Genomic DNA, 72,089 nt, shown 5'->3' with positions numbered 1-72,089 from the left:
GGTCCACCGTGCAAAGACTTTGCTGCAGACTATGGCAGAGTGCAATACCTCTGTTAACTCACAGAAGGATATAATAAGAAAGTAAAGCAATTCCTCCCTTACTTGGAGGGTGTGTGGAATGATCTCTGTTAATAATCACAGAGACAAAGGCAATGTGTGCGAAATGGCACCTACCTAGGTCCGCTCTTCTAGTGGTGCAAAAGAGACGAACAGCAGCGTAAGCCGCACAAAGCTCCTACCTGCGTTCGCTCCACTAGTGTGCGAGGACACGAACCACTAGATATGGCACCTGCCTAGGTCCGCTCTTCTAGTGGTGCAAAAGAGACGAACAGCAGCGTAAGCCGCACAAAGCTCCTACCTCTGTTCGCTCCCCTAGTGTGCGAGGATACGAACAACTGCCAGACGCAGTATAAGGAACGTTACCCTAGCGGCAACGTCCACCTACGAGTACAATCACAAGGCCCAGCCAGACCATGTGCCTCAGGCACCTGCCTATGTCCGCTCCCCTAAGAGGTAAGGATACGGACAGCAGCCGAAGCTGTAAGGTATAAGAACGCTACCCTGCCGGTAGCGCTCACCTAGCATAGACAGAGGAATGCCTAGAGGAACGCGCACAGAGCGTCTACTCATATGCATGAACCAAGAGGACTGAGCACCATGCGGCGTGTGTCAGGGTCTTATATAGACTCTGTGCCTCATCCAAGATGGAGGACACCAGAGCCAATCCGCTTCCAGAACGACAGGAGTGACGTCATGCTGGCCTATCACCGAGCAAGACGTCACAAGCACATGACCAGCGACCAATCGGCATAGAAGGTGTCAGAGACATGTGACCTCGTGTCAGCGATGATGTCACCCGCACATGTGCAATGGCTCCAAGATTGGACTTAGTCTCCGGCGCTCGCACATGTGCAGTAGCAAGAAATCTGGACTTAGTCTCCAGCGCTCGCACATGTGCAGTAGCAAGAAATCTGGACTTAGTCTCCAGCGCTCGCACATGTGCAGTAGCAAGAAATCTGGACTTAGTCTCCAGCGCTCGCAGCAACCGTAACAGTACCTCCCCCTCAAGGGCCCCCCTCCCGGCGACGCAGATAATCGGCAACTAAGTCGGGAGCATGGACAGCCTCCTCAGGCTCCCAAGAGCGATGTTCCGGGCCATAGCCCTCCCAATCTATCAAGAAGAACCTGCGCCCTCTAACCATCTTAGAACCAACTATGGCTCGTACCTCATAGCTAGAGCGAGAGGAATCAGAGGCAGGAGAGTGCACTTCACGAGCGTGAGGTAAAATAGCCGGCTTTAGCAGTGAGACATGGAATTTGTCATGAATCCTAAGATGGACAGGTAACTTCAATTGATAGACTACAGGATTTACCTGTCGAAGAACCTCATAAGGACCCAGGAAGCGAGGAGCAAATTTGACAGAGCTCACTCTAAGTCTCACGTGTTTTGCAGAGAGCCACACAAAGTCCCCTGGAGAAAAGACAGGAGCCGGGCGACGAAACCGATCGGACACCGTCTTCATACGGTCCTTAGCTGCTTGGATCGACTCTTGAGTCCGATCCCAAACCTCTCTGGCATTAGTTGCCCAGTCGGCCACAAGAGGAGGAGGTGCAGCAGCGGGAAACGGTACCGGTACCCTAGGGTGTTGCCCATTATTGAGTACGAACGGTGTCTGCCCAGTGGCCTCAGCCAGCGAATTGTTAAGGGCAAATTCTGCCCAGGGTAGGAGGGAGGACCAGTTATCGTGGTTCTCAGCAACAAAGTGTCGAAGGTATATAATCATAGATTGATTGGTACGTTCAACCAAACCATTAGTCTCCGGATGGTATGCCGAAGAGAGATTCAACTCAATTTGCAGAAGGCTACAAAGATCTCGCCAGAAACGGGAAGTAAATTGCGGGCCTCTATCACAAATGATACGATCTGGCATCCCGTGAAGCCTAAAGACATGCTTGAGGAATAGTTTGGCTAGTACCCTGGAAGATGGGATTCTCGATAACGGTACGAGATGAACCATCCGGGAGAAATGGTCCGTAATGACCCACACAAATCTATGTCCCTGTGAACATGGAAGATCACCCACAAAGTCCATGCCTACCACCTCCCATGGTCTATCTGGCACTGGTAAAGGATGCAAGAGCCCAGCCGGTCTCTGCCGTAATGGACGGTTGCGAGCACACGAGTAGCAGGAACCGACATATCTCTTGACGTGGCTGGCTAAGTGTGGCCACCAATACCACCTCTCCAGTAACTCTCGTGTCCGCCTAATACCAAAATGCCCACCCACCTTTGAGGTGTGGGCCCATGACAGTATATCATTCTGTCGATCAGGCGGAACAAATGTCTTTCCCGGTGGGATTTGGTCTAACGTCACAGGAGAGAGCGTATGAAAAACCCTGGAGGGAAGGATAATACGAGGTTCGTCAATCTCTTCCTGGGTAGAAAGCATAGAGCGAGACAGGGCGTCTGCCTTGTTATTCTTACTCCCAGACAAATAGTTGATGGAGAAGTGAAAGCGGGAGAAAAACAAGGACCAGCGGGCTTGGCGAGGATTCAGACGCTGAGCGGTTTGTAAGTACGTCAGATTCTTATGGTCTGTATAGACCTGGAAAGGATGTTTCGCTCCTTCCAGCAAGTGACGCCACTCCTCCAAGGCTAATCTCAAGGCGAGCAGTTCCCTATCCCCAATGGTATAGTTTCTCTCTGCCGGTGAAAAGGTTTTAGCAAAGAAGAAACACGGCCTTTTTCTACCTGCACCGTTCTTTTGATACAAGACCGCACCAGCACCCACTGAAGAGGCATCAACCTCTAAGAGGAAGGGCTTACTCTCATCGGGTCTTTGAAGAACGGGAGCAGTTGAAAAGTGTCTTTTTACTGCCTCAAAAGCCTGAGATGTCTCAGTAGACCAGGCTTTGGGATTAGCACCTTTCTTAGTCAAGGCCACCAAAGGGGCCACCAAAGTAGAAAAATGGGGTATGAACTGCCTGTAATAATTTATAAATCCTAAGAAGCGTTGCACCGCCTTCAAGGAATGAGGTTCGGACCATTGCAGGACAGCAGAGAGCTTCGCAGGATCCATAGCCAGACCCTCTTGTGAGATAATGTAACCCAAAAAAGGCAATGAGGACTGCTCGAATACACATTTCTCGAGTTTAGCAAACAATGAGTGCTCCCTTAAACGGGAAAGGACACGAACGACATCCTGACGATGAGTCTCCAGATCAGGAGAAAAAATCAGGATGTCGTCCAGATACACCACTACTGAGGATAACAGTAAATCCCTGAACACATCATTTACGAAGTCCTGAAATACTGCGGGTGCATTACATAACCCAAAAGGCATGACGAGGTATTCATAGTGACCGTCTCGGGTGTTAAAAGCGGTCTTCCATTCGTCACCCTTTCGAATTCGTACCAAGTTATACGCACCCCGCAGATCCAACTTCGTAAAAACTTGAGCTCCTCTCAGTCTGTCAAAGAGCTCCGAAATTAAAGGTAATGGGTATTTGTTCTTTATTGTGATTGCGTTGAGACCCCTGTAATCTATGCAGGGACGCAAATCACCCTCTTTCTTCCGAACAAAGAAAAACCCAGCTCCCGCGGGAGAGACAGACTTACGAATGAACCCCTTCTCTAAGCTCTCTCTTATATAGGTCGACATGGCCTCCGACTCAGGTATCGACAGGGGGTAAACCCTGCCTTTAGGTGGAACCGAACCTGGGATAAGGTCTATGGCACAGTCATACGGCCTATGGGGTGGAAGAACCTCAGCACCCTGTTTGGAGAACACGTCAGCGAAATCCAAATAGGGTGTAGGTATGGGAGAGAGATCAGTTGATGCAACTGCAACGACCTTAGGTGGTAAGGGAAGACATCGGGACTGACATTTCGAACCCCAACTAATAATGCTGTCAGACTCCCAGTCAATGTGAGGAGCATGAGTCCGAAGCCATGGAAGACCCAGAAGGACGTCGTCTATACCCTCAGGCAAAACAAGAAAAGAAATCTCCTCTATGTGACCCTGAGACAGGGAAAGGCGCAAGGGAACTGTCCTCAATGTAATGGAGTCAGACAACATAGTTCCATTAACAACACGGACAGGAATAGGCGCCTCTAACATGATAGAGGGAATATTGTGTCCCTTTACAAATCCTGAGGACACAAAAATCCCGTCAGCTCCGGAATCCACAAAAGCCATAATAGGCCATGTATTCTCAGATAACGAGAGCTGACCTGGGATACAACACTTAGAGGGTGCAGAAGACGTCTCTAGTAACCCCCCTCTAATGGTTACTAGGCCAGGGAGTTTCCCTGACGACTAGGACACTTGTTGGCATAGTGCCCAGCCTGACGACATACGTAACATATAGGAGGACCAGACTTGCGTAGTCTGGAGAACGTATGACCTAACTCCATAGGAGTGGGAGATGTTTCAGATGCTGAGGAAGATGGTAGTGGACCCTCAACAACTGGAATAGCCCGATGCTTAGGGCGTGAGGAAGAGACCTCGAGTCTACGTTCCTTATGGCGTACATCGATCCTTGTTGCTACTGTGATCAAGTCCTCCAGAGAAGCAGGGACTTCACGAGTAGCAAGGGCATCCTTGACATAGCCAGCCAACCCTCTCCAGAAGATAGGAATCAACACCTTCTCTGGCCAATCTAGTTCTGCCACCAGAGTTCTAAAAGCAATGGCATAAGAACTAGTGGATAACGAACCCTGAGATAGATCTAACAGTCTCAGGGCCGCATCATGGGTAACCTGCGGACCCATGAATACCGCCTTAAGAGCATCAAGAAAGTCTTGATGTCTCAGAGTAACCACATCAGAGCGCTCCCATAGGGGAGTCGCCCATTCTAAGGCTTTGTCCTGAAGTAAGGAGATGATAAAGCCTACTCTGGACCTCTCCGTAGAGAAGCGAGAAGAGTTAACCTCTAGGTGTATCTGACACTGACTAATGAAACCACGACATGATCTGGCATCGCCAGAATATCTGTTTGGTAGAGCAAGTCGAGGATCATGTGCAGATGTCACCATGGTCTGAGGTTTATCCTCTATACTCTTGAGCCGTGACTCAAGTACTTGTATGTAACGGTGTAACTGCTGATATTCTGCCATAACTGCCAGACCCTTGGCTCAGTCCTAATGTTACGGGGGGCTGTCTGATAATAACCGAAAGGAGTATCAGACAGTCAGGGTCCACCGTGCAAAGACTTTGCTGCAGACTATGGCAGAGTGCAATACCTCTGTTAACTCACAGAAGGATATAATAAGAAAGTAAAGCAATTCCTCCCTTACTTGGAGGGGGTGTGGAATGATCTCTGTTAATAATCACAGAGACAAAGGCAATGTGTGCGAAATGGCACCTACCTAGGTCCGCTCTTCTAGTGGTGCAAAAGAGACGAACAGCAGCGTAAGCCGCACAAAGCTCCTACCTGCGTTCGCTCCACTAGTGTGCGAGGACACGAACCACTAGATATGGCACCTGCCTAGGTCCGCTCTTCTAGTGGTGCAAAAGAGACGAACAGCAGCGTAAGCCGCACAAAGCTCCTACCTCTGTTCGCTCCCCTAGTGTGCGAGGATACGAACAACTGCCAGACGCAGTATAAGGAACGTTACCCTAGCGGCAACGTCCACCTACGAGTACAATCACAAGGCCCAGCCAGACCATGTGCCTCAGGCACCTGCCTATGTCCGCTCCCCTAAGAGGTAAGGATACGGACAGCAGCCGAAGCTGTAAGGTATAAGAACGCTACCCTGCCGGTAGCGCTCACCTAGCATAGACAGAGGAATGCCTAGAGGAACGCGCACAGAGCGTCTACTCATATGCATGAACCAAGAGGACTGAGCACCATGCGGCGTGTGTCAGGGTCTTATATAGACTCTGTGCCTCATCCAAGATGGAGGACACCAGAGCCAATCCGCTTCCAGAACGACAGGAGTGACGTCATGCTGGCCTATCACCGAGCAAGACGTCACAAGCACATGACCAGCGACCAATCGGCATAGAAGGTGTCAGAGACATGTGACCTCGTGTCAGCAATGATGTCACCCGCACATGTGCAATGGCTCCAAGATTGGACTTAGTCTCCGGCGCTCGCACATGTGCAGTAGCAAGAAATCTGGACTTAGTCTCCAGCGCTCGCACATGTGCAGTAGCAAGAAATCTGGACTTAGTCTCCAGCGCTCGCACATGTGCAGTAGCAAGAAATCTGGACTTAGTCTCCAGCGCTCGCAGCAACCGTAACAGTAATCTTATTCTATATAGCAGGTTCCTACGTGCCCATACACAGGAGGTTTTTAACCCAGAGAGAGGCTTCAGAATAGCGTTAGGTACCCAGTTACGAGATATGCCGTGAAGGGGCAACTGGGCAGATATACAAATGGCCATTTCTATACGCTAAATATCTCATTTTTCTTAGATTTTCCTTAGCAGTAATGCAGGTCCATGTTCACACATTCATGGTTTCCATACTTTAGCATTATCAGAGTGCAAACTGTATTTTTTTGTATGTTATGTCATGTTCAGTTATGCGACTGTTCACACGTCAGGTCGATGAGGCTGAGTGCAGGCAGTCTTTTTTGTTTATATCAAGAGGGTCATACCTTCTGACCGTGCACCCCTCCCCCAGTTGCCACAGGTAATCTTATTCTATATAGCAGGTTCCTACTTGCCCATACACAGGAGGTTTTTAACCCAGAGAGAGGCTTCAGAATTGCGTTAGGTACCCAGTTACGAGATATGTCGTGAAGGGGCAACTGGGCAGATATACAAATGGCCATTTCTATACGCTAAATATCTCATTTTTCTTAGATTTTCCTTAGCAGTAATGCAGGTCCATGTTCACACATTCATGGTTTCCATACTTTAGCATTATCAGAGTGCAAACTGTATTTTTTTGTACGTTATGTCATGTTCAGTTATGCAACTGTTCACACGTCAGGTCGATGAGGCTGAGTGCAGGCAGTCTTTTTTGTCTATATCAAGAGGGTCATACCTTCTGACCGTGCACCCCTCCCCCAGTTGCCACAGGTAATCTTATTCTATATAGCAGGTTCCTACATGCCCATACACAGGAGGTTTTTAACCCAGAGAGAGGCTTCAGAATAGCGTTAGGTACCCAGTTACGAGATATGCCGTGAAGGGGCAACTGGGCAGATATACAAATGGCCATTTCTATACGCTAAATATCTCATTTTTCTTAGATTTTCCTTAGCAGTAATGCAGGTCCATGTTCACACATTCATGGTTTCCATCCTTTAGCATTATCAGAGTGCAAACTGTATTTTTTTGTACGTTATGTCATGTTCAGTTATGCGACTGTTCACACGTCAGGTCGATGAGGCTGAGTGCAGGCAGTCTTTTTTGTCTATATCAAGAGGGTCATACCTTCTGACTGTGCACCCCTCCCCCAGTTGCCACAGGTAATCTCATTCTATATAGCAGGTTCCTACGTGCCCATACACAGGAGGTTTTTAACCCTGAGAGAGGCTTCAGAATAGCGTTAGGTACCCAGTTACGAGATATGCCGTGAAGGGGCAACTGGGCAGATATACAAATGGCCATTTCTATACGCTAAATATCTCATTTTTCTTAGATTTTCCTTAGCAGTAATGCAGGTCCATGTTCACACATTCATGGTTTCCATCCTTTAGCATTATCAGAGTGCAAACTGTATTTTTTTGTATGTTATGTCATGTTCAGTTATGCGACTGTTCACACGTCAGGTCAATGAGGCTGAGTGCAGGCAGTCTTTTTTGTCTATATCAAGAGGGTCATACCTTCTGACCGTGCACCCCTCCCCCAGTTGCCACAGGTAATCTCATTCTATATAGCAGGTTCCTACGTGCCCATACACAGGAGGTTTTTAACCCAGAGAGAGGCTTCAGAATAGCGTTAGGTACCCAGTTACGAGATATGCCGTGAAGGGGCAACTGGGCAGATATACAAATGGCCATTTCTATACGCTAAATATCTCATTTTTCTTAGATTTTCCTTAGCAGTAATGCAGGTCCATGTTCACACATTCATGGTTTCCATACTTTAGCATTATCAGAGTGCAAACTGTATTTTTTTGTATGTTATGTCATGTTCAGTTATGCGACTGTTCACACGTCAGGTCGATGAGGCTGAGTGCAGGCAGTCTTTTTTGTCTATATCAAGAGGGTCATACCTTCTGACCGTGCACCCCTCCCCCAGTTGCCACAGGTAATCTTATTCTATATAGCAGGTTCCTACATGCCCATACACAGGAGGTTTTTAACCCAGAGAGAGGCTTCAGAATAGCGTTAGGTACCCAGTTACGAGATATGCCGTGAAGGGGCAACTGGGCAGATATACAAATGGCCATTTCTATACGCTAAATATCTCATTTTTCTTAGATTTTCCTTAGCAGTAATGCAGGTCCATGTTCACACATTCATGGTTTCCATCCTTTAGCATTATCAGAGTGCAAACTGTATTTTTTTGTATGTTATGTCATGTTCAGTTATGCGACTGTTCACACGTCAGGTCGATGAGGCTGAGTGCAGGCAGTCTTTTTTGTCTATATCAAGAGGGTCATACCTTCTGACCGTGCACCCCTCCCCCAGTTGCCACAGGTAATCTCATTCTATATAGCAGGTTCCTACGTGCCCATACACAGGAGGTTTTTAACCCAGAGAGAGGCTTCAGAATAGCGTTAGGTACCCAGTTGCGAGATATGTCGTGAAGGGGCAACTGGGCAGATATACAAATGGCCATTTCTATACACTAAATATCTCATTTTTCTTAGATTTTCCTTAGCAGTAATGCAGGTCCATGTTCACACATTCATGGTTTCCATACTTTAGCATTATCAGAGTGCAAACTGTATTTTTTTGTATGTTATGTCATGTTCAGTTATGCGACTGTTCACACGTCAGGTCGATGAGGCTGAGTGCAGGCAGTCTTTTTTGTCTATATCAAGAGGGTCATACCTTCTGACCGTGCACCCCTCCCCCAGTTGCCACAGGTAATCTCATTCTATATAGCAGGTTCCTACGTGCCCATACACAGGAGGTTTTTAACCCAGAGAGAGGCTTCAGAATAGCGTTAGGTACCCAGTTACGAGATATGCCGTGAAGGGGCAACTGGGCAGATATACAAATGGCCATTTCTATACGCTAAATATCTCATTTTTCTTAGATTTTCCTTAGCAGTAATGCAGGTCCATGTTCACACATTCATGGTTTCCATACTTTAGCATTATCAGAGTGCAAACTGTATTTTTTTGTATGTTATGTCATGTTCAGTTATGCGACTGTTCACACGTCAGGTCGATGAGGCTGAGTGCAGGCAGTCTTTTTTGTCTATATCAAGAGGGTCATACCTTCTGACCGTGCACCCCTCCCCCAGTTGCCACAGGTAATCTCATTCTATATAGCAGGTTCCTACGTGCCCATACACAGGAGGTTTTTAACCCAGAGAGAGGCTTCAGAATAGCGTTAGGTACCCAGTTACGAGATATGCCGTGAAGGGGCAACTGGGCAGATATACAAATGGCCATTTCTATACGCTAAATATCTCATTTTTCTTAGATTTTCCTTAGCAGTAATGCAGGTCCATGTTCACACATTCATGGTTTCCATACTTTAGCATTATCAGAGTGCAAACTGTATTTTTTTGTATGTTATGTCATGTTCAGTTATGCGACTGTTCACACGTCAGGTCGATGAGGCTGAGTGCAGGCAGTCTTTTTTGTCTATATCAAGAGGGTCATACCTTCTGACCGTGCACCCCTCCCCCAGTTGCCACAGGTAATCTCATTCTATATAGCAGGTTCCTACGTGCCCATACACAGGAGGTTTTTAACCCAGAGAGAGGCTTCAGAATAGCGTTAGGTACCCAGTTGCGAGATATGTCGTGAAGGGGCAACTGGGCAGATATACAAATGGCCATTTCTATACACTAAATATCTCATTTTTCTTAGATTTTCCTTAGCAGTAATGCAGGTCCATGTTCACACATTCATGGTTTCCATACTTTAGCATTATCAGAGTGCAAACTGTATTTTTTTGTATGTTATGTCATGTTCAGTTATGCGACTGTTCACACGTCAGGTCGATGAGGCTGAGTGCAGGCAGTCTTTTTTGTCTATATCAAGAGGGTCATACCTTCTGACCGTGCACCCCTCCCCCAGTTGCCACAGGTAATCTCATTCTATATAGCAGGTTCCTACGTGCCCATACACAGGAGGTTTGTAACCCAGAGAGAGGCTTCAGAATAGCGTTAGGTACCCAGTTACGAGATATGCCGTGAAGGGGCAACTGGGCAGATATACAAATGGCCATTTCTATACGCTAAATATCTCATTTTTCTTAGATTTTCCTTAGCAGTAATGCAGGTCCATGTTCACACATTCATGGTTTCCATACTTTAGCATTATCAGAGTGCAAACTGTATTTTTTTGTATGTTATGTCATGTTCAGTTATGCGACTGTTCACACGTCAGGTCGATGAGGCTGAGTGCAGGCAGTCTTTTTTGTCTATATCAAGAGGGTCATACCTTCTGACCGTGCACCCCTCCCCCAGTTGCCACAGGTAATCTCATTCTATATAGCAGGTTCCTACGTGCCCATACACAGGAGGTTTTTAACCCAGAGAGAGGCTTCAGAATAGCGTTAGGTACCCAGTTACGAGATATGCCGTGAAGGGGCAACTGGGCAGATATACAAATGGCCATTTCTATACGCTAAATATCTCATTTTTCTTAGATTTTCCTTAGCAGTAATGCAGGTCCATGTTCACACATTCATGGTTTCCATACTTTAGCATTATCAGAGTGCAAACTGTATTTTTTTGTATGTTATGTCATGTTCAGTTATGCGACTGTTCACACGTCAGGTCGATGAGGCTGAGTGCAGGCAGTCTTTTTTGTCTATATCAAGAGGGTCATACCTTCTGACCGTGCACCCCTCCCCCAGTTGCCACAGGTAATCTCATTCTATATAGCAGGTTCCTACGTGCCCATACACAGGAGGTTTTTAACCCAGAGAGAGGCTTCAGAATAGCGTTAGGTACCCAGTTACGAGATATGCCGTGAAGGGGCAACTGGGCAGATATACAAATGGCCATTTCTATACGCTAAATATCTCATTTTTCTTAGATTTTCCTTAGCAGTAATGCAGGTCCATGTTCACACATTCATGGTTTCCATACTTTAGCATTATCAGAGTGCAAACTGTATTTTTTTGTATGTTATGTCATGTTCAGTTATGCGACTGTTCACACGTCAGGTCGATGAGGCTGAGTGCAGGCAGTCTTTTTTGTCTATATCAAGAGGGTCATACCTTCTGACCGTGCACCCCTCCCCCAGTTGCCACAGGTAATCTCATTCTATATAGCAGGTTCCTACGTGCCCATACACAGGAGGTTTTTAACCCAGAGAGAGGCTTCAGAATAGCGTTAGGTACCCAGTTACGAGATATGCCGTGAAGGGGCAACTGGGCAGATATACAAATGGCCATTTCTATACGCTAAATATCTCATTTTTCTTAGATTTTCCTTAGCAGTAATGCAGGTCCATGTTCACACATTCATGGTTTCCATACTTTAGCATTATCAGAGTGCAAACTGTATTTTTTTGTATGTTATGTCATGTTCAGTTATGCGACTGTTCACACGTCAGGTCGATGAGGCTGAGTGCAGGCAGTCTTTTTTGTCTATATCAAGAGGGTCATACCTTCTGACCGTGCACCCCTCCCCCAGTTGCCACAGGTAATCTCATTCTATATAGCAGGTTCCTACGTGCCCATACACAGGAGGTTTTTAACCCAGAGAGAGGCTTCAGAATAGCGTTAGGTACCCAGTTACGAGATATGCCGTGAAGGGGCAACTGGGCAGATATACAAATGGCCATTTCTATACGCTAAATATCTCATTTTTCTTAGATTTTCCTTAGCAGTAATGCAGGTCCATGTTCACACATTCATGGTTTCCATACTTTAGCATTATCAGAGTGCAAACTGTATTTTTTTGTACGTTATGTCATGTTCAGTTATGCGACTGTTCACACGTCAGGTCGATGAGGCTGAGTGCAGGCAGTCTTTTTTGTCTATATCAAGAGGGTCATACCTTCTGACCGTGCACCCCTCCCCCAGTTGCCACAGGTAATCTCATTCTATATAGCAGGTTCCTACGTGCCCATACACAGGAGGTTTTTAACCCAGAGAGAGGCTTCAGAATAGCGTTAGGTACCCAGTTACGAGATATGCCGTGAAGGGGCAACTGGGCAGATATACAAATGGCCATTTCTATACGCTAAATATCTCATTTTTCTTAGATTTTCCTTAGCAGTAATGCAGGTCCATGTTCACACATTCATGGTTTCCATACTTTAGCATTATCAGAGTGCAAACTGTATTTTTTTGTACGTTATGTCATGTTCAGTTATGCGACTGTTCACACGTCAGGTCGATGAGGCTGAGTGCAGGCAGTCTTTTTTGTCTATATCAAGAGGGTCATACCTTCTGACCGTGCACCCCTCCCCCAGTTGCCACAGGTAATCTCATTCTATATAGCAGGTTCCTACGTGCCCATACACAGGAGGTTTTTAACCCAGAGAGAGGCTTCAGAATAGCGTTAGGTACCCAGTTACGAGATATGCCGTGAAGGGGCAACTGGGCAGATATACAAATGGCCATTTCTATACGCTAAATATCTCATTTTTCTTAGATTTTCCTTAGCAGTAATGCAGGTCCTTGTTCACATATTCATGGTTTCCATACTTTAGCATTATCAGAGTGCAAACTGTATTTTTTTGTACGTTATGTCATGTTCAGTTATGCGACTGTTCACACGTCAGGTCGATGAGGCTGAGTGCAGGCAGTCTTTTTTGTCTATATCAAGAGGGTCATACCTTCTGACTGTGCACCCCTCCCCCAGTTGCCACAGGTAATCTCATTCTATATAGCAGGTTCCTACGTGCCCATACACAGGAGGTTTTTAACCCAGAGAGAGGCTTCAGAATAGCGTTAGGTACCCAGTTGCGAGATATGTCGTGAAGGGGCAACTGGGCAGATATACAAATGGCCATTTCTTTACGCTAAATATCTCATTTTTCTTAGATTTTCCTTAGCAGTAATGCAGGTCCATGTTCATACATTCATGGTTTCCATACTTTAGCATTATCAGAGTGCAAACTGTATTTTTTTGTATGTTATGTCATGTTCAGTTATGCGACTGTTCACACGTCAGGTCGATGAGGCTGAGTGCAGGCAGTCTTTTTTGTCTATATCAAGAGGGTCATACCTTCTGACCGTGCACCCCTCCCCCAGTTGCCACAGGTAATCTCATTCTATATAGCAGGTTCCTACGTGCCCATACACAGGAGGTTTTTAACCCAGAGAGAGGCTTCAGAATAGCGTTAGGTACCCAGTTACGAGATATGCCGTGAAGTGGCAACTGGGCAGATATACAAATGGCCATTTCTATACACTAAATATCTCATTTTTCTTAGATTTTCCTTAGCAGTAATGCAGGTCCATGTTCACACATTCATGGTTTCCATACTTTAGCATTATCAGAGTGCAAACTGTATTTTTTTGTATGTTATGTCATGTTCAGTTATGCGACTGTTCACACGTCAGGTCGATGAGGCTGAGTGCAGGCAGTCTTTTTTGTCTATATCAAGAGGGTCATACCTTCTGACCGTGCACCCCTCCCCCAGTTGCCACAGGTAATCTCATTCTATATAGCAGGTTCCTACGTGCCCATACACAGGAGGTTTTTAACCCAGAGAGAGGCTTCAGAATAGCGTTAGGTACCCAGTTACGAGATATGCCGTGAAGGGGCAACTGGGCAGATATACAAATGGCCATTTCTATATGCTAAATATCTCATTTTTCTTAGATTTTCCTTAGCAGTAATGCAGGTCCATGTTCACACATTCATGGTTTCCATACTTTAGCATTATCAGAGTGCAAACTGTATTTTTTTGTATGTTATGTCATGTTCAGTTATGCGACTGTTCACACGTCAGGTCGATGAGGCTGAGTGCAGGCAGTCTTTTTTGTCTATATCAAGAGGGTCATACCTTCTGACCGTGCACCCCTCCCCCAGTTGCCACAGGTAATCTCATTCTATATAGCAGGTTCCTACGTGCCCATACACAGGAGGTTTTTAACCCAGAGAGAGGCTTCAGAATAGCGTTAGGTACCCAGTTACGAGATATGCCGTGAAGGGGCAACTGGGCAGATATACAAATGGCCATTTCTATACGCTAAATATCTCATTTTTCTTAGATTTTCCTTAGCAGTAATGCAGGTCCTTGTTCACATATTCATGGTTTCCATACTTTAGCATTATCAGAGTGCAAACTGTATTTTTTTGTACGTTATGTCATGTTCAGTTATGCGACTGTTCACACGTCAGGTCGATGAGGCTGAGTGCAGGCAGTCTTTTTTGTCTATATCAAGAGGGTCATACCTTCTGACTGTGCACCCCTCCCCCAGTTGCCACAGGTAATCTCATTCTATATAGCAGGTTCCTACGTGCCCATACACAGGAGGTTTTTAACCCAGAGAGAGGCTTCAGAATAGCGTTAGGTACCCAGTTACGAGATATGCCGTGAAGGGGCAACTGGGCAGATATACAAATGGCCATTTCTATACACTAAATATCTCATTTTTCTTAGATTTTCCTTAGCAGTAATGCAGGTCCATGTTCACACATTCATGGTTTCCATACTTTAGCATTATCAGAGTGCAAACTGTATTTTTTTGTATGTTATGTCATGTTCAGTTATGCGACTGTTCACACGTCAGGTCGATGAGGCTGAGTGCAGGCAGTCTTTTTTGTCTATATCAAGAGGGTCATACCTTCTGACCGTGCACCCCTCCCCCAGTTGCCACAGGTAATCTCATTCTATATAGCAGGTTCCTACGTGCCCATACACAGGAGGTTTTTAACCCAGAGAGAGGCTTCAGAATAGCGTTAGGTACCCAGTTACGAGATATGCCGTGAAGGGGCAACTGGGCAGATATACAAATGGCCATTTCTATACGCTAAATATCTCATTTTTCTTAGATTTTCCTTAGCAGTAATGCAGGTCCATGTTCACACATTCATGGTTTCCATACTTTAGCATTATCAGAGTGCAAACTGTATTTTTTTGTATGTTATGTCATGTTCAGTTATGCGACTGTTCACACGTCAGGTCGATGAGGCTGAGTGCAGGCAGTCTTTTTTGTCTATATCAAGAGGGTCATACCTTCTGACCGTGCACCTCTCCCCCAGTTGCCACAGGTAATCTCATTCTATATAGCAGGTTCCTACGTGCCCATACACAGGAGGTTTTTAACCCAGAGAGAGGCTTCAGAATAGCGTTAGGTACCCAGTTACGAGATATGCCGTGAAGGGGCAACTGGGCAGATATACAAATGGCCATTTCTATACGCTAAATATCTCATTTTTCTTAGATTTTCCTTAGCAGTAATGCAGGTCCTTGTTCACATATTCATGGTTTCCATACTTTAGCATTATCAGAGTGCAAACTGTATTTTTTTGTACGTTATGTCATGTTCAGTTATGCGACTGTTCACACGTCAGGTCGATGAGGCTGAGTGCAGGCAGTCTTTTTTGTCTATATCATGAGGGTCATACCTTCTGACTGTGCACCCCTCCCCCAGTTGCCACAGGTAATCTCATTCTATATAGCAGGTTCCTACGTGCCCATACACAGGAGGTTTTTAACCCAGAGAGAGGCTTCAGAATAGCGTTAGGTACCCAGTTACGAGATATGCCGTGAAGGGGCAACTGGGCAGATATACAAATGGCCATTTCTATACGCTAAATATCTCATTTTTCTTAGATTTTCCTTAGCAGTAATGCAGGTCCTTGTTCACATATTCATGGTTTCCATACTTTAGCATTATCAGAGTGCAAACTGTATTTTTTTGTACGTTATGTCATGTTCAGTTATGCGACTGTTCACACGTCAGGTCGATGAGGCTGAGTGCAGGCAGTCTTTTTTGTCTATATCAAGAGGGTCATACCTTCTGACTGTGCACCCCTCCCCCTGTTGCCACAGGTAATCTCATTCTATATAGCAGGTTCCTACGTGCCCATACACAGGAGGTTTTTAACCCAGAGAGAGGCTTCAGAATAGCGTTAGGTACCCAGTTGCGAGATATGTCGTGAAGGGGCAACTGGGCAGATATACAAATGGCCATTTCTTTACGCTAAATATCTAATTTTTCTTAGATTTTCCTTAGCAGTAATGCAGGTCCATGTTCACACATTCATGGTTTCCATACTTTAGCATTATCAGAGTGCAAACTGTATTTTTTTGTATGTTATGTCATGTTCAGTTATGCGACTGTTCACACGTCAGGTCGATGAGGCTGAGTGCAGGCAGTCTTTTTTGTCTATATCAAGAGGGTCATACCTTCTGACCGTGCACCCCTCCCCCAGTTGCCACAGGTAATCTCATTCTATATAGCAGGTTCCTACGTGCCCATACACAGGAGGTTTTTAACCCAGAGAGAGGCTTCAGAATAGCGTTAGGTACCCAGTTACGAGATATGCCGTGAAGTGGCAACTGGGCAGATATACAAATGGCCATTTCTATACACTAAATATCTCATTTTTCTTAGATTTTCCTTAGCAGTAATGCAGGTCCATGTTCACACATTCATGGTTTCCATACTTTAGCATTATCAGAGTGCAAACTGTATTTTTTTGTATGTTATGTCATGTTCAGTTATGCGACTGTTCACACGTCAGGTCGATGAGGCTGAGTGCAGGCAGTCTTTTTTGTCTATATCAAGAGGGTCATACCTTCTGACCGTGCACCCCTCCCCCAGTTGCCACAGGTAATCTCATTCTATATAGCAGGTTCCTACGTGCCCATACACAGGAGGTTTTTAACCCAGAGAGAGGCTTCAGAATAGCGTTAGGTACCCAGTTACGAGATATGCCGTGAAGGGGCAACTGGGCAGATATACAAATGGCCATTTCTATACGCTAAATATCTCATTTTTCTTAGATTTTCCTTAGCAGTAATGCAGGTCCTTGTTCACATATTCATGGTTTCCATACTTTAGCATTATCAGAGTGCAAACTGTATTTTTTTGTACGTTATGTCATGTTCAGTTATGCGACTGTTCACACGTCAGGTCGATGAGGCTGAGTGCAGGCAGTCTTTTTTGTCTATATCATGAGGGTCATACCTTCTGACTGTGCACCCCTCCCCCAGTTGCCACAGGTAATCTCATTCTATATAGCAGGTTCCTACGTGCCCATACACAGGAGGTTTTTAACCCAGAGAGAGGCTTCAGAATAGCGTTAGGTACCCAGTTACGAGATATGCCGTGAAGGGGCAACTGGGCAGATATACAAATGGCCATTTCTATACGCTAAATATCTCATTTTTCTTAGATTTTCCTTAGCAGTAATGCAGGTCCTTGTTCACATATTCATGGTTTCCATACTTTAGCATTATCAGAGTGCAAACTGTATTTTTTTGTACGTTATGTCATGTTCAGTTATGCGACTGTTCACACGTCAGGTCGATGAGGCTGAGTGCAGGCAGTCTTTTTTGTCTATATCAAGAGGGTCATACCTTCTGACTGTGCACCCCTCCCCCTGTTGCCACAGGTAATCTCATTCTATATAGCAGGTTCCTACGTGCCCATACACAGGAGGTTTTTAACCCAGAGAGAGGCTTCAGAATAGCGTTAGGTACCCAGTTGCGAGATATGTCGTGAAGGGGCAACTGGGCAGATATACAAATGGCCATTTCTTTACGCTAAATATCTCATTTTTCTTAGATTTTCCTTAGCAGTAATGCAGGTCCATGTTCACACATTCATGGTTTCCATACTTTAGCATTATCAGAGTGCAAACTGTATTTTTTTGTATGTTATGTCATGTTCAGTTATGCGACTGTTCACACGTCAGGTCGATGAGGCTGAGTGCAGGCAGTCTTTTTTGTCTATATCAAGAGGGTCATACCTTCTGACCGTGCACCCCTCCCCCAGTTGCCACAGGTAATCTCATTCTATATAGCAGGTTCCTACGTGCCCATACACAGGAGGTTTTTAACCCAGAGAGAGGCTTCAGAATAGCGTTAGGTACCCAGTTACGAGATATGCCGTGAAGTGGCAACTGGGCAGATATACAAATGGCCATTTCTATACACTAAATATCTCATTTTTCTTAGATTTTCCTTAGCAGTAATGCAGGTCCATGTTCACACATTCATGGTTTCCATACTTTAGCATTATCAGAGTGCAAACTGTATTTTTTTGTATGTTATGTCATGTTCAGTTATGCGACTGTTCACACGTCAGGTCGATGAGGCTGAGTGCAGGCAGTCTTTTTTGTCTATATCAAGAGGGTCATACCTTCTGACCGTGCACCCCTCCCCCAGTTGCCACAGGTAATCTCATTCTATATAGCAGGTTCCTACGTGCCCATACACAGGAGGTTTTTAACCCAGAGAGAGCCTTCAGAATAGCGTTAGGTACCCAGTTACGAGATATGCCGTGAAGGGGCAACTGGGCAGATATACAAATGGCCATTTCTATACACTAAATATCTCATTTTTCTTAGATTTTCCTTAGCAGTAATGCAGGTCCATGTTCACACATTCATGGTTTCCATACTTTAGCATTATCAGAGTGCAAACTGTATTTTTTTGTATGTTATGTCATGTTCAGTTATGCGACTGTTCACACGTCAGGTCGATGAGGCTGAGTGCAGGCAGTCTTTTTTGTCTATATCAAGAGGGTCATACCTTCTGACCGTGCACCCCTCCCCCAGTTGCCACAGGTAATCTCATTCTATATAGCAGGTTCCTACGTGCCCATACACAGGAGGTTTTTAACCCAGAGAGAGGCTTCAGAATAGCGTTAGGTACCCAGTTACGAGATATGCCGTGAAGGGGCAACTGGGCAGATATACAAATGGCCATTTCTATACGCTAAATATCTCATTTTTCTTAGATTTTCCTTAGCAGTAATGCAGGTCCATGTTCACACATTCATGGTTTCCATACTTTAGCATTATCAGAGTGCAAACTGTATTTTTTTGTATGTTATGTCATGTTCAGTTATGCGACTGTTCACACGTCAGGTCGATGAGGCTGAGTGCAGGCAGTCTTTTTTGTCTATATCAAGAGGGTCATACCTTCTGACCGTGCACCTCTCCCCCAGTTGCCACAGGTAATCTCATTCTATATAGCAGGTTCCTACGTGCCCATACACAGGAGGTTTTTAACCCAGAGAGAGGCTTCAGAATAGCGTTAGGTACCCAGTTACGAGATATGCCGTGAAGGGGCAACTGGGCAGATATACAAATGGCCATTTCTATACGCTAAATATCTCATTTTTCTTAGATTTTCCTTAGCAGTAATGCAGGTCCTTGTTCACATATTCATGGTTTCCATACTTTAGCATTATCAGAGTGCAAACTGTATTTTTTTGTACGTTATGTCATGTTCAGTTATGCGACTGTTCACACGTCAGGTCGATGAGGCTGAGTGCAGGCAGTCTTTTTTGTCTATATCATGAGGGTCATACCTTCTGACTGTGCACCCCTCCCCCAGTTGCCACAGGTAATCTCATTCTATATAGCAGGTTCCTACGTGCCCATACACAGGAGGTTTTTAACCCAGAGAGAGGCTTCAGAATAGCGTTAGGTACCCAGTTACGAGATATGCCGTGAAGGGGCAACTGGGCAGATATACAAATGGCCATTTCTATACGCTAAATATCTCATTTTTCTTAGATTTTCCTTAGCAGTAATGCAGGTCCTTGTTCACATATTCATGGTTTCCATACTTTAGCATTATCAGAGTGCAAACTGTATTTTTTTGTACGTTATGTCATGTTCAGTTATGCGACTGTTCACACGTCAGGTCGATGAGGCTGAGTGCAGGCAGTCTTTTTTGTCTATATCAAGAGGGTCATACCTTCTGACTGTGCACCCCTCCCCCTGTTGCCACAGGTAATCTCATTCTATATAGCAGGTTCCTACGTGCCCATACACAGGAGGTTTTTAACCCAGAGAGAGGCTTCAGAATAGCGTTAGGTACCCAGTTGCGAGATATGTCGTGAAGGGGCAACTGGGCAGATATACAAATGGCCATTTCTTTACGCTAAATATCTCATTTTTCTTAGATTTTCCTTAGCAGTAATGCAGGTCCATGTTCACACATTCATGGTTTCCATACTTTAGCATTATCAGAGTGCAAACTGTATTTTTTTGTATGTTATGTCATGTTCAGTTATGCGACTGTTCACACGTCAGGTCGATGAGGCTGAGTGCAGGCAGTCTTTTTTGTCTATATCAAGAGGGTCATACCTTCTGACCGTGCACCCCTCCCCCAGTTGCCACAGGTAATCTCATTCTATATAGCAGGTTCCTACGTGCCCATACACAGGAGGTTTTTAACCCAGAGAGAGGCTTCAGAATAGCGTTAGGTACCCAGTTACGAGATATGCCGTGAAGTGGCAACTGGGCAGATATACAAATGGCCATTTCTATACACTAAATATCTCATTTTTCTTAGATTTTCCTTAGCAGTAATGCAGGTCCATGTTCACACATTCATGGTTTCCATACTTTAGCATTATCAGAGTGCAAACTGTATTTTTTTGTATGTTATGTCATGTTCAGTTATGCGACTGTTCACACGTCAGGTCGATGAGGCTGAGTGCAGGCAGTCTTTTTTGTCTATATCAAGAGGGTCATACCTTCTGACCGTGCACCCCTCCCCCAGTTGCCACAGGTAATCTCATTCTATATAGCAGGTTCCTACGTGCCCATACACAGGAGGTTTTTAACCCAGAGAGAGGCTTCAGAATAGCGTTAGGTACCCAGTTACGAGATATGCCGTGAAGGGGCAACTGGGCAGATATACAAATGGCCATTTCTATACGCTAAATATCTCATTTTTCTTAGATTTTCCTTAGCAGTAATGCAGGTCCATGTTCACACATTCATGGTTTCCATACTTTAGCATTATCAGAGTGCAAACTGTATTTTTTTGTATGTTATGTCATGTTCAGTTATGCGACTGTTCACACGTCAGGTCGATGAGGCTGAGTGCAGGCAGTCTTTTTTGTCTATATCAAGAGGGTCATACCTTCTGACCGTGCACCCCTCCCCCAGTTGCCACAGGTAATCTCATTCTATATAGCAGGTTCCTACGTGCCCATACACAGGAGGTTTTTAACCCAGAGAGAGGCTTCAGAATAGCGTTAGGTACCCAGTTACGAGATATGCCGTGAAGGGGCAACTGGGCAGATATACAAATGGCCATTTCTATACGCTAAATATCTCATTTTTCTTAGATTTTCCTTAGCAGTAATGCAGGTCCTTGTTCACATATTCATGGTTTCCATACTTTAGCATTATCAGAGTGCAAACTGTATTTTTTTGTACGTTATGTCATGTTCAGTTATGCGACTGTTCACACGTCAGGTCGATGAGGCTGAGTGCAGGCAGTCTTTTTTGTCTATATCAAGAGGGTCATACCTTCTGACTGTGCACCCCTCCCCCTGTTGCCACAGGTAATCTCATTCTATATAGCAGGTTCCTACGTGCCCATACACAGGAGGTTTTTAACCCAGAGAGAGGCTTCAGAATAGCGTTAGGTACTCAGTTGCGAGATATGTCGTGAAGGGGCAACTGGGCAGATATACAAATGGCCATTTCTTTACGCTAAATATCTCATTTTTCTTAGATTTTCCTTAGCAGTAATGCAGGTCCATGTTCACACATTCATGGTTTCCATACTTTAGCATTATCAGAGTGCAAACTGTATTTTTTTGTATGTTATGTCATGTTCAGTTATGCGACTGTTCACACGTCAGGTCGATGAGGCTGAGTGCAGGCAGTCTTTTTTGTCTATATCAAGAGGGTCATACCTTCTGACCGTGCACCCCTCCCCAGTTGCCACAGGTAATCTCATTCTATATAGCAGGTTCCTACGTGCCCATACACAGGAGGTTTTTAACCCAGAGAGAGGCTTCAGAATAGCGTTAGGTACCCAGTTACGAGATATGCCGTGAAGTGGCAACTGGGCAGATATACAAATGGCCATTTCTATACACTAAATATCTCATTTTTCTTAGATTTTCCTTAGCAGTAATGCAGGTCCATGTTCACACATTCATGGTTTCCATACTTTAGCATTATCAGAGTGCAAACTGTATTTTTTTGTACGTTATGTCATGTTCAGTTATGCGACTGTTCACACGTCAGGTCGATGAGGCTGAGTGCAGGCAGTCTTTTTTGTCTATATCAAGAGGGTCATACCTTCTGACTGTGCACCCCTCCCCCTGTTGCCACAGGTAATCTCATTCTATATAGCAGGTTCCTACGTGCCCATACACAGGAGGTTTTTAACCCAGAGAGAGGCTTCAGAATAGCGTTAGGTACCCAGTTGCGAGATATGTCGTGAAGGGGCAACTGGGCAGATATACAAATGGCCATTTCTTTACGCTAAATATCTCATTTTTCTTAGATTTTCCTTAGCAGTAATGCAGGTCCATGTTCACACATTCATGGTTTCCATACTTTAGCATTATCAGAGTGCAAACTGTATTTTTTTGTATGTTATGTCATGTTCAGTTATGCGACTGTTCACACGTCAGGTCGATGAGGCTGAGTGCAGGCAGTCTTTTTTGTCTATATCAAGAGGGTCATACCTTCTGACCGTGCACCCCTCCCCCAGTTGCCACAGGTAATCTCATTCTATATAGCAGGTTCCTACGTGCCCATACACAGGAGGTTTTTAACCCAGAGAGAGGCTTCAGAATAGCGTTAGGTACCCAGTTACGAGATATGCCGTGAAGGGGCAACTGGGCAGATATACAAATGGCCATTTCTATACGCTAAATATCTCATTTTTCTTAGATTTTCCTTAGCAGTAATGCAGGTCCTTGTTCACATATTCATGGTTTCCATACTTTAGCATTATCAGAGTGCAAACTGTATTTTTTTGTACGTTATGTCATGTTCAGTTATGCGACTGTTCACACGTCAGGTCGATGAGGCTGAGTGCAGGCAGTCTTTTTTGTCTATATCAAGAGGGTCATACCTTCTGACTGTGCACCCCTCCCCCAGTTGCCACAGGTAATCTCATTCTATATAGCAGGTTCCTACGTGCCCATACACAGGAGGTTTTTAACCCAGAGAGAGGCTTCAGAATAGCGTTAGGTACCCAGTTGCGAGATATGTCGTGAAGGGGCAACTGGGCAGATATACAAATGGCCATTTCTTTACGCTAAATATCTCATTTTTCTTAGATTTTCCTTAGCAGTAATGCAGGTCCATGTTCATACATTCATGGTTTCCATACTTTAGCATTATCAGAGTGCAAACTGTATTTTTTTGTATGTTATGTCATGTTCAGTTATGCGACTGTTCACACGTCAGGTCGATGAGGCTGAGTGCAGGCAGTCTTTTTTGTCTATATCAAGAGGGTCATACCTTCTGACCGTGCACCCCTCCCCCAGTTGCCACAGGTAATCTCATTCTATATAGCAGGTTCCTACGTGCCCATACACAGGAGGTTTTTAACCCAGAGAGAGGCTTCAGAATAGCGTTAGGTACCCAGTTACGAGATATGCCGTGAAGTGGCAACTGGGCAGATATACAAATGGCCATTTCTATACACTAAATATCTCATTTTTCTTAGATTTTCCTTAGCAGTAATGCAGGTCCATGTTCACACATTCATGGTTTCCATACTTTAGCATTATCAGAGTGCAAACTGTATTTTTTTGTATGTTATGTCATGTTCAGTTATGCGACTGTTCACACGTCAGGTCGATGAGGCTGAGTGCAGGCAGTCTTTTTTGTCTATATCAAGAGGGTCATACCTTCTGACCGTGCACCCCTCCCCCAGTTGCCACAGGTAATCTCATTCTATATAGCAGGTTCCTACGTGCCCATACACAGGAGGTTTTTAACCCAGAGAGAGGCTTCAGAATAGCGTTAGGTACCCAGTTACGAGATATGCCGTGAAGGGGCAACTGGGCAGATATACAAATGGCCATTTCTATACGCTAAATATCTCATTTTTCTTAGATTTTCCTTAGCAGTAATGCAGGTCCTTGTTCACATATTCATGGTTTCCATACTTTAGCATTATCAGAGTGCAAACTGTATTTTTTTGTACGTTATGTCATGTTCAGTTATGCGACTGTTCACACGTCAGGTCGATGAGGCTGAGTGCAGGCAGTCTTTTTTGTCTATATCAAGAGGGTCATACCTTCTGACTGTGCACCCCTCCCCCAGTTGCCACAGGTAATCTCATTCTATATAGCAGGTTCCTACGTGCCCATACACAGGAGGTTTTTAACCCAGAGAGAGGCTTCAGAATAGCGTTAGGTACCCAGTTGCGAGATATGTCGTGAAGGGGCAACTGGGCAGATATACAAATGGCCATTTCTTTACGCTAAATATCTCATTTTTCTTAGATTTTCCTTAGCAGTAATGCAGGTCCATGTTCACACATTCATGGTTTCCATACTTTAGCATTATCAGAGTGCAAACTGTATTTTTTTGTATGTTATGTCATGTTCAGTTATGCGACTGTTCACACGTCAGGTCGATGAGGCTGAGTGCAGGCAGTCTTTTTTGTCTATATCAAGAGGGTCATACCTTCTGACCGTGCACCCCTCCCCCAGTTGCCACAGGTAATCTCATTCTATATAGCAGGTTCCTACGTGCCCATACACAGGAGGTTTTTAACCCAGAGAGAGGCTTCAGAATAGCGTTAGGTACCCAGTTACGAGATATGCCGTGAAGGGGCAACTGGGCAGATATACAAATGGCCATTTCTATACACTAAATATCTCATTTTTCTTAGATTTTCCTTAGCAGTAATGCAGGTCCATGTTCACACATTCATGGTTTCCATACTTTAGCATTATCAGAGTGCAAACTGTATTTTTTTGTATGTTATGTCATGTTCAGTTATGCGACTGTTCACACGTCAGGTCGATGAGGCTGAGTGCAGGCAGTCTTTTTTGTCTATATCAAGAGGGTCATACCTTCTGACCGTGCACCCCTCCCCCAGTTGCCACAGGTAATCTCATTCTATATAGCAGGTTCCTACGTGCCCATACACAGGAGGTTTTTAACCCAGAGAGAGGCTTCAGAATAGCGTTAGGTACCCAGTTACGAGATATGCCGTGAAGGGGCAACTGGGCAGATATACAAATGGCCATTTCTATACGCTAAATATCTCATTTTTCTTAGATTTTCCTTAGCAGTAATGCAGGTCCATGTTCACACATTCATGGTTTCCATACTTTAGCATTATCAGAGTGCAAACTGTATTTTTTTGTATGTTATGTCATGTTCAGTTATGCGACTGTTCACACGTCAGGTCGATGAGGCTGAGTGCAGGCAGTCTTTTTTGTCTATATCAAGAGGGTCATACCTTCTGACCGTGCACCTCTCCCCCAGTTGCCACAGGTAATCTCATTCTATATAGCAGGTTCCTACGTGCCCATACACAGGAGGTTTTTAACCCAGAGAGAGGCTTCAGAATAGCGTTAGGTACCCAGTTACGAGATATGCCGTGAAGGGGCAACTGGGCAGATATACAAATGGCCATTTCTATACGCTAAATATCTCATTTTTCTTAGATTTTCCTTAGCAGTAATGCAGGTCCTTGTTCACATATTCATGGTTTCCATACTTTAGCATTATCAGAGTGCAAACTGTATTTTTTTGTACGTTATGTCATGTTCAGTTATGCGACTGTTCACACGTCAGGTCGATGAGGCTGAGTGCAGGCAGTCTTTTTTGTCTATATCATGAGGGTCATACCTTCTGACTGTGCACCCCTCCCCCAGTTGCCACAGGTAATCTCATTCTATATAGCAGGTTCCTACGTGCCCATACACAGGAGGTTTTTAACCCAGAGAGAGGCTTCAGAATAGCGTTAGGTACCCAGTTGCGAGATATGTCGTGAAGGGGCAACTGGGCAGATATACAAATGGCCATTTCTTTACGCTAAATATCTCATTTTTCTTAGATTTTCCTTAGCAGTAATGCAGGTCCATGTTCACACATTCATGGTTTCCATACTTTAGCATTATCAGAGTGCAAACTGTATTTTTTTGTATGTTATGTCATGTTCAGTTATGCGACTGTTCACACGTCAGGTCGATGAGGCTGAGTGCAGGCAGTCTTTTTTGTCTATATCAAGAGGGTCATACCTTCTGACCGTGCACCCCTCCCCCAGTTGCCACAGGTAATCTCATTCTATATAGCAGGTTCCTACGTGCCCATACACAGGAGGTTTTTAACCCAGAGAGAGGCTTCAGAATAGCGTTAGGTACCCAGTTACGAGATATGCCGTGAAGGGGCAACTGGGCAGATATACAAATGGCCATTTCTATACGCTAAATATCTCATTTTTCTTAGATTTTCCTTAGCAGTAATGCAGGTCCTTGTTCACATATTCATGGTTTCCATACTTTAGCATTATCAGAGTGCAAACTGTATTTTTTTGTACGTTATGTCATGTTCAGTTATGCGACTGTTCACACGTCAGGTCGATGAGGCTGAGTGCAGGCAGTCTTTTTTGTCTATATCAAGAGGGTCATACCTTCTGACTGTGCACCCCTCCCCCTGTTGCCACAGGTAATCTCATTCTATATAGCAGGTTCCTACGTGCCCATACACAGGAGGTTTTTAACCCAGAGAGAGGCTTCAGAATAGCGTTAGGTACCCAGTTGCGAGATATGTCGTGAAGGGGCAACTGGGCAGATATACAAATGGCCATTTCTATACACTAAATATCTCATTTTTCTTAGATTTTCCTTAGCAGTAATGCAGGTCCATGTTCACACATTCATGGTTTCCATACTTTAGCATTATCAGAGTGCAAACTGTATTTTTTTGTATGTTATGTCATGTTCAGTTATGCGACTGTTCACACGTCAGGTCGATGAGGCTGAGTGCAGGCAGTCTTTTTTGTCTATATCAAGAGGGTCATACCTTCTGACCGTGCACCCCTCCCCCAGTTGCCACAGGTAATCTCATTCTATATAGCAGGTTCCTACGTGCCCATACACAGGAGGTTTTTAACCCAGAGAGAGGCTTCAGAATAGCGTTAGGTACCCAGTTACGAGATATGCCGTGAAGGGGCAACTGGGCAGATATACAAATGGCCATTTCTATACGCTAAATATCTCATTTTTCTTAGATTTTCCTTAGCAGTAATGCAGGTCCATGTTCACACATTCATGGTTTCCATACTTTAGCATTATCAGAGTGCAAACTGTATTTTTTTGTATGTTATGTCATGTTCAGTTATGCGACTGTTCACACGTCAGGTCGATGAGGCTGAGTGCAGGCAGTCTTTTTTGTCTATATCAAGAGGGTCATACCTTCTGACCGTGCACCCCTCCCCCAGTTGCCACAGGTAATCTCATTCTATATAGCAGGTTCCTACGTGCCCATACACAGGAGGTTTTTAACCCAGAGAGAGGCTTCAGAATAGCGTTAGGTACCCAGTTACGAGATATGCCGTGAAGGGGCAACTGGGCAGATATACAAATGGCCATTTCTATACGCTAAATATCTCATTTTTCTTAGATTTTCCTTAGCAGTAATGCAGGTCCTTGTTCACATATTCATGGTTTCCATACTTTAGCATTATCAGAGTGCAAACTGTATTTTTTTGTACGTTATGTCATGTTCAGTTATGCGACTGTTCACACGTCAGGTCGATGAGGCTGAGTGCAGGCAGTCTTTTTTGTCTATATCAAGAGGGTCATACCTTCTGACTGTGCACCCCTCCCCCTGTTGCCACAGGTAATCTCACTCTATATAGCAGGTTCCTACGTGCCCATACACAGGAGGTTTTTAACCCAGAGAGAGGCTTCAGAATAGCGTTAGGTACCCAGTTGCGAGATATGTCGTGAAGGGGCAACTGGGCAGATATACAAATGGCCATTTCTTTACGCTAAATATCTCATTTTTCTTAGATTTTCCTTAGCAGTAATGCAGGTCCATGTTCACACATTCATGGTTTCCATACTTTAGCATTATCAGAGTGCAAACTGTATTTTTTTGTATGTTATGTCATGTTCAGTTATGCGACTGTTCACACGTCAGGTCGATGAGGCTGAGTGCAGGCAGTCTTTTTTGTCTATATCAAGAGGGTCATACCTTCTGACCGTGCACCCCTCCCCAGTTGCCACAGGTAATCTCATTCTATATAGCAGGTTCCTACGTGCCCATACACAGGAGGTTTTTAACCCAGAGAGAGGCTTCAGAATAGCGTTAGGTACCCAGTTACGAGATATGCCGTGAAGTGGCAACTGGGCAGATATACAAATGGCCATTTCTATACACTAAATATCTCATTTTTCTTAGATTTTCCTTAGCAGTAATGCAGGTCCATGTTCACACATTCATGGTTTCCATACTTTAGCATTATCAGAGTGCAAACTGTATTTTTTTGTATGTTATGTCATGTTCAGTTATGCGACTGTTCACACGTCAGGTCGATGAGGCTGAGTGCAGGCAGTCTTTTTTGTCTATATCAAGAGGGTCATACCTTCTGACCGTGCACCCCTCCCCCAGTTGCCACAGGTAATCTCATTCTATATAGCAGGTTCCTACGTGCCCATACACAGGAGGTTTTTAACCCAGAGAGAGGCTTCAGAATAGCGTTAGGTACCCAGTTACGAGATATGCCGTGAAGGGGCAACTGGGCAGATATACAAATGGCCATTTCTATACGCTAAATATCTCATTTTTCTTAGATTTTCCTTAGCAGTAATGCAGGTCCTTGTTCACATATTCATGGTTTCCATACTTTAGCATTATCAGAGTGCAAACTGTATTTTTTTGTACGTTATGTCATGTTCAGTTATGCGACTGTTCACACGTCAGGTCGATGAGGCTGAGTGCAGGCAGTCTTTTTTGTCTATATCAAGAGGGTCATACCTTCTGACTGTGCACCCCTCCCCCTGTTGCCACAGGTAATCTCATTCTATATAGCAGGTTCCTACGTGCCCATACACAGGAGGTTTTTAACCCAGAGAGAGGCTTCAGAATAGCGTTAGGTACCCAGTTGCGAGATATGTCGTGAAGGGGCAACTGGGCAGATATACAAATGGCCATTTCTTTACGCTAAATATCTCATTTTTCTTAGATTTTCCTTAGCAGTAATGCAGGTCCATGTTCACACATTCATGGTTTCCATACTTTAGCATTATCAGAGTGCAAACTGTATTTTTTTGTATGTTATGTCATGTTCAGTTATGCGACTGTTCACACGTCAGGTCGATGAGGCTGAGTGCAGGCAGTCTTTTTTGTCTATATCAAGAGGGTCATACCTTCTGACCTTGCACCCCTCCCCCAGTTGCCACAGGTAATCTCATTCTATATAGCAGGTTCCTACGTGCCCATACACAGGAGGTTTTTAACCCAGAGAGAGGCTTCAGAATAGCGTTAGGTACCCAGTTACGAGATATGCCGTGAAGTGGCAACTGGGCAGATATACAAATGGCCATTTCTATACACTAAATATCTCATTTTTCTTAGATTTTCCTTAGCAGTAATGCAGGTCCATGTTCACACATTCATGGTTTCCATACTTTAGCATTATCAGAGTGCAAACTGTATTTTTTTGTATGTTATGTCATGTTCAGTTATGCGACTGTTCACACGTCAGGTCGATGAGGCTGAGTGCAGGCAGTCTTTTTTGTCTATATCAAGAGGGTCATACCTTCTGACCGTGCACCCCTCCCCCAGTTGCCACAGGTAATCTCATTCTATATAGCAGGTTCCTACGTGCCCATACACAGGAGGTTTTTAACCCAGAGAGAGGCTTCAGAATAGCGTTAGGTACCCAGTTACGAGATATGCCGTGAAGGGGCAACTGGGCAGATATACAAATGGCCATTTCTATACGCTAAATATCTCATTTTTCTTAGATTTTCCTTAGCAGTAATGCAGGTCCATGTTCACACATTCATGGTTTCCATACTTTAGCATTATCAGAGTGCAAACTGTATTTTTTTGTATGTTATGTCATGTTCAGTTATGCGACTGTTCACACGTCAGGTCGATGAGGCTGAGTGCAGGCAGTCTTTTTTGTCTATATCAAGAGGGTCATACCTTCTGACCGTGCACCCCTCCCCCAGTTGCCACAGGTAATCTCATTCTATATAGCAGGTTCCTACGTGCCCATACACAGGAGGTTTTTAACCCAGAGAGAGGCTTCAGAATAGCGTTAGGTACCCAGTTACGAGATATGCCGTGAAGGGGCAACTGGGCAGATATACAAATGGCCATTTCTATACACTAAATATCTCATTTTTCTTAGATTTTCCTTAGCAGTAATGCAGGTCCATGTTCACACATTCATGGTTTCCATACTTTAGCATTATCAGAGTGCAAACTGTATTTTTTTGTATGTTATGTCATGTTCAGTTATGCGACTGTTCACACGTCAGGTCGATGAGGCTGAGTGCAGTCTTTTTTTGTCTATATCAAGAGGGTCATACCTTCTGACCGTGCACCCCTCCCCCAGTTGCCACAGGTAATCTCATTCTATATAGCAGGTTCCTACGTGCCCATACACAGGAGGTTTTTAACCCAGAGAGAGGCTTCAGAATAGCGTTAGGTACCCAGTTGCGAGATATGTCGTGAAGGGGCAACTGGGCAGATATACAAATGGCCATTTCTTTACGCTAAATATCTCATTTTTCTTAGATTTTCCTTAGCAGTAATGCAGGTCCATGTTCACACATTCATGGTTTCCATACTTTAGCATTATCAGAGTGCAAACTGTATTTTTTTGTATGTTATGTCATGTTCAGTTATGCGACTGTTCACACGTCAGGTCGATGAGGCTGAGTGCAGGCAGTCTTTTTTGTCTATATCAAGAGGGTCATACCTTCTGACCGTGCACCCCTCCCCCAGTTGCCACAGGTAATCTCATTCTATATAGCAGGTTCCTACGTGCCCATACACAGGAGGTTTTTAACCCAGAGAGAGGCTTCAGAATAGCGTTCGGTACCCAGTTACGAGATATGCCGTGAAGGGGCAACTGGGCAGATATACAAATGGCCATTTCTATACACTAAATATCTCATTTTTCTTAGATTTTCCTTAGCAGTAATGCAGGTCCATGTTCACACATTCATGGTTTCCATACTTTAGCATTATCAGAGTGCAAACTGTATTTTTTTGTATGTTATGTCATGTTCAGTTATGCGACTGTTCACACGTCAGGTCGATGAGGCTGAGTGCAGGCAGTCTTTTTTGTCTATATCAAGAGGGTCATACCTTCTGACCGTGCACCCCTCCCCCAGTTGCCACAGGTAATCTCATTCTATATAGCAGGTTCCTACGTGCCCATACACAGGAGGTTTTTAACCCAGAGAGAGGCTTCAGAATAGCGTTAGGTACCCAGTTACGAGATATGCCGTGAAGGGGCAACTGGGCAGATATACAAATGGCCATTTCTATACGCTAAATATCTCATTTTTCTTAGATTTTCCTTAGCAGTAATGCAGGTCCATGTTCACACATTCATGGTTTCCATACTTTAGCATTATCAGAGTGCAAACTGTATTTTTTTGTATGTTATGTCATGTTCAGTTATGCGACTGTTCACACGTCAGGTCGATGAGGCTGAGTGCAGGCAGTCTTTTTTGTCTATATCAAGAGGGTCATACCTTCTGACCGTGCACCCCTCCCCCAGTTGCCACAGGTAATCTCATTCTATATAGCAGGTTCCTACGTGCCCATACACAGGAGGTTTTTAACCCAGAGAGAGGCTTCAGAATAGCGTTAGGTACCCAGTTACGAGATATGCCGTGAAGGGGCAACTGGGCAGATATACAAATGGCCATTTCTATACGCTAAATATCTCATTTTTCTTAGATTTTCCTTAGCAGTAATGCAGGTCCATGTTCACACATTCATGGTTTCCATACTTTAGCATTATCAGAGTGCAAACTGTATTTTTTTGTATGTTATGTCATGTTCAGTTATGCGACTGTTCACACGTCAGGTCGATGAGGCTGAGTGCAGGCAGTCTTTTTTGTCTATATCAAGAGGGTCATACCTTCTGACCGTGCACCCCTCCCCCAGTTGCCACAGGTAATCTCATTCTATATAGCAGGTTCCTACGTGCCCATACACAGGAGGTTTTTAACCCAGAGAGAGGCTTCAGAATAGCGTTAGGTACCCAGTTACGAGATATGCCGTGAAGGGGCAACTGGGCAGATATACAAATGGCCATTTCTATACGCTAAATATCTCATTTTTCTTAGATTTTCCTTAGCAGTAATGCAGGTCCATGTTCACACATTCATGGTTTCCATACTTTAGCATTATCAGAGTGCAAACTGTATTTTTTTGTACGTTATGTCATGTTCAGTTATGCGACTGTTCACACGTCAGGTCGATGAGGCTGAGTGCAGGCAGTCTTTTTTGTCTATATCAAGAGGGTCATACCTTCTGACCGTGCACCCCTCCCCCAGTTGCCACAGGTAATCTCATTCTATATAGCAGGTTCCTACGTGCCCATACACAGGAGGTTTTTAACCCAGAGAGAGGCTTCAGAATAGCGTTAGGTACCCAGTTACGAGATATGCCGTGAAGGGGCAACTGGGCAGATATACAAATGGCCATTTCTATACGCTAAATATCTCATTTTTCTTAGATTTTCCTTAGCAGTAATGCAGGTCCATGTTCACATATTCATGGTTTCCATACTTTAGCATTATCAGAGTGCAAACTGTATTTTTTTGTACGTTATGTCATGTTCAGTTATGCGACTGTTCACACGTCAGGTCGATGAGGCTGAGTGCAGGCAGTCTTTTTTGTCTATATCAAGAGGGTCATACCTTCTGACTGTGCACCCCTCCCCCAGTTGCCACAGGTAATCTCATTCTATATAGCAGGTTCCTACGTGCCCATACACAGGAGGTTTTTAATCCAGAGAGAGGCTTCAGAATAGCGTTAGGTACCCAGTTACGAGATATGCCGTGAAGGGGCAACTGGGCAGATATACAAATGGCCATTTCTATACGCTAAATATCTCATTTTTCTTAGATTTTCCTTAGCAGTAATGCAGGTCCATGTTCACACATTCATGGTTTCCATACTTTAGCATTATCAGAGTGCAAACTGTATTTTTTTGTACGTTATGTCATGTTCAGTTATGCGACTGTTCACACGTCAGGTCGATGAGGCTGAGTGCAGGCAGTCTTTTTTGTCTATATCAAGAGGGTCATACCTTCTGACCGTGCACCCCTCCCCCAGTTGCCACAGGTAATCTCATTCTATATAGCAGGTTCCTACGTGCCCATACACAGGAGGTTTTTAACCCAGAGAGAGGCTTCAGAATAGCGTTAGGTACCCAGTTACGAGATATGCCGTGAAGGGGCAACTGGGCAGATATACAAATGGCCATTTCTATACGCTAAATATCTCATTTTTCTTAGATTTTCTCTAGCAGTAATGCAGGTCCATGTTCACATATTCATGGTTTCCATACTTTAGCATTATCAGAGTGCAAACTGTATTTTTTTGTACGTTATGTCATGTTCAGTTATGCGACTGTTCACACGTCAGGTCGATGAGGCTGAGTGCAGGCAGTCTTTTTTGTCTATATCAAGAGGGTCATACCTTCTGACTGTGCACCCCTCCCCCAGTTGCCACAGGTAATCTCATTCTATATAGCAGGTTCCTACGTGCCCATACACAGGAGGTTTTTAACCCAGAGAGAGGCTTCAGAATAGCGTTAGGTACCCAGTTACGAGATATGCCGTGAAGGGGCAACTGGGCAGATATACAAATGTCCATTTCTATACGCTAAATATCTCATTTTTCTTAGATTTTCCTTAGCAGTAATGCAGGTCCATGTTCACACATTCATGGTTTCCATACTTTAGCATTATCAGAGTGCAAACTGTATTTTTTTGTATGTTATGTCATGTTCAGTTATGCGACTGTTCACACGTCAGGTCGATGAGGCTGAGTGCAGGCAGTCTTTCTTGTCTATATCAAGAGGGTCATACCTTCTGACCGTGCACCCCTCCCCCAGTTGCCACAGGTAATCTCATTCTATATAGCAGGTTCCTACGTGCCCATACACAGGAGGTTTTTAACCCAGAGAGAGGCTTCAGAATAGCGTTAGGTACCCAGTTACGAGATATGCCGTGAAGGGGCAACTGGGCAGATATACAAATGGCCATTTCTATACGCTAAATATCTCATTTTTCTTAGATTTTCCTTAGCAGTAATGCAGGTCCATGTTCACACATTCATGGTTTCCATACTTTAGCATTATCAGAGTGCAAACTGTATTTTTTTGTATGTTATGTCATGTTCAGTTATGCGACTGTTCACACGTCAGGTCGATGAGGCTGAGTGCAGGCAGTCTTTTTTGTCTATATCAAGAGGGTCATACCTTCTGACCGTGCACCCCTCCCCCAGTTGCCACAGGTAATCTCATTCTATATAGCAGGTTCCTACGTGCCCATACACAGGAGGTTTTTAACCCAGAGAGAGGCTTCAGAATAGCGTTAGGTACCCAGTTACGAGATATGCCGTGAAGGGGCAACTGGGCAGATATACAAATGGCCATTTCTATACGCTAAATATCTCATTTTTCTTAGATTTTCCTTAGCAGTAATGCAGGTCCATGTTCACATATTCATGGTTTCCATACTTTAGCATTATCAGAGTGCAAACTGTATTTTTTTGTACGTTATGTCATGTTCAGTTATGCGACTGTTCACACGTCAGGTCGATGAGGCTGAGTGCAGGCAGTCTTTTTTGTCTATATCAAGAGGGTCATACCTTCTGACTGTGCACCCCTCCCCCAGTTGCCACAGGTAATCTCATTCTATATAGCAGGTTCCTACGTGCCCATACACAGGAGGTTTTTAACCCAGAGAGAGGCTTCAGAATAGCGTTAGGTACCCAGTTACGAGATATGCCGTGAAGGGGCAACTGGGCAGATATACAAATGTCCATTTCTATACGCTAAATATCTCATTTTTCTTAGATTTTCCTTAGCAGTAATGCAGGTCCATGTTCACACATTCATGGTTTCCATACTTTAGCATTATCAGAGTGCAAACTGTATTTTTTTGTATGTTATGTCATGTTCAGTTATGCGACTGTTCACACGTCAGGTCGATGAGGCTGAGTGCAGGCAGTCTTTTTTGTCTATATCAAGAGGGTCATACCTTCTGACCGTGCACCCCTCCCCCAGTTGCCACAGGTAATCTCATTCTATATAGCAGGTTCCTACGTGCCCATACACAGGAGGTTTTTAACCCAGAGAGAGGCTTCAGAATAGCGTTAGGTACCCAGTTACGAGATATGCCGTGAAGGGGCAACTGGGCAGATATACAAATGGCCATTTCTATACGCTAAATATCTCATTTTTCTTAGATTTTCCTTAGCAGTAATGCAGGTCCATGTTCACACATTCATGGTTTCCATCCTTTAGCATTATCAGAGTGCAAACTGTATTTTTTTGTATGTTATGTCATGTTCAGTTATGCGACTGTTCACACGTCAGGTCGATGAGGCTGAGTGCAGGCAGTCTTTTTTGTCTATATCAAGAGGGTCATACCTTCTGACCGTGCACCCCTCCCCCAGTTGCCACAGGTAATCTCATTCTATATAGCAGGTTCCTACGTGCCCATACACAGGAGGTTTTTAACCCATAGAGAGGCTTCAGAATAGCGTTAGGTACCCAGTTACGAGATATGCCGTGAAGGGGCAACTGGGCAGATATACAAATGGCCATTTCTATACGCTAAATATCTCAATTTTCTTAGATTTTCCTTAGCAGTAATGCAGGTCCATGTTCACACATTCATGGTTTCCATCCTTTAGCATTATCAGAGTGCAAACTGTATTTTTTTGTATGTTATGTCATGTTCAGTTATGCGACTGTTCACACGTCAGGTCGATGAGGCTGAGTGCAGGCAGTCTTTTTTGTCTATATCAAGAGGGTCATACCTTCTGACCGTGCACCCCTCCCCCAGTTGCCACAGGTAATCTGATTCTATATAGCAGGTTCCTACGTGCCCATACACAGGAGGTTTTTAACCCTGAGAGAGGCTTCAGAATAGCGTTAGGTACCCAGTTACGAGATATGCCGTGAAGGGGCAACTGGGCAGATATACAAATGGCCATTTCTATACGCTAAATATCTCATTTTTCTTAGATTTTCCTTAGCAGTAATGCAGGTCCATGTTCACACATTCATGGTTTCCATCCTTTAGCATCATCAGAGTGCAAACTGTATTTTTTTGTATGTTATGTCATTTTCAGTTATGCGACTGTTCACACGTCAGGTCGATGAGGCTGAGTGCAGGCAGTCTTTTTTGTCTATATCAAGAGGGTCATACCTTCTGACTGTGCACCCCTCCCCCAGTTGCCACAGGTAATCTCATTCTATATAGCAGGTTCCTACGTGCCCATACACAGGAGGTTTTTAACCCAGAGAGAGGCTTCAGAATAGCGTTAGGTACCCAGTTACGAGATATGCCGTGAAGGGGCAACTGGGCAGATATACAAATGGCCATTTCTATACGCTAAATATCTCATTTTTCTTAGATTTTCCTTAGCAGTAATGCAGGTCCATGTTCACACATTCATGGTTTCCATACTTTAGCATTATCAGAGTGCAAACTGTATTTTTTTGTACGTTATGTCATGTTCAGTTATGCGACTGTTCACACGTCAGGTCGATGAGGCTGAGTGCAGGCAGTCTTTTTTGTCTATATCAAGAGGGTCATACCTTCTGACTGTGCACCCCTCCCCCAGTTGCCACAGGTAATCTCATTCTATATAGCAGGTTCCTACGTGCCCATACACAGGAGGTTTTTAACCCAGAGAGAGGCTTCAGAATAGCGTTAGGTACCCAGTTACGAGATATGCCGTGAAGGGGCAACTGGGCAGATATACAAATGTCCATTTCTATACGCTAAATATCTCATTTTTCTTAGATTTTCCTTAGCAGTAATGCAGGTCCATGTTCACACATTCATGGTTTCCATACTTTAGCATTATCAGAGTGCAAACTGTATTTTTTTGTATGTTATGTCATGTTCAGTTATGCGACTGTTCACACGTCAGGTCGATGAGGCTGAGTGCAGGCAGTCTTTTTTGTCTATATCAAGAGGGTCATACCTTCTGACCGTGCACCCCTCCCCCAGTTGCCACAGGTAATCTCATTCTATATAGCAGGTTCCTACGTGCCCATACACAGGAGGTTTTTAACCCTGAGAGAGGCTTCAGAATAGCGTTAGGTACCCAGTTACGAGATATGCCGTGAAGGGGCAACTGGGCAGATATACAAATGGCCATTTCTATACGCTAAATATCTCATTTTTCTTAGATTTTCCTTAGCAGTAATGCAGGTCCATGTTCACACATTCATGGTTTCCATCCTTTAGCATTATCAGAGTGCAAACTGTATTTTTTTGTATGTTATGTCATTTTCAGTTATGCGACTGTTCACACGTCAGGTCGATGAGGCTGAGTGCAGGCAGTCTTTTTTGTCTATATCAAGAGGGTCATACCTTCTGACTGTGCACCCCTCCCCCAGTTGCCACAGGTAATCTCATTCTATATAGCAGGTTCCTACGTGCCCATACACAGGAGGTTTTTAACCCAGAGAGAGGCTTCAGAATAGCGTTAGGTACCCAGTTACGAGATATGCCGTGAAGGGGCAACTGGGCAGATATACAAATGTCCATTTCTATACGCTAAATATCTCATTTTTCTTAGATTTTCCTTAGCAGTAATGCAGGTCCATGTTCACACATTCATGGTTTCCATACTTTAGCATTATCAGAGTGCAAACTGTATTTTTTTGTATGTTATGTCATGTTCAGTTATGCGACTGTTCACACGTCAGGTCGATGAGGCTGAGTGCAGGCAGTCTTTTTTGTCTATATCAAGAGGGTCATACCTTCTGACCGTGCACCCCTCCCCCAGTTGCCACAGGTAATCTCATTCTATATAGCAGGTTCCTACGTGCCCATACACAGGAGGTTTTTAACCCTGAGAGAGGCTTCAGAATAGCGTTAGGTACCCAGTTACGAGATATGCCGTGAAGGGGCAACTGGGCAGATATACAAATGGCCATTTCTATACGCTAAATATCTCATTTTTCTTAGATTTTCCTTAGCAGTAATGCAGGTCCATGTTCACACATTCATGGTTTCCATCCTTTAGCATTATCAGAGTGCAAACTGTATTTTTTTGTATGTTATGTCATTTTCAGTTATGCGACTGTTCACACGTCAGGTCGATGAGGCTGAGTGCAGGCAGTCTTTTTTGTCTATATCAAGAGGGTCATACCTTCTGACTGTGCACCCCTCCCCCAGTTGCCACAGGTAATCTCATTCTATATAGCAGGTTCCTACGTGCCCATACACAGGAGGTTTTTAACCCAGAGAGAGGCTTCAGAATAGCGTTAGGTACCCAGTTACGAGATATGCCGTGAAGGGGCAACTGGGCAGATATACAAATGGCCATTTCTATACGCTAAATATCTCATTTTTCTTAGATTTTCCTTAGCAGTAATGCAGGTCCATGTTCACACATTCATGGTTTCCATACTTTAGCATTATCAGAGTGCAAACTGTATTTTTTTGTACGTTATGTCATGTTCAGTTATGCGACTGTTCACACGTCAGGTCGATGAGGCTGAGTGCAGGCAGTCTTTTTTGTCTATATCAAGAGGGTCATACCTTCTGACTGTGCACCCCTCCCCCAGTTGCCACAGGTAATCTCATTCTATATAGCAGGTTCCTACGTGCCCATACACAGGAGGTTTTTAACCCAGAGAGAGGCTTCAGAATAGCGTTAGGTACCCAGTTACGAGATATGCCGTGAAGGGGCAACTGGGCAGATATACAAATGTCCATTTCTATACGCTAAATATCTCATTTTTCTTAGATTTTCCTTAGCAGTAATGCAGGTCCATGTTCACACATTCATGGTTTCCATACTTTAGCATTATCAGAGTGCAAACTGTATTTTTTTGTATGTTATGTCATGTTCAGTTATGCGACTGTTCACACGTCAGGTCGATGAGGCTGAGTGCAGGCAGTCTTTTTTGTCTATATCAAGAGGGTCATACCTTCTGACCGTGCACCCCTCCCCCAGTTGCCACAGGTAATCTCATTCTATATAGCAGGTTCCTACGTGCCCATACACAGGAGGTTTTTAACCCTGAGAGAGGCTTCAGAATAGCGTTAGGTACCCAGTTACGAGATATGCCGTGAAGGGGCAACTGGGCAGATATACAAATGGCCATTTCTATACGCTAAATATCTCATTTTTCTTAGATTTTCCTTAGCAGTAATGCAGGTCCATGTTCACACATTCATGGTTTCCATCCTTTAGCATTATCAGAGTGCAAACTGTATTTTTTTGTATGTTATGTCATTTTCAGTTATGCGACTGTTCACACGTCAGGTCGATGAGGCTGAGTGCAGGCAGTCTTTTTTGTCTATATCAAGAGGGTCATACCTTCTGACTGTGCACCCCTCCCCCAGTTGCCACAGGTAATCTCATTCTATATAGCAGGTTCCTACGTGCCCATACACAGGAGGTTTTTAACCCAGAGAGAGGCTTCAGAATAGCGTTAGGTACCCAGTTACGAGATATGCCGTGAAGGGGCAACTGGGCAGATATACAAATGTCCATTTCTATACGCTAAATATCTCATTTTTCTTAGATTTTCCTTAGCAGTAATGCAGGTCCATGTTCACACATTCATGGTTTCCATACTTTAGCATTATCAGAGTGCAAACTGTATTTTTTTGTATGTTATGTCATGTTCAGTTATGCGACTGTTCACACGTCAGGTCGATGAGGCTGAGTGCAGGCAGTCTTTTTTGTCTATATCAAGAGGGTCATACCTTCTGACCGTGCACCCCTCCCCCAGTTGCCACAGGTAATCTCATTCTATATAGCAGGTTCCTACGTGCCCATACACAGGAGGTTTTTAACCCTGAGAGAGGCTTCAGAATAGCGTTAGGTACCCAGTTACGAGATATGCCGTGAAGGGGCAACTGGGCAGATATACAAATGGCCATTTCTATACGCTAAATATCTCATTTTTCTTAGATTTTCCTTAGCAGTAATGCAGGTCCATGTTCACACATTCATGGTTTCCATCCTTTAGCATTATCAGAGTGCAAACTGTATTTTTTTGTATGTTATGTCATTTTCAGTTATGCGACTGTTCACACGTCAGGTCGATGAGGCTGAGTGCAGGCAGTCTTTTTTGTCTATATCAAGAGGGTCATACCTTCTGACTGTGCACCCCTCCCCCAGTTGCCACAGGTAATCTCATTCTATATAGCAGGTTCCTACGTGCCCATACACAGGAGGTTTTTAACCCAGAGAGAGGCTTCAGAATAGCGTTAGGTACCCAGTTACGAGATATGCCGTGAAGGGGCAACTGGGCAGATATACAAATGGCCATTTCTATACGCTAAATATCTCATTTTTCTTAGATTTTCCTTAGCAGTAATGCAGGTCCATGTTCACACATTCATGGTTTCCATACTTTAGCATTATCAGAGTGCAAACTGTATTTTTTTGTATGTTATGTCATGTTCAGTTATGCGACTGTTCACACGTCAGGTCGATGAGGCTGAGTGCAGGCAGTCTTTTTTGTCTATATCAAGAGGGTCATACCTTCTGACCGTGCACCCCTCCCCCAGTTGCCACAGGTAATCTCATTCTATATAGCAGGTTCCTACGTGCCCATACACAGGAGGTTTTTAACCCTGAGAGAGGCTTCAGAATAGCGTTAGGTACCCAGTTACGAGATATGCCGTGAAGGGGCAACTGGGCAGATATACAAATGGCCATTTCTATACACTAAATATCTCATTTTTCTTAGATTTTCCTTAGCAGTAATGCAGGTCCATGTTCACACATTCATGGTTTCCATCCTTTAGCATTATCAGAGTGCAAACTGTATTTTTTTGTATGTTATGTCATTTTCAGTTATGCGACTGTTCACACGTCAGGTCGATGAGGCTGAGTGCAGGCAGTCTTTTTTGTCTATATCAAGAGGGTCATACCTTCTGACTGTGCACCCCTCCCCCAGTTGCCACAGGTAATCTCATTCTATATAGCAGGTTCCTACGTGCCCATACACAGGAGGTTTTTAACCCAGAGAGAGGCTTCAGAATAGCGTTAGGTACCCAGTTACGAGATATGCCGTGAAGGGGCAACTGGGCAGATATACAAATGGCCATTTCTATACGCTAAATATCTCATTTTTCTTAGATTTTCCTTAGCAGTAATGCAGGTCCATGTTCACACATTCATGGTTTCCATACTTTAGCATTATCAGAGTGCAAACTGTATTTTTTGTACGTTATGTCATGTTCAGTTATGCGACTGTTCACACGTCAGGTCGATGAGGCTGAGTGCAGGCAGTCTTTTTTGTCTATATCAAGAGGGTCATACCTTCTGACTGTGCACCCCTCCCCCAGTTGCCACAGGTAATCTCATTCTATATAGCAGGTTCCTACGTGCCCATACACAGGAGGTTTTTAACCCAGAGAGAGGCTTCAGAATAGCGTTAGGTACCCAGTTACGAGATATGCCGTGAAGGGGCAACTGGGCAGATATACAAATGTCCATTTCTATACGCTAAATATCTCATTTTTCTTAGATTTTCCTTAGCAGTAATGCAGGTCCATGTTCACACATTCATGGTTTCCATACTTTAGCATTATCAGAGTGCAAACTGTATTTTTTTGTATGTTATGTCATGTTCAGTTATGCGACTGTTCACACGTCAGGTCGATGAGGCTGAGTGCAGGCAGTCTTTTTTGTCTATATCAAGAGGGTCATACCTTCTGACCGTGCACCCCTCCCCCAGTTGCCACAGGTAATCTGATTCTATATAGCAGGTTCCTACGTGCCCATACACAGGAGATTTTTAACCCAGAGAGAGGCTTCAGAATAGCGTTAGGTACCCAGTTACGAGATATGCCGTGAAGGGGCAACTGGGCAGATATACAAATGGCCTTTTCTATACGCTAAATATCTCATTTTTCTTAGATTTTCCTTAGCAGTAATGCAGGTCCATTTTCACACATTCATGGTTTCCATCCTTTAGCATTATCAGAGTGCAAACTGTATTTTTTTGTATGTTATGTCATGTTCAGTTATGCGACTGTTCACACGTCAGGTCGATGAGGCTGAGTGCAGGCAGTCTTTTTTGTCTATATCAAGAAGGTCATACCTTCTGACCGTGCACCCCTCCCCCAGTTGCCACAGGTAATCTCATTCTATATAGCAGGTTCCTACGTGCCCATACACAGGAGGTTTTTAACCCTGAGAGAGGCTTCAGAATAGCGTTAGGTACCCAGTTACGAGATATGCCGTGAAGGGGCAACTGGACAGATATACAAATGGCCATTTCTATACGCTAAATATCTCATTTTTCTTAGATTTTCCTTAGCAGTAATGCAGGTCCATGTTCACACATTCATGGTTTCCATCCTTTAGCATTATCAGAGTGCAAACTGTATTTTTTTGTATGTTATGTCATTTTCAGTTATGCGACTGTTCACACGTCAGGTCGATGAGGCTGAGTGCAGGCAGTCTTTTTTGTCTATATCAAGAGGGTCATACCTTCTGACCGTGCACCCCTCCCCCAGTTGCCACAGGTAATCTCATTCTATATAGCAGGTTCCTACATGCCCATACACAGGAGGTTTTTAACCCAGAGAGAGGCTTCAGAATTGCGTTAGGTACCCAGTTACGAGATATGTCGTGAAGGGGCAACTGGGCAGATATACAAATGGCCATTTCTATACGCTAAATATCTCAATTTTCTTAGATTTTCCTTAGCAGTAATGCAGGTCCATGTTCACACATTCATGGTTTCCATCCTTTAGCATTATCAGAGTGCAAACTGTATTTTTTTGTATGTTATGTCATGTTCAGTTATGCGACTGTTCACACGTCAGGTCGATGAGGCTGAGTGCAGGCAGTCTTTTTTGTCTATATCAAGAGGGTCATACCTTCTGACCGTGCACCCCTCCCCCAGTTGCCACAGGTAATCTCATTCTATATAGCAGGTTCCTACGTGCCCATACACAGGAGGTTTTTAACCCATAGAGAGGCTTCAGAATAGCGTTAGGTACCCAGTTACGAGATATGCCGTGAAGGGGCAACTGGGCAGATATACAAATGGCCATTTCTATACGCTAAATATCTCATTTTTCTTAGATTTTCCTTAGCAGTAATGCAGGTCCATGTTCACACATTCATGGTTTCCATCCTTTAGCATTATCAGAGTGCAAACTGTATTTTTTTGTGTTATGTCATGTTCAGTTATGCGACTGTTCACACGTTAGGTCGATGAGGCTGAGTGCAGGCAGTCTTTTTTGTCTATATCAAGAGGGTCATACCTTCTGACCGTGCACCCCTCCCCCAGTTGCCACAGGTAATCTGATTCTATATAGCAGGTTCCTACGTGCCCATACACAGGAGGTTTTTAACCCAGAGAGAGGCTTCAGAATAGCGTTAGGTACCCAGTTACGAGATATGCCGTGAAGGGGCAACTGGGCAGATATACAAATGGCCTTTTCTATACGCTAAATATCTCATTTTTCTTAGATTTTCCTTAGCAGTAATGCAGGTCCATTTTCACACATTCATGGTTTCCATCCTTTAGCATTATCAGAGTGCAAACTGTATTTTTTTGTATGTTATGTCATGTTCAGTTATGCGACTGTTCACACGTCAGGTCAATGAGGCTGAGTGCAGGCAGTCTTTTTTGTCTATATCAAGAGGGTCATACCTTCTGACCGTGCACCCCTCCCCCAGTTGCCACAGGTAATCTTATTCTATATAGCAGGTTCCTACATGCCCATACACAAGAGGTTTTTAACCCAGAGAGAGGCTTCAGAATTGCGTTAGGTACCCAGTTACGAGATATGTCGTGAAGGGGCAACTGGGCAGATATACAAATGGCCATTTCTATACGCTAAATATCTCAATTTTCTTAGATTTTCCTTAGCAGTAATGCAGGTCCATGTTCACACATTCATGGTTTCCATCCTTTAGCATTATCAGAGTGCAAACTGTATTTTTTTGTATGTTATGTTATGTCATGTTCAGTTATGCGACTGTTCACACGTCAGGTCGATGAGGCTGAGTGCAGGCAGTCTTTTTTGTCTATATCAAGAAGGTCATACCTTCTGACCGTGCACCCCTCCCCCAGTTGCCACAGGTAATCTCATTCTATATAGCAGGTTCCTACGTGCCCATACACAGGAGGTTTTAACCCTGAGAGAGGCTTCAGAATAGCGTTAGGTACCCAGTTACGAGATATGCCGTGAAGGGGCAACTGGACAGATATACAAATGGCCATTTCTATACGCTAAATATCTCATTTTTCTTAGATTTTCCTTAGCAGTAATGCAGGTCCATGTTCACACATTCATGGTTTCCATCCTTTAGCATTATCAGAGTGCAAACTGTATTTTTTTGTATGTTATGTCATTTTCAGTTATGCGACTGTTCACACGTCAGGTCGATGAGGCTGAGTGCAGGCAGTCTTTTTTGTCTATATCAAGAGGGTCATACCTTCTGACCGTGCACCCCTCCCCCAGTTGCCACAGGTAATCTCATTCTATATAGCAGGTTCCTACATGCCCATACACAGGAGGTTTTTAACCCAGAGAGAGGCTTCAGAATTGCGTTAGGTACCCAGTTACGAGATATGTCGTGAAGGGGCAACTGGGCAGATATACAAATAGCCATTTCTATACGCTAAATATCTCAATTTTCTTAGATTTTCCTTAGCAGTAATGCAGGTCCATGTTCACACATTCATGGTTTCCATCCTTTAGCATTATCAGAGTGCAAACTGTATTTTTTTGTATGTTATGTCATTTTCAGTTATGCGACTGTTCACACGTCAGGTCGATGAGGCTGAGTGCAGGCAGTCTTTTTTGTCTATATCAAGAGGGTCATACCTTCTGACCGTGCACCCCTCCCCCAGTTGCCAAAGGTAATCTCATTCTATATAGCAGGTTCCTACATGCCCATACACAGGAGGTTTTTAACCCAGAGAGAGGCTTCAGAAGTGCGTTAGGTACCCAGTTACGAGATATGTCGTGAAGGGGCAACTGGGCAGATATACAAATGGCCATTTCTATACGCTAAATATCTCATTTTTCTTAGATTTTCCTTAGCAGTAATGCAGGTCCATGTTCACACATTTATGGTTTCCATACTTTAGCATTATCAGAGTGCAAACTGTATTTTTTTGTATGTTATGTCATGTTCAGTTATGCGACTGTTCACACGTCAGGTCAATGAGGCTGAGTGCAGGCAGTCTTTTTTGTCTATATCAAGAGGGTCATACCTTCTGACCGTGCACCCCTCCCCCAGTTGCCACAGGTAATCTCATTCTATATAGCAGGTTCCTACGTGCCCATACACAGGAGGTTTTTAACCCAGAGAGAGGCTTCAGAATAGCGTTAGGTACCCAGTTCCGAGATATGTCGTGAAGGGGCAACTTGTCAGATATACAAATGGCCATTTCTATACGCTAAACATCTCAATTTTCTTAGATTTTCCTTAGCAGTAATGCAGGTCCATGTTCACACATTCATGGTTTCCATCCTTTAGCATTATCAGAGTGCAAACTGTATTTTTTTGTATGTTATGTTATGTCATGTTCAGTTATGCGACTGTTCACACGTCAGGTCGATGAGGCTGAGTGCAGGCAGTCTTTTTTGTCTATATCAAGAGGGTCATACCTTCTGACCGTGCACCCCTCCCCCAGTTGCCACAGGTAATCTCATTCTATATAGCAGGTTCCTACATGCCCATACACAGGAGGTTTTTAACCCAGAGAGAGGCTTCAGAAGTGCGTTAGGTACCCAGTTACGAGATATGCCGTGAAGGGGCAACTGGGCAGCTATACAAATGGCCATTTCTATACGCTAAATATCTCATTTTTCTTAGATTTTCCTTAGCAGTAATGCAGGTCCATGTTCACACATTCATGGTTTCCATCCTTTAGCATTATCAGAGTGCAAACTGTATTTTTTTGTATGTTATGTCATGTTCAGTTATGCGACTGTTCACACGTCAGGTCGATGAGGCTGAGTGCAGGCAGTCTTTTTTGTCTATATCAAGAGGGTCATACCTTCTGACCGTGCACCCCTCCCCCAGTTGCCAAAGGTAATCTCATTCTATATATCAGGTTCCTACGTGCCCATACACAGGAGGTTTTTAACCCAGAGAGAGGCTTCAGAATAGCGTTAGGTACCCAGTTACGAGATATGTCGTGAAGGGGCAACTGGGCAGATATACAAATGGCCATTTCTTTACGCTAAATATCTCATTTTTCTTAGATTTTCCTTAGCAGTAATGCAGGTCCATGTTCACACATTCATGGTTTCCATACTTTAGCATTATCAGAGTGCAAACTGTATTTTTTTGTATGTTGTGTCATGTTCAGTTATGCGACTGTTCACACGTCAGGTCGATGAGGCTGAGTGCAGGCAGTCTTTTTTGTCTATATCAAGAGGGTCATACCTTCTGACCGTGCACCCCTCCCCCAGTTGCCACAGGTAATCTCATTCTATATAGTAGGTTCCTACGTGCCCATACACAGGAGGTTTTTAACCCAGAGAGAGGCTTCAGAATAGCGTTAGGTACCCAGTTACGAGAGATGTCGTGAAGGGGCAACTGGGCAGATATACAAATGGCCATTTCTTTACGCTAAATATCTCATTTTTCTTAGATTTTCCTTAGCAGTAATGCAGGTCCATGTTCACACATTCATGGTTTCCATACTTTAGCATTATCAGAGTGCAAACTGTATTTTTTTGTATGTTATGTCATGTTCAGTTATGCGACTGTTCACACGTCAGGTCGATGAGGCTGAGTGCAGGCAGTCTTTTTTGTCTATATCAAGAGGGTCATACCTTCTGACCGTGCACCCCTCCCCCAGTTGCCACAGGTAATCTCATTCTATATAGCAGGTTCCTACGTGCCCATACACAGGAGGTTTTTAACCCAGAGAGAGGCTTCAGAATAGCGTTAGGTACCCAGTTACGAGATATGCCGTGAAGGGGCAACTGGGCAGATATACAAATGGCCATTTCTATACGCTAAATATCTCATTTTTCTTAGATTTTCCTTAGCAGTAATGCAGGTCCATGTTCACACATTCATGGTTTCCATACTTTAGCATTATCAGAGTGCAAACTGTATTTTTTTGTATGTTATGTCATGTTCAGTTATGCGACTGTTCACACGTCAGGTCGATGAGGCTGAGTGCAGGCAGTCTTTTTTGTCTATATCAAGAGGGTCATACCTTCTGACCGTGCACCTCTCCCCCAGTTGCCACAGGTAATCTCATTCTATATAGCAGGTTCCTACGTGCCCATACACAGGAGGTTTTTAACCCAGAGAGAGGCTTCAGAATAGCGTTAGGTACCCAGTTACGAGATATGCCGTGAAGGGGCAACTGGGCAGATATACAAATGGCCATTTCTATACGCTAAATATCTCATTTTTCTTAGATTTTCCTTAGCAGTAATGCAGGTCCATGTTCACACATTCATGGTTTCCATCCTTTAGCATTATCAGAGTGCAAACTGTATTTTTTTGTGTTATGTCATGTTCAGTTATGCGACTGTTCACACGTTAGGTCGATGAGGCTGAGTGCAGGCAGTCTTTTTTGTCTATATCAAGAGGGTCATACCTTCTGACCGTGCACCCCTCCCCCAGTTGCCACAGGTAATCTGATTCTATATAGCAGGTTCCTACGTGCCCATACACAGGAGGTTTTTAACCCAGAGAGAGGCTTCAGAATAGCGTTAGGTACCCAGTTACGAGATATGCCGTGAAGGGGCAACTGGGCAGATATACAAATGGCCTTTTCTATACGCTAAATATCTCATTTTTCTTAGATTTTCCTTAGCAGTAATGCAGGTCCATTTTCACACATTCATGGTTTCCATCCTTTAGCATTATCAGAGTGCAAACTGTATTTTTTTGTATGTTATGTCATGTTCAGTTATGCGACTGTTCACACGTCAGGTCAATGAGGCTGAGTGCAGGCAGTCTTTTTTGTCTATATCAAGAGGGTCATACCTTCTGACCGTGCACCCCTCCCCCAGTTGCCACAGGTAATCTTATTCTATATAGCAGGTTCCTACATGCCCATACACAAGAGGTTTTTAACCCAGAGAGAGGCTTCAGAATTGCGTTAGGTACCCAGTTACGAGATATGTCGTGAAGGGGCAACTGGGCAGATATACAAATGGCCATTTCTATACGCTAAATATCTCAATTTTCTTAGATTTTCCTTAGCAGTAATGCAGGTCCATGTTCACACATTCATGGTTTCCATCCTTTAGCATTATCAGAGTGCAAACTGTATTTTTTTGTATGTTATGTTATGTCATGTTCAGTTATGCGACTGTTCACACGTCAGGTCGATGAGGCTGAGTGCAGGCAGTCTTTTTTGTCTATATCAAGAAGGTCATACCTTCTGACCGTGCACCCCTCCCCCAGTTGCCACAGGTAATCTCATTCTATATAGCAGGTTCCTACGTGCCCATACACAGGAGGTTTTTAACCCTGAGAGAGGCTTCAGAATAGCGTTAGGTACCCAGTTACGAGATATGCCGTGAAGGGGCAACTGGACAGATATACAAATGGCCATTTCTATACGCTAAATATCTCATTTTTCTTAGATTTTCCTTAGCAGTAATGCAGGTCCATGTTCACACATTCATGGTTTCCATCCTTTAGCATTATCAGAGTGCAAACTGTATTTTTTTGTATGTTATGTCATTTTCAGTTATGCGACTGTTCACACGTCAGGTCGATGAGGCTGAGTGCAGGCAGTCTTTTTTGTCTATATCAAGAGGGTCATACCTTCTGACCGTGCACCCCTCCCCCAGTTGCCACAGGTAATCTCATTCTATATAGCAGGTTCCTACATGCCCATACACAGGAGGTTTTTAACCCAGAGAGAGGCTTCAGAATTGCGTTAGGTACCCAGTTACGAGATATGTCGTGAAGGGGCAACTGGGCAGATATACAAATAGCCATTTCTATACGCTAAATATCTCAATTTTCTTAGATTTTCCTTAGCAGTAATGCAGGTCCATGTTCACACATTCATGGTTTCCATCCTTTAGCATTATCAGAGTGCAAACTGTATTTTTTTGTATGTTATGTCATTTTCAGTTATGCGACTGTTCACACGTCAGGTCGATGAGGCTGAGTGCAGGCAGTCTTTTTTGTCTATATCAAGAGGGTCATACCTTCTGACCGTGCACCCCTCCCCCAGTTGCCAAAGGTAATCTCATTCTATATAGCAGGTTCCTACATGCCCATACACAGGAGGTTTTTAACCCAGAGAGAGGCTTCAGAAGTGCGTTAGGTACCCAGTTACGAGATATGTCGTGAAGGGGCAACTGGGCAGATATACAAATGGCCATTTCTATACGCTAAATATCTCATTTTTCTTAGATTTTCCTTAGCAGTAATGCAGGTCCATGTTCACACATTTATGGTTTCCATACTTTAGCATTATCAGAGTGCAAACTGTATTTTTTTGTATGTTATGTCATGTTCAGTTATGCGACTGTTCACACGTCAGGTCAATGAGGCTGAGTGCAGGCAGTCTTTTTTGTCTATATCAAGAGGGTCATACCTTCTGACCGTGCACCCCTCCCCCAGTTGCCACAGGTAATCTCATTCTATATAGCAGGTTCCTACGTGCCCATACACAGGAGGTTTTTAACCCTGAGAGAGGCTTCAGAATAGCGTTAGGTACCCAGTTACGAGATATGCCGTGAAGGGGCAACTGGACAGATATACAAATGGCCATTTCTATACGCTAAATATCTCATTTTTCTTAGATTTTCCTTAGCAGTAATGCAGGTCCATGTTCACACATTCATGGTTTCCATCCTTTAGCATTATCAGAGTGCAAACTGTATTTTTTTGTATGTTATGTCATTTTCAGTTATGCGACTGTTCACACGTCAGGTCGATGAGGCTGAGTGCAGGCAGTCTTTTTTGTCTATATCAAGAGGGTCATACCTTCTGACCGTGCACCCCTCCCCCAGTTGCCACAGGTAATCTCATTCTATATAGCAGGTTCCTACATGCCCATACACAGGAGGTTTTTAACCCAGAGAGAGGCTTCAGAATTGCGTTAGGTACCCAGTTACGAGATATGTCGTGAAGGGGCAACTGGGCAGATATACAAATGGCCATTTCTATACGCTAAATATCTCAATTTTCTTAGATTTTCCTTAGCAGTAATGCAGGTCCATGTTCACACATTCATGGTTTCCATCCTTTAGCATTATCAGAGTGCAAACTGTATTTTTTTGTATGTTATGTCATGTTCAGTTATGCGACTGTTCACACGTCAGGTCGATGAGGCTGAGTGCAGGCAGTCTTTTTTGTCTATATCAAGAGGGTCATACCTTCTGACCGTGCACCCCTCCCCCAGTTGCCACAGGTAATCTCATTCTATATAGCAGGTTCCTACGTGCCCATACACAGGAGGTTTTTAACCCATAGAGAGGCTTCAGAATAGCGTTAGGTACCCAGTTACGAGATATGCCGTGAAGGGGCAACTGGGCAGATATACAAATGGCCATTTCTATACGCTAAATATCTCATTTTTCTTAGATTTTCCTTAGCAGTAATGCAGGTCCATGTTCACACATTCATGGTTTCCATCCTTTAGCATTATCAGAGTGCAAACTGTATTTTTTTGTGTTATGTCATGTTCAGTTATGCGACTGTTCACACGTTAGGTCGATGAGGCTGAGTGCAGGCAGTCTTTTTTGTCTATATCAAGAGGGTCATACCTTCTGACCGTGCACCCCTCCCCCAGTTGCCACAGGTAATCTGATTCTATATAGCAGGTTCCTACGTGCCCATACACAGGAGGTTTTTAACCCAGAGAGAGGCTTCAGAATAGCGTTAGGTACCCAGTTACGAGATATGCCGTGAAGGGGCAACTGGGCAGATATACAAATGGCCTTTTCTATACGCTAAATATCTCATTTTTCTTAGATTTTCCTTAGCAGTAATGCAGGTCCATTTTCACACATTCATGGTTTCCATCCTTTAGCATTATCAGAGTGCAAACTGTATTTTTTTGTATGTTATGTCATGTTCAGTTATGCGACTGTTCACACGTCAGGTCAATGAGGCTGAGTGCAGGCAGTCTTTTTTGTCTATATCAAGAGGGTCATACCTTCTGACCGTGCACCCCTCCCCCAGTTGCCACAGGTAATCTTATTCTATATAGCAGGTTCCTACATGCCCATACACAAGAGGTTTTTAACCCAGAGAGAGGCTTCAGAATTGCGTTAGGTACCCAGTTACGAGATATGTCGTGAAGGGGCAACTGGGCAGATATACAAATGGCCATTTCTATACGCTAAATATCTCAATTTTCTTAGATTTTCCTTAGCAGTAATGCAGGTCCATGTTCACACATTCATGGTTTCCATCCTTTAGCATTATCAGAGTGCAAACTGTATTTTTTTGTATGTTATGTTATGTCATGTTCAGTTATGCGACTGTTCACACGTCAGGTCGATGAGGCTGAGTGCAGGCAGTCTTTTTTGTCTATATCAAGAAGGTCATACCTTCTGACCGTGCACCCCTCCCCCAGTTGCCACAGGTAATCTCATTCTATATAGCAGGTTCCTACGTGCCCATACACAGGAGGTTTTTAACCCTGAGAGAGGCTTCAGAATAGCGTTAGGTACCCAGTTACGAGATATGCCGTGAAGGGGCAACTGGACAGATATACAAATGGCCATTTCTATACGCTAAATATCTCATTTTTCTTAGATTTTCCTTAGCAGTAATGCAGGTCCATGTTCACACATTCATGGTTTCCATCCTTTAGCATTATCAGAGTGCAAACTGTATTTTTTTGTATGTTATGTCATTTTCAGTTATGCGACTGTTCACACGTCAGGTCGATGAGGCTGAGTGCAGGCAGTCTTTTTTGTCTATATCAAGAGGGTCATACCTTCTGACCGTGCACCCCTCCCCCAGTTGCCACAGGTAATCTCATTCTATATAGCAGGTTCCTACATGCCCATACACAGGAGGTTTTTAACCCAGAGAGAGGCTTCAGAATTGCGTTAGGTACCCAGTTACGAGATATGTCGTGAAGGGGCAACTGGGCAGATATACAAATAGCCATTTCTATACGCTAAATATCTCAATTTTCTTAGATTTTCCTTAGCAGTAATGCAGGTCCATGTTCACACATTCATGGTTTCCATCCTTTAGCATTATCAGAGTGCAAACTGTATTTTTTTGTATGTTATGTCATTTTCAGTTATGCGACTGTTCACACGTCAGGTCGATGAGGCTGAGTGCAGGCAGTCTTTTTTGTCTATATCAAGAGGGTCATACCTTCTGACCGTGCACCCCTCCCCCAGTTGCCAAAGGTAATCTCATTCTATATAGCAGGTTCCTACATGCCCATACACAGGAGGTTTTTAACCCAGAGAGAGGCTTCAGAAGTGCGTTAGGTACCCAGTTACGAGATATGTCGTGAAGGGGCAACTGGGCAGATATACAAATGGCCATTTCTATACGCTAAATATCTCATTTTTCTTAGATTTTCCTTAGCAGTAATGCAGGTCCATGTTCACACATTTATGGTTTCCATACTTTAGCATTATCAGAGTGCAAACTGTATTTTTTTGTATGTTATGTCATGTTCAGTTATGCGACTGTTCACACGTCAGGTCAATGAGGCTGAGTGCAGGCAGTCTTTTTTGTCTATATCAAGAGGGTCATACCTTCTGACCGTGCACCCCTCCCCCAGTTGCCACAGGTAATCTCATTCTATATAGCAGGTTCCTACGTGCCCATACACAGGAGGTTTTTAACCCAGAGAGAGGCTTCAGAATAGCGTTAGGTACCCAGTTCCGAGATATGTCGTGAAGGGGCAACTTGTCAGATATACAAATGGCCATTTCTATACGCTAAACATCTCAATTTTCTTAGATTTTCCTTAGCAGTAATGCAGGTCCATGTTCACACATTCATGGTTTCCATCCTTTAGCATTATCAGAGTGCAAACTGTATTTTTTTGTATGTTATGTTATGTCATGTTCAGTTATGCGACTGTTCACACGTCAGGTCGATGAGGCTGAGTGCAGGCAGTCTTTTTTGTCTATATCAAGAGGGTCATACCTTCTGACCGTGCACCCCTCCCCCAGTTGCCACAGGTAATCTCATTCTATATAGCAGGTTCCTACATGCCCATACACAGGAGGTTTTTAACCCAGAGAGAGGCTTCAGAAGTGCGTTAGGTACCCAGTTACGAGATATGCCGTGAAGGGGCAACTGGGCAGCTATACAAATGGCCATTTCTATACGCTAAATATCTCATTTTTCTTAGATTTTCCTTAGCAGTAATGCAGGTCCATGTTCACACATTCATGGTTTCCATCCTTTAGCATTATCAGAGTGCAAACTGTATTTTTTTGTATGTTATGTCATGTTCAGTTATGCGACTGTTCACACGTCAGGTCGATGAGGCTGAGTGCAGGCAGTCTTTTTTGTCTATATCAAGAGGGTCATACCTTCTGACCGTGCACCCCTCCCCCAGTTGCCACAGGTAATCTCATTCTATATAGCAGGTTCCTACCTGCCCATACACAGGAGGTTTTTAACCCAGAGAGAGGCTTCAGAAGTGCGTTAGGTACCCAGTTACGAGATATGTCGTGAAGGGGCAACTGGGCAGATATACAAATGGCCATTTCTATACGCTAAATATCTCATTTTTCTTAGATTTTCCTTAGCAGTAATGCAGGTCCATGTTCACACATTCATGGTTTCCATACTTTAGCATTATCAGAGTGCAAACTGTATTTTTTTGTATGTTATGTCATGTTCAGTTATGCGACTGTTCACACGTCAGGTCGATGAGGCTGAGTGCAGGCAGTCTTTTTTGTCTATATCAAGAGGGTCATACCTTCTGACCGTGCACCCCTCCCCCAGTTGCCAAAGGTAATCTCATTCTATATATCAGGTTCCTACGTGCCCATACACAGGAGGTTTTTAACCCAGAGAGAGGCTTCAGAATAGCGTTAGGTACCCAGTTACGAGATATGTCGTGAAGGGGCAACTGGGCAGATATACAAATGGCCATTTCTTTACGCTAAATATCTCATTTTTCTTAGATTTTCCTTAGCAGTAATGCAGGTCCATGTTCACACATTCATGGTTTCCATACTTTAGCATTATCAGAGTGCAAACTGTATTTTTTTGTATGTTGTGTCATGTTCAGTTATGCGACTGTTCACACGTCAGGTCGATGAGGCTGAGTGCAGGCAGTCTTTTTTGTCTATATCAAGAGGGTCATACCTTCTGACCGTGCACCCCTCCCCCAGTTGCCACAGGTAATCTCATTCTATATAGTAGGTTCCTACGTGCCCATACACAGGAGGTTTTTAACCCAGAGAGAGGCTTCAGAATAGCGTTAGGTACCCAGTTACGAGAGATGTCGTGAAGGGGCAACTGGGCAGATATACAAATGGCCATTTCTTTACGCTAAATATCTCATTTTTCTTAGATTTTCCTTAGCAGTAATGCAGGTCCATGTTCACACATTCATGGTTTCCATACTTTAGCATTATCAGAGTGCAAACTGTATTTTTTTGTATGTTATGTCATGTTCAGTTATGCGACTGTTCACACGTCAGGTCGATGAGGCTGAGTGCAGGCAGTCTTTTTTGTCTATATCAAGAGGGTCATACCTTCTGACCGTGCACCCCTCCCCCAGTTGCCACAGGTAATCTCATTCTATATAGCAGGTTCCTACGTGCCCATACACAGGAGGTTTTTAACCCAGAGAGAGGCTTCAGAATAGCGTTAGGTACCCAGTTACGAGATATGCCGTGAAGGGGCAACTGGGCAGATATACAAATGGCCATTTCTATACGCTAAATATCTCATTTTTCTTAGATTTTCCTTAGCAGTAATGCAGGTCCATGTTCACACATTCATGGTTTCCATACTTTAGCATTATCAGAGTGCAAACTGTATTTTTTTGTATGTTATGTCATGTTCAGTTATGCGACTGTTCACACGTCAGGTCGATGAGGCTGAGTGCAGGCAGTCTTTTTTGTCTATATCAAGAGGGTCATACCTTCTGACCGTGCACCTCTCCCCCAGTTGCCACAGGTAATCTCATTCTATATAGCAGGTTCCTACGTGCCCATACACAGGAGGTTTTTAACCCAGAGAGAGGCTTCAGAATAGCGTTAGGTACCCAGTTACGAGATATGCCGTGAAGGGGCAACTGGGCAGATATACAAATGGCCATTTCTATACGCTAAATATCTCATTTTTCTTAGATTTTCCTTAGCAGTAATGCAGGTCCATGTTCACACATTCATGGTTTCCATCCTTTAGCATTATCAGAGTGCAAACTGTATTTTTTTGTGTTATGTCATGTTCAGTTATGCGACTGTTCACACGTTAGGTCGATGAGGCTGAGTGCAGGCAGTCTTTTTTGTCTATATCAAGAGGGTCATACCTTCTGACCGTGCACCCCTCCCCCAGTTGCCACAGGTAATCTGATTCTATATAGCAGGTTCCTACGTGCCCATACACAGGAGGTTTTTAACCCAGAGAGAGGCTTCAGAATAGCGTTAGGTACCCAGTTACGAGATATGCCGTGAAGGGGCAACTGGGCAGATATACAAATGGCCTTTTCTATACGCTAAATATCTCATTTTTCTTAGATTTTCCTTAGCAGTAATGCAGGTCCATTTTCACACATTCATGGTTTCCATCCTTTAGCATTATCAGAGTGCAAACTGTATTTTTTTGTATGTTATGTCATGTTCAGTTATGCGACTGTTCACACGTCAGGTCAATGAGGCTGAGTGCAGGCAGTCTTTTTTGTCTATATCAAGAGGGTCATACCTTCTGACCGTGCACCCCTCCCCCAGTTGCCACAGGTAATCTTATTCTATATAGCAGGTTCCTACATGCCCATACACAAGAGGTTTTTAACCCAGAGAGAGGCTTCAGAATTGCGTTAGGTACCCAGTTACGAGATATGTCGTGAAGGGGCAACTGGGCAGATATACAAATGGCCATTTCTATACGCTAAATATCTCAATTTTCTTAGATTTTCCTTAGCAGTAATGCAGGTCCATGTTCACACATTCATGGTTTCCATCCTTTAGCATTATCAGAGTGCAAACTGTATTTTTTTGTATGTTATGTTATGTCATGTTCAGTTATGCGACTGTTCACACGTCAGGTCGATGAGGCTGAGTGCAGGCAGTCTTTTTTGTCTATATCAAGAAGGTCATACCTTCTGACCGTGCACCCCTCCCCCAGTTGCCACAGGTAATCTCATTCTATATAGCAGGTTCCTACGTGCCCATACACAGGAGGTTTTTAACCCTGAGAGAGGCTTCAGAATAGCGTTAGGTACCCAGTTACGAGATATGCCGTGAAGGGGCAACTGGACAGATATACAAATGGCCATTTCTATACGCTAAATATCTCATTTTTCTTAGATTTTCCTTAGCAGTAATGCAGGTCCATGTTCACACATTCATGGTTTCCATCCTTTAGCATTATCAGAGTGCAAACTGTATTTTTTTGTATGTTATGTCATTTTCAGTTATGCGACTGTTCACACGTCAGGTCGATGAGGCTGAGTGCAGGCAGTCTTTTTTGTCTATATCAAGAGGGTCATACCTTCTGACCGTGCACCCCTCCCCCAGTTGCCACAGGTAATCTCATTCTATATAGCAGGTTCCTACATGCCCATACACAGGAGGTTTTTAACCCAGAGAGAGGCTTCAGAATTGCGTTAGGTACCCAGTTACGAGATATGTCGTGAAGGGGCAACTGGGCAGATATACAAATAGCCATTTCTATACGCTAAATATCTCAATTTTCTTAGATTTTCCTTAGCAGTAATGCAGGTCCATGTTCACACATTCATGGTTTCCATCCTTTAGCATTATCAGAGTGCAAACTGTATTTTTTTGTATGTTATGTCATTTTCAGTTATGCGACTGTTCACACGTCAGGTCGATGAGGCTGAGTGCAGGCAGTCTTTTTTGTCTATATCAAGAGGGTCATACCTTCTGACCGTGCACCCCTCCCCCAGTTGCCAAAGGTAATCTCATTCTATATAGCAGGTTCCTACATGCCCATACACAGGAGGTTTTTAACCCAGAGAGAGGCTTCAGAAGTGCGTTAGGTACCCAGTTACGAGATATGTCGTGAAGGGGCAACTGGGCAGATATACAAATGGCCATTTCTATACGCTAAATATCTCATTTTTCTTAGATTTTCCTTAGCAGTAATGCAGGTCCATGTTCACACATTTATGGTTTCCATACTTTAGCATTATCAGAGTGCAAACTGTATTTTTTTGTATGTTATGTCATGTTCAGTTATGCGACTGTTCACACGTCAGGTCAATGAGGCTGAGTGCAGGCAGTCTTTTTTGTCTATATCAAGAGGGTCATACCTTCTGACCGTGCACCCCTCCCCCAGTTGCCACAGGTAATCTCATTCTATATAGCAGGTTCCTACGTGCCCATACACAGGAGGTTTTTAACCCAGAGAGAGGCTTCAGAATAGCGTTAGGTACCCAGTTCCGAGATATGTCGTGAAGGGGCAACTTGTCAGATATACAAATGGCCATTTCTATACGCTAAACATCTCAATTTTCTTAGATTTTCCTTAGCAGTAATGCAGGTCCATGTTCACACATTCATGGTTTCCATCCTTTAGCATTATCAGAGTGCAAACTGTATTTTTTTGTATGTTATGTTATGTCATGTTCAGTTATGCGACTGTTCACACGTCAGGTCGATGAGGCTGAGTGCAGGCAGTCTTTTTTGTCTATATCAAGAGGGTCATACCTTCTGACCGTGCACCCCTCCCCCAGTTGCCACAGGTAATCTCATTCTATATAGCAGGTTCCTACATGCCCATACACAGGAGGTTTTTAACCCAGAGAGAGGCTTCAGAAGTGCGTTAGGTACCCAGTTACGAGATATGCCGTGAAGGGGCAACTGGGCAGCTATACAAATGGCCATTTCTATACGCTAAATATCTCATTTTTCTTAGATTTTCCTTAGCAGTAATGCAGGTCCATGTTCACACATTCATGGTTTCCATCCTTTAGCATTATCAGAGTGCAAACTGTATTTTTTTGTATGTTATGTCATGTTCAGTTATGCGACTGTTCACACGTCAGGTCGATGAGGCTGAGTGCAGGCAGTCTTTTTTGTCTATATCAAGAGGGTCATACCTTCTGACCGTGCACCCCTCCCCCAGTTGCCACAGGTAATCTCATTCTATATAGCAGGTTCCTACCTGCCCATACACAGGAGGTTTTTAACCCAGAGAGAGGCTTCAGAAGTGCGTTAGGTACCCAGTTACGAGATATGTCGTGAAGGGGCAACTGGGCAGATATACAAATGGCCATTTCTATACGCTAAATATCTCATTTTTCTTAGATTTTCCTTAGCAGTAATGCAGGTCCATGTTCACACATTCATGGTTTCCATACTTTAGCATTATCAGAGTGCAAACTGTATTTTTTTGTATGTTATGTCATGTTCAGTTATGCGACTGTTCACACGTCAGGTCGATGAGGCTGAGTGCAGGCAGTCTTTTTTGTCTATATCAAGAGGGTCATACCTTCTGACCGTGCACCCCTCCCCCAGTTGCCAAAGGTAATCTCATTCTATATATCAGGTTCCTACGTGCCCATACACAGGAGGTTTTTAACCCAGAGAGAGGCTTCAGAATAGCGTTAGGTACCCAGTTACGAGATATGTCGTGAAGGGGCAACTGGGCAGATATACAAATGGCCATTTCTTTACGCTAAATATCTCATTTTTCTTAGATTTTCCTTAGCAGTAATGCAGGTCCATGTTCACACATTCATGGTTTCCATACTTTAGCATTATCAGAGTGCAAACTGTATTTTTTTGTATGTTGTGTCATGTTCAGTTATGCGACTGTTCACACGTCAGGTCGATGAGGCTGAGTGCAGGCAGTCTTTTTTGTCTATATCAAGAGGGTCATACCTTCTGACCGTGCACCCCTCCCCCAGTTGCCACAGGTAATCTCATTCTATATAGTAGGTTCCTACGTGCCCATACACAGGAGGTTTTTAACCCAGAGAGAGGCTTCAGAATAGCGTTAGGTACCCAGTTACGAGAGATGTCGTGAAGGGGCAACTGGGCAGATATACAAATGGCCATTTCTTTACGCTAAATATCTCATTTTTCTTAGATTTTCCTTAGCAGTAATGCAGGTCCATGTTCACACATTCATGGTTTCCATACTTTAGCATTATCAGAGTGCAAACTGTATTTTTTTGTATGTTATGTCATGTTCAGTTATGCGACTGTTCACACGTCAGGTCGATGAGGCTGAGTGCAGGCAGTCTTTTTTGTCTATATCAAGAGGGTCATACCTTCTGACCGTGCACCCCTCCCCCAGTTGCCACAGGTAATCTCATTCTATATAGCAGGTTCCTACGTGCCCATACACAGGAGGTTTTTAACCCAGAGAGAGGCTTCAGAATAGCGTTAGGTACCCAGTTACGAGATATGCCGTGAAGGGGCAACTGGGCAGATATACAAATGGCCATTTCTATACGCTAAATATCTCATTTTTCTTAGATTTTCCTTAGCAGTAATGCAGGTCCATGTTCACACATTCATGGTTTCCATACTTTAGCATTATCAGAGTGCAAACTGTATTTTTTTGTATGTTATGTCATGTTCAGTTATGCGACTGTTCACACGTCAGGTCGATGAGGCTGAGTGCAGGCAGTCTTTTTTGTCTATATCAAGAGGGTCATACCTTCTGACCGTGCACCTCTCCCCCAGTTGCCACAGGTAATCTCATTCTATATAGCAGGTTCCTACGTGCCCATACACAGGAGGTTTTTAACCCAGAGAGAGGCTTCAGAATAGCGTTAGGTACCCAGTTACGAGATATGCCGTGAAGGGGCAACTGGGCAGATATACAAATGGCCATTTCTATACGCTAAATATCTCATTTTTCTTAGATTTTCCTTAGCAGTAATGCAGGTCCATGTTCACACATTCATGGTTTCCATACTTTAGCATTATCAGAGTGCAAACTGTATTTTTTTGTATGTTATGTCATGTTCAGTTATGCGACTGTTCACACGTCAGGTCGATGAGGCTGAGTGCAGGCAGTCTTTTTTGTCTATATCAAGAGGGTCATACCTTCTGACCGTGCACCCCTCCCCCAGTTGCCACAGGTAATCTCATTCTATATAGCAGGTTCCTACGTGCCCATACACAGGAGGTTTTTAACCCAGAGAGAGGCTTCAGAATAGCGTTAGGTACCCAGTTACGAGATATGCCGTGAAGGGGCAACTGGGCAGATATACAAATGGCCATTTCTATACGCTAAATATCTCATTTTTCTTAGATTTTCCTTAGCAGTAATGCAGGTCCATGTTCACACATTCATGGTTTCCATACTTTAGCATTATCAGAGTGCAAACTGTATTTTTTTGTACGTTATGTCATGTTCAGTTATGCGACTGTTCACACGTCAGGTCGATGAGGCTGAGTGCAGGCAGTCTTTTTTGTCTATATCAAGAGGGTCATACCTTCTGACCGTGCACCCCTCCCCCAGTTGCCACAGGTAATCTCATTCTATATAGCAGGTTCCTACGTGCCCATACACAGGAGGTTTTTAACCCAGAGAGAGGCTTCAGAATAGCGTTAGGTACCCAGTTACGAGATATGCCGTGAAGGGGCAACTGGGCAGATATACAAATGGCCATTTCTATACGCTAAATATCTCATTTTTCTTAGATTTTCCTTAGCAGTAATGCAGGTCCATGTTCACACATTCATGGTTTCCATACTTTAGCATTATCAGAGTGCAAACTGTATTTTTTTGTATGTTATGTCATGTTCAGTTATGCGACTGTTCACACGTCAGGTCGATGAGGCTGAGTGCAGGCAGTCTTTTTTGTCTATATCAAGAGGGTCATACCTTCTGACCGTGCACCCCTCCCCCAGTTGCCACAGGTAATCTCATTCTATATAGCAGGTTCCTACGTGCCCATACACAGGAGGTTTTTAACCCATAGAGAGGCTTCAGAATAGCGTTAGGTACCCAGTTACGAGATATGCCGTGAAGGGGCAACTGGGCAGATATACAAATGGCCATTTCTATACGCTAAATATCTCATTTTTCTTAGATTTTCCTTAGCAGTAATGCAGGTCCATGTTCACACATTCATGGTTTCCATCCTTTAGCATTATCAGAGTGCAAACTGTATTTTTTTGTATGTTATGTCATGTTCAGTTATGCGACTGTTCACACGTCAGGTCGATGAGGCTGAGTGCAGGCAGTCTTTTTTGTCTATATCAAGAGGGTCATACCTTCTGACCGTGCACCCCTCCCCCAGTTGCCACAGGTAATCTGATTCTATATAGCAGGTTCCTACGTGCCCATACACAGGAGGTTTTTAACCCAGAGAGAGGCTTCAGAATAGCGTTAGGTACCCAGTTACGAGATATGCCGTGAAGGGGCAACTGGGCAGATATACAAATGGCCATTTCTATACGCTAAATATCTCATTTTTCTTAGATTTTCCTTAGCAGTAATGCAGGTCCATTTTCACACATTCATGGTTTCCATCCTTTAGCATTATCAGAGTGCAAACTGTATTTTTTTGTATGTTAGGTCATGTTCAGTTATGCGACTGTTCACACGTCAGGTCAATGAGGCTGAGTGCAGGCAGTCTTTTTTGTCTATATCAAGAGGGTCATACCTTCTGACCGTGCACCCCTCCCCCAGTTGCCACAGGTAATCTTATTCTATATAGCAGGTTCCTACATGCCCATACACAAGAGGTTTTTAACCCAGAGAGAGGCTTCAGAATTGCGTTAGGTACCCAGTTACGAGATATGTCGTGAAGGGGCAACTGGGCAGATATACAAATGGCCATTTCTATACGCTAAATATCTCAATTTTCTTAGATTTTCCTTAGCAGTAATGCAGGTCCATGTTCACACATTCATGGTTTCCATCCTTTAGCATTATCAGAGTGCAAACTATATTTTTTTGTATGTTATGTTATGTCATGTTCAGTTATGCGACTGTTCACACGTCAGGTCGATGAGGCTGAGTGCAGGCAGTCTTTTTTGTCTATATCAAGAAGGTCATACCTTCTGACCGTGCACCCCTCCCCCAGTTGCCACAGGTAATCTCATTCTATATAGCAGGTTCCTACGTGCCCATACACAGGAGGTTTTTAACCCTGAGAGAGGCTTCAGAATAGCGTTAGGTACCCAGTTACGAGATATGCCGTGAAGGGGCAACTGGGCAGATATACAAATGGCCATTTCTATACGCTAAATATCTCATTTTTCTTAGATTTTCCTTAGCAGTAATGCAGGTCCATGTTCACACATTCATGGTTTCCATACTTTAGCATTATCAGAGTGCAAACTGTATTTTTTTGTATGTTATGTCATGTTCAGTTATGCGACTGTTCACACGTCAGGTCGATGAGGCTGAGTGCAGGCAGTCTTTTTTGTCTATATCAAGAGGGTCATACCTTCTGACCGTGCACCCCTCCCCCAGTTGCCACAGGTAATCTTATTCTATATAGCAGGTTCCTACGTGCCCATACACAGGAGGTTTTTAACCCAGAGAGAGGCTTCAGAATAGCGTTAGGTACCCAGTTACGAGATATGCCGTGAAGGGGCAACTGGGCAGATATACAAATGGCCATTTCTATACGCTAAATATCTCATTTTTCTTAGATTTTCCTTAGCAGTAATGCAGGTCCATGTTCACACATTCATGGTTTCCATACTTTAGCATTATCAGAGTGCAAACTGTATTTTTTTGTACGTTATGTCATGTTCAGTTATGCGACTGTTCACACGTCAGGTCGATGAGGCTGAGTGCAGGCAGTCTTTTTTGTCTATATCAAGAGGGTCATACCTTCTGACCGTGCACCCCTCCCCCAGTTGCCACAGGTAATCTCATTCTATATAGCAGGTTCCTACGTGCCCATACACAGGAGGTTTTTAACCCAGAGAGAGGCTTCAGAATAGCGTTAGGTACCCAGTTACGAGATATGCCGTGAAGGGGCAACTGGGCAGATATACAAATGGCCATTTCTATACGCTAAATATCTCATTTTTCTTAGATTTTCCTTAGCAGTAATGCAGGTCCATGTTCACATATTCATGGTTTCCATACTTTAGCATTATCAGAGTGCAAACTGTATTTTTTTGTACGTTATGTCATGTTCAGTTATGCGACTGTTCACACGTCAGGTCGATGAGGCTGAGTGCAGGCAGTCTTTTTTGTCTATATCAAGAGGGTCATACCTTCTGACTGTGCACCCCTCCCCCAGTTGCCACAGGTAATCTCATTCTATATAGCAGGTTCCTACGTGCCCATACACAGGAGGTTTTTAACCCAGAGAGAGGCTTCAGAATAGCGTTAGGTACCCAGTTACGAGATATGCCGTGAAGGGGCAACTGGGCAGATATACAAATGTCCATTTCTATACGCTAAATATCTCATTTTTCTTAGATTTTCCTTAGCAGTAATGCAGGTCCATGTTCACACATTCATGGTTTCCATACTTTAGCATTATCAGAGTGCAAACTGTATTTTTTTGTATGTTATGTCATGTTCAGTTATGCGACTGTTCACACGTCAGGTCGATGAGGCTGAGTGCAGGCAGTCTTTTTTGTCTATATCAAGAAGGTCATACCTTCTGACCGTGCACCCCTCCCCCAGTTGCCACAGGTAATCTCATTCTATATAGCAGGTTCCTACGTGCCCATACACAGGAGGTTTTTAACCCTGAGAGAGGCTTCAGAATAGCGTTAGGTACCCAGTTACGAGATATGCCGTGAAGGGGCAACTGGGCAGATATACAAATGGCCATTTCTATACGCTAAATATCTCATTTTTCTTAGATTTTCCTTAGCAGTAATGCAGGTCCATGTTCACACATTCATGGTTTCCATACTTTAGCATTATCAGAGTGCAAACTGTATTTTTTTGTACGTTATGTCATGTTCAGTTATGCGACTGTTCACACGTCAGGTCGATGAGGCTGAGTGCAGGCAGTCTTTTTTGTCTATATCAAGAGGGTCATACCTTCTGACCGTGCACCCCTCCCCCAGTTGCCACAGGTAATCTTATTCTATATAGCAGGTTCCTACGTGCCCATACACAGGAGGTTTTTAACCCAGAGAGAGGCTTCAGAATAGCGTTAGGTACCCAGTTACGAGATATGCCGTGAAGGGGCAACTGGGCAGATATACAAATGGCCATTTCTATACGCTAAATATCTCATTTTTCTTAGATTTTCCTTAGCAGTAATGCAGGTCCATGTTCACACATTCATGGTTTCCATACTTTAGCATTATCAGAGTGCAAACTGTATTTTTTTGTATGTTATGTCATGTTCAGTTATGCGACTGTTCACACGTCAGGTCGATGAGGCTGAGTGCAGGCAGTCTTTTTTGTCTATATCAAGAGGGTCATACCTTCTGACCGTGCACCCCTCCCCCAGTTGCCACAGGTAATCTTATTCTATATAGCAGGTTCCTACGTGCCCATACACAGGAGGTTTTTAACCCAGAGAGAGGCTTCAGAATAGCGTTAGGTACCCAGTTACGAGATATGCCGTGAAGGGGCAACTGGGCAGATATACAAATGGCCATTTCTATACGCTAAATATCTCATTTTTCTTAGATTTTCCTTAGCAGTAATGCAGGTCCATGTTCACACATTCATGGTTTCCATACTTTAGCATTATCAGAGTGCAAACTGTATTTTTTTGTATGTTATGTCATGTTCAGTTATGCGACTGTTCACACGTCAGGTCGATGAGGCTGAGTGCAGGCAGTCTTTTTTGTCTATATCAAGAGGGTCATACCTTCTGACCGTGCACCCCTCCCCCAGTTGCCACAGGTAATCTCATTCTATAAAGCAGGTTCCTACGTGCCCATACACAGGAGGTTTTTAACCCAGAGAGAGGCTTCAGAATAGCGTTAGGTACCCAGTTACGAGATATGCCGTGAAGGGGCAACTGGGCAGATATACAAATGGCCATTTCTATACGCTAAATATCTCATTTTTCTTAGATTTTCCTTAGCAGTAATGCAGGTCCATGTTCACACATTCATGGTTTCCATACTTTAGCATTATCAAAATGCAAACTGTATTTTTTTGTATGTTATGTCATGTTCAGTTATGCGACTGTTCACACGTCAGGTCGATGAGGCTGAGTGCAGGCAGTCTTTTTTGTCTATATCAAGAGGGTCATACCTTCTGACCGTGCACCCCTCCCCCAGTTGCCACAGGTAATCTCATTCTATATAGCAGGTTCCTACGTGCCCATACACAGGAGGTTTTTAACCCATAGAGAGGCTTCAGAATAGCGTTAGGTACCCAGTTACGAGATATGCCGTGAAGGGGCAACTGGGCAGATATACAAATGGCCATTTCTATACGCTAAATATCTCAATTTTCTTAGATTTTCCTTAGCAGTAATGCAGGTCCATGTTCACACATTCATGGTTTCCATCCTTTAGCATTATCAGAGTGCAAACTGTATTTTTTTGTATGTTATGTTATGTCATGTTCAGTTATGCGACTGTTCACACGTCAGGTCGATGAGGCTGAGTGCAGGCAGTCTTTTTTGTCTATATCAAGAAGGTCATACCTTCTGACCGTGCACCCCTCCCCCAGTTGCCACAGGTAATCTCATTCTATATAGCAGGTTCCTACGTGCCCATACACAGGAGGTTTTTAACCCTGAGAGAGGCTTCAGAATAGCGTTAGGTACCCAGTTACGAGATATGCCGTGAAGGGGCAACTGGGCAGATATACAAATGGCCATTTCTATACGCTAAATATCTCATTTTTCTTAGATTTTCCTTAGCAGTAATGCAGGTCCATGTTCACACATTCATGGTTTCCATACTTTAGCATTATCAGAGTGCAAACTGTATTTTTTTGTATGTTATGTCATGTTCAGTTATGCGACTGTTCACACGTCAGGTCGATGAGGCTGAGTGCAGGCAGTCTTTTTTGTCTATATCAAGAGGGTCATACCTTCTGACCGTGCACCCCTCCCCCAGTTGCCACAGGTAATCTTATTCTATATAGCAGGTTCCTACGTGCCCATACACAGGAGGTTTTTAACCCAGAGAGAGGCTTCAGAATAGCGTTAGGTACCCAGTTACGAGATATGCCGTGAAGGGGCAACTGGGCAGATATACAAATGGCCATTTCTATACGCTAAATATCTCATTTTTCTTAGATTTTCCTTAGCAGTAATGCAGGTCCATGTTCACACATTCATGGTTTCCATACTTTAGCATTATCAGAGTGCAAACTGTATTTTTTTGTACGTTATGTCATGTTCAGTTATGCGACTGTTCACACGTCAGGTCGATGAGGCTGAGTGCAGGCAGTCTTTTTTGTCTATATCAAGAGGGTCATACCTTCTGACCGTGCACCCCTCCCCCAGTTGCCACAGGTAATCTCATTCTATATAGCAGGTTCCTACGTGCCCATACACAGGAGGTTTTTAACCCAGAGAGAGGCTTCAGAATAGCGTTAGGTACCCAGTTACGAGATATGCCGTGAAGGGGCAACTGGGCAGATATACAAATGGCCATTTCTATACGCTAAATATCTCATTTTTCTTAGATTTTCCTTAGCAGTAATGCAGGTCCATGTTCACATATTCATGGTTTCCATACTTTAGCATTATCAGAGTGCAAACTGTATTTTTTTGTACGTTATGTCATGTTCAGTTATGCGACTGTTCACACGTCAGGTCGATGAGGCTGAGTGCAGGCAGTCTTTTTTGTCTATATCAAGAGGGTCATACCTTCTGACTGTGCACCCCTCCCCCAGTTGCCACAGGTAATCTCATTCTATATAGCAGGTTCCTACGTGCCCATACACAGGAGGTTTTTAACCCAGAGAGAGGCTTCAGAATAGCGTTAGGTACCCAGTTACGAGATATGCCGTGAAGGGGCAACTGGGCAGATATACAAATGTCCATTTCTATACGCTAAATATCTCATTTTTCTTAGATTTTCCTTAGCAGTAATGCAGGTCCATGTTCACACATTCATGGTTTCCATACTTTAGCATTATCAGAGTGCAAACTGTATTTTTTTGTATGTTATGTCATGTTCAGTTATGCGACTGTTCACACGTCAGGTCGATGAGGCTGAGTGCAGGCAGTCTTTTTTGTCTATATCAAGAAGGTCATACCTTCTGACCGTGCACCCCTCCCCCAGTTGCCACAGGTAATCTCATTCTATATAGCAGGTTCCTACGTGCCCATACACAGGAGGTTTTTAACCCTGAGAGAGGCTTCAGAATAGCGTTAGGTACCCAGTTACGAGATATGCCGTGAAGGGGCAACTGGGCAGATATACAAATGGCCATTTCTATACGCTAAATATCTCATTTTTCTTAGATTTTCCTTAGCAGTAATGCAGGTCCATGTTCACACATTCATGGTTTCCATACTTTAGCATTATCAGAGTGCAAACTGTATTTTTTTGTACGTTATGTCATGTTCAGTTATGCGACTGTTCACACGTCAGGTCGATGAGGCTGAGTGCAGGCAGTCTTTTTTGTCTATATCAAGAGGGTCATACCTTCTGACCGTGCACCCCTCCCCCAGTTGCCACAGGTAATCTCATTCTATATAGCAGGTTCCTACGTGCCCATACACAGGAGGTTTTTAACCCAGAGAGAGGCTTCAGAATAGCGTTAGGTACCCAGTTACGAGATATGCCGTGAAGGGGCAACTGGGCAGATATACAAATGGCCATTTCTATACGCTAAATATCTCATTTTTCTTAGATTTTCCTTAGCAGTAATGCAGGTCCATGTTCACATATTCATGGTTTCCATACTTTAGCATTATCAGAGTGCAAACTGTATTTTTTTGTACGTTATGTCATGTTCAGTTATGCGACTGTTCACACGTCAGGTCGATGAGGCTGAGTGCAGGCAGTCTTTTTTGTCTATATCAAGAGGGTCATACCTTCTGACTGTGCACCCCTCCCCCAGTTGCCACAGGTAATCTCATTCTATATAGCAGGTTCCTACGTGCCCATACACAGGAGGTTTTTAACCCAGAGAGAGGCTTCAGAATAGCGTTAGGTACCCAGTTACGAGATATGCCGTGAAGGGGCAACTGGGCAGATATACAAATGTCCATTTCTATACGCTAAATATCTCATTTTTCTTAGATTTTCCTTAGCAGTAATGCAGGTCCATGTTCACACATTCATGGTTTCCATACTTTAGCATTATCAGAGTGCAAACTGTATTTTTTTGTATGTTATGTCATGTTCAGTTATGCGACTGTTCACACGTCAGGTCGATGAGGCTGAGTGCAGGCAGTCTTTTTTGTCTATATCAAGAGGGTCATACCTTCTGACCGTGCACCCCTCCCCCAGTTGCCACAGGTAATCTCATTCTATAAAGCAGGTTCCTACGTGCCCATACACAGGAGGTTTTTAACCCAGAGAGAGGCTTCAGAATAGCGTTAGGTACCCAGTTACGAGATATGCCGTGAAGGGGCAACTGGGCAGATATACAAATGGCCATTTCTATACGCTAAATATCTCATTTTTCTTAGATTTTCCTTAGCAGTAATGCAGGTCCATGTTCACACATTCATGGTTTCCATACTTTAGCATTATCAAAATGCAAACTGTATTTTTTTGTATGTTATGTCATGTTCAGTTATGCGACTGTTCACACGTCAGGTCGATGAGGCTGAGTGCAGGCAGTCTTTTTTGTCTATATCAAGAGGGTCATACCTTCTGACCGTGCACCCCTCCCCCAGTTGCCACAGGTAATCTCATTCTATATAGCAGGTTCCTACGTGCCCATACACAGGAGGTTTTTAACCCATAGAGAGGCTTCAGAATAGCGTTAGGTACCCAGTTACGAGATATGCCGTGAAGGGGCAACTGGGCAGATATACAAATGGCCATTTCTATACGCTAAATATCTCAATTTTCTTAGATTTTCCTTAGCAGTAATGCAGGTCCATGTTCACACATTCATGGTTTCCATCCTTTAGCATTATCAGAGTGCAAACTGTATTTTTTTGTATGTTATGTTATGTCATGTTCAGTTATGCGACTGTTCACACGTCAGGTCGATGAGGCTGAGTGCAGGCAGTCTTTTTTGTCTATATCAAGAAGGTCATACCTTCTGACCGTGCACCCCTCCCCCAGTTGCCACAGGTAATCTCATTCTATATAGCAGGTTCCTACGTGCCCATACACAGGAGGTTTTTAACCCTGAGAGAGGCTTCAGAATAGCGTTAGGTACCCAGTTACGAGATATGCCGTGAAGGGGCAACTGGGCAGATATACAAATGGCCATTTCTATACGCTAAATATCTCATTTTTCTTAGATTTTCCTTAGCAGTAATGCAGGTCCATGTTCACACATTCATGGTTTCCATACTTTAGCATTATCAGAGTGCAAACTGTATTTTTTTGTATGTTATGTCATGTTCAGTTATGCGACTGTTCACACGTCAGGTCGATGAGGCTGAGTGCAGGCAGTCTTTTTTGTCTATATCAAGAGGGTCATACCTTCTGACCGTGCACCCCTCCCCCAGTTGCCACAGGTAATCTTATTCTATATAGCAGGTTCCTACGTGCCCATACACAGGAGGTTTTTAACCCAGAGAGAGGCTTCAGAATAGCGTTAGGTACCCAGTTACGAGATATGCCGTGAAGGGGCAACTGGGCAGATATACAAATGGCCATTTCTATACGCTAAATATCTCATTTTTCTTAGATTTTCCTTAGCAGTAATGCAGGTCCATGTTCACACATTCATGGTTTCCATACTTTAGCATTATCAGAGTGCAAACTGTATTTTTTTGTACGTTATGTCATGTTCAGTTATGCGACTGTTCACACGTCAGGTCGATGAGGCTGAGTGCAGGCAGTCTTTTTTGTCTATATCAAGAGGGTCATACCTTCTGACCGTGCACCCCTCCCCCAGTTGCCACAGGTAATCTCATTCTATATAGCAGGTTCCTACGTGCCCATACACAGGAGGTTTTTAACCCAGAGAGAGGCTTCAGAATAGCGTTAGGTACCCAGTTACGAGATATGCCGTGAAGGGGCAACTGGGCAGATATACAAATGGCCATTTCTATACGCTAAATATCTCATTTTTCTTAGATTTTCCTTAGCAGTAATGCAGGTCCATGTTCACATATTCATGGTTTCCATACTTTAGCATTATCAGAGTGCAAACTGTATTTTTTTGTACGTTATGTCATGTTCAGTTATGCGACTGTTCACACGTCAGGTCGATGAGGCTGAGTGCAGGCAGTCTTTTTTGTCTATATCAAGAGGGTCATACCTTCTGACTGTGCACCCCTCCCCCAGTTGCCACAGGTAATCTCATTCTATATAGCAGGTTCCTACGTGCCCATACACAGGAGGTTTTTAACCCAGAGAGAGGCTTCAGAATAGCGTTAGGTACCCAGTTACGAGATATGCCGTGAAGGGGCAACTGGGCAGATATACAAATGTCCATTTCTATACGCTAAATATCTCATTTTTCTTAGATTTTCCTTAGCAGTAATGCAGGTCCATGTTCACACATTCATGGTTTCCATACTTTAGCATTATCAGAGTGCAAACTGTATTTTTTTGTATGTTATGTCATGTTCAGTTATGCGACTGTTCACACGTCAGGTCGATGAGGCTGAGTGCAGGCAGTCTTTTTTGTCTATATCAAGAAGGTCATACCTTCTGACCGTGCACCCCTCCCCCAGTTGCCACAGGTAATCTCATTCTATATAGCAGGTTCCTACGTGCCCATACACAGGAGGTTTTTAACCCTGAGAGAGGCTTCAGAATAGCGTTAGGTACCCAGTTACGAGATATGCCGTGAAGGGGCAACTGGGCAGATATACAAATGGCCATTTCTATACGCTAAATATCTCATTTTTCTTAGATTTTCCTTAGCAGTAATGCAGGTCCATGTTCACACATTCATGGTTTCCATACTTTAGCATTATCAGAGTGCAAACTGTATTTTTTGTACGTTATGTCATGTTCAGTTATGCGACTGTTCACACGTCAGGTCGATGAGGCTGAGTGCAGGCAGTCTTTTTTGTCTATATCAAGAGGGTCATACCTTCTGACCGTGCACCCCTCCCCCAGTTGCCACAGGTAATCTCATTCTATATAGCAGGTTCCTACGTGCCCATACACAGGAGGTTTTTAACCCAGAGAGAGGCTTCAGAATAGCGTTAGGTACCCAGTTACGAGATATGCCGTGAAGGGGCAACTGGGCAGATATACAAATGGCCATTTCTATACGCTAAATATCTCATTTTTCTTAGATTTTCCTTAGCAGTAATGCAGGTCCATGTTCACATATTCATGGTTTCCATACTTTAGCATTATCAGAGTGCAAACTGTATTTTTTTGTACGTTATGTCATGTTCAGTTATGCGACTGTTCACACGTCAGGTCGATGAGGCTGAGTGCAGGCAGTCTTTTTTGTCTATATCAAGAGGGTCATACCTTCTGACTGTGCACCCCTCCCCCAGTTGCCACAGGTAATCTCATTCTATATAGCAGGTTCCTACGTGCCCATACACAGGAGGTTTTTAACCCAGAGAGAGGCTTCAGAATAGCGTTAGGTACCCAGTTACGAGATATGCCGTGAAGGGGCAACTGGGCAGATATACAAATGTCCATTTCTATACGCTAAATATCTCATTTTTCTTAGATTTTCCTTAGCAGTAATGCAGGTCCATGTTCACACATTCATGGTTTCCATACTTTAGCATTATCAGAGTGCAAACTGTATTTTTTTGTATGTTATGTCATGTTCAGTTATGCGACTGTTCACACGTCAGGTCGATGAGGCTGAGTGCAGGCAGTCTTTTTTGTCTAT

Source organism: Anomaloglossus baeobatrachus, chromosome 2 (assembly GCF_048569485.1).
Source record: "Anomaloglossus baeobatrachus isolate aAnoBae1 chromosome 2, aAnoBae1.hap1, whole genome shotgun sequence".
Lineage (NCBI taxonomy): Eukaryota > Metazoa > Chordata > Amphibia > Anura > Aromobatidae > Anomaloglossus > Anomaloglossus baeobatrachus.
This window is presented reverse-complemented; position numbering follows the sequence as displayed.